The sequence below is a fragment of the Ruditapes philippinarum genome, unplaced genomic scaffold (genome assembly GCF_026571515.1).
Source record: "Ruditapes philippinarum isolate M1 unplaced genomic scaffold, ASM2657151v2 ctg4857_1_1_1_1, whole genome shotgun sequence".
NCBI lineage: Eukaryota > Metazoa > Mollusca > Bivalvia > Venerida > Veneridae > Ruditapes > Ruditapes philippinarum.
Window position 1 is genome coordinate 1 of NW_026856941.1, and position 64,081 is coordinate 64,081.

At 33.9% G+C, this 64,081-nt stretch overlaps 1 protein-coding gene across 1 annotated transcript; it reads right to left on the reverse strand.

Annotated features, from left to right (window-relative positions):
- Positions 1–11,045: 11,045 nt before the first annotated feature.
- LOC132748202 (uncharacterized) lies at positions 11,046–34,494 on the reverse strand. Its single transcript, XM_060737763.1, has 15 exons — positions 34,298–34,494; positions 32,129–32,203; positions 30,781–30,907; positions 29,951–30,059; positions 28,993–29,170; positions 27,564–27,735; positions 26,394–26,520; positions 25,009–25,121; positions 18,694–18,911; positions 18,330–18,516; positions 17,668–17,931; positions 16,757–17,116; positions 16,059–16,293; positions 12,084–12,193; positions 11,046–11,453 (listed from the first exon to the last, which is right to left on the reverse strand). The coding sequence occupies exons 1-15, from the start codon at positions 34,448–34,450 to the stop codon at positions 11,080–11,082; spliced, it is 2,802 nt and encodes a 933-aa protein (XP_060593746.1). The 5' UTR covers positions 34,451–34,494; the 3' UTR covers positions 11,046–11,079.
- Positions 34,495–64,081: the final 29,587 nt, after the last annotated feature.

Here is a 64,081-nt window from a genome sequence, read left to right on the forward strand (position 1 = left end):
TTCGGTAAAACGCTACTTTTGTGAGTTAACCTAAAAAACCGTTCTGCTTCTTTGAACTATGTTAAATATTTTTGTTTTAACATTGTTTTCAAATAGCTTATTATACTAGCAAACAAGGGTGTATTGGAATATTGCCTAAAAGAAAATGCGTAATTCAATCACACGGGCGTAACCAGGTCCACCGTTTATACATGTTTTATTTAAAAACTTGCCTGTGACTTTGTTTACCAACAAAGCGCTTTGAAAAATGGTTAATATCTTCAGCATAGAACAATTATTACTGATTTAATAAAAAAAGACCGAAAATTTCCAGTTTTCAACAAAGTGTCGAACAATGCATTTCATCACGGATACTTTGGGTCAAACAATTCAAGTAAATTCTTATTACAGCAAGTCACTGATTTCATTTAATCAATACCCTCTTTAACTAAACATTATATTAATAAAACACAATTATAGATAGTTTCGGATTTTTTTCTTCTTCTTTTTTTTGTTTTGTTTATCTATTCATAAAGAACAATTTACTATTTTCGTTGCTATTCAAGCATTATTTATGTAAGTTATGATAAAATCAGCCTCTTGAACACTGCTGGAAGCCACGCCGATAAAAAATCGAGATATTCGAGCAATATACACATGTAATAATTATCTTACAGCGAAATGTATGAATATAACTATGAGGGGTAAAGCTTTAGATTATTATGGTATAACAGAAATAAGTTTCGACTATTCTTCTAAGTTTGTTATATTGTTTATATAGCGAATATGTTGAACAATAATTTTCACACTTTTTAGAGAAAAAATATGTATCTGTTTCAAGAAAATAACAATGATATTCTACAACTATGTTGTACCTAATTTTAAAGGACATAGAAATTCGACTGATATGCCCTAATAATAATAATAATAATAATAATAATAATAATAATAATAATAATAATAATAAATAATAATAATAATAATACCGGTTTAAAGTCGAAGCATATTTCTTGATCTTTGAATTTTATATTCTTCTATTTCGTAATGCATGGTAAGCAAGGTGTTTATTTCAACGAATAAACTTATCTTGATGCCTCATTAGCACTTGTTCGTATCTGGAACATGTTTAACCTTTGTTAATTGGATTTATTTAGCAAATTTACGTTCCAATTTTCACTAACTCACAGCTGGCAAGTATTGTACCTAAATTGAAACACACGGTTTAGAATTGACCGACATTAAAAAAAAATTTCCTCCCGTAAATCCAAAGCAAGTGGTTATTGAAAAAATAATAAAGCTAGTGTATGGAAATAAATGAATAAATAAAAACAATAACAACACCAACCCCCCACAAAAAAAACAAACAAACAAACATGAAAATGATTTAACTTTGTTGTTGTTGTTGTCTTTTGTTATTATTATTATTATTTTTATTACTATTTTATTATTTTATTGTTTTTTGTTTGTTTGTTTGTTGTTTTTTATGTGGGTGGGGGATTTCACGTCATTTCAATGGCATACAACTTACATATTATAAGTCTGACATACATCTTAATGATCAACATTATTTTTTGTCCGATCACATTGTAGTATTTTTCAAATTTCTGCTAAGTCTAACTTTGGTTAATGTATACTAACTAAATAAAATTTACTTAAACTGTCGTCTTACCTGAGTCTAACAAATTTCAATAATGCATTATATTAGGGAGGAGTTAGAGGTGTGATTTGCACTCTGAATTGTAAAATATCTAGGTAAGCAAAACAATGCCAACTTAAAAAACAATTAGGCGAGGTCAGGTGTTTCTAAATGTGAGGATACATTACATGGATAATATAATACATGTGGGGCATGCAGAGACAAATGTTTTTTTATATCCTTTTAACTCTAAGAAAAATGCCTGTTATAAATTGCTGACTGTTTTAAACTTCTTTTTTCTAGAAAAAGTAACCAAAACAGCCAAAACATGATTTTCTTTCAGTTGATAGGAATGAACTGCATTAACAATCCTTGATATTAAGAATACAATGATTATAAATACATTTTTAGACTGGAAAACTCATTGTAAATGGATCTAACCACCTGTAAACCTAGTATGACACACAAAAAAAAACTGTGTTTCAAATGAGCAAATCAATAGGGATTTTAAATGTTAGTGAATAACTTAAAGCTTATAATGAATTTGTATAAATTATTAATCTAATGTACTTTCTCACATTTTTCATTTATTTATAAAGGATGTACACATTTCATTAACTCCATTGTTTTTACCTAATTGCATCATTTTCCTGCTGTTTTTTTTTTCAGCATGATAGTCTTACTGTACATAAAGGTATAAATTCTGTGACATTTCAGTAAAAACTGTGCCTGATTATTTGTTGATGGGGCCATTTATTTAGCTTATCTAAATGTGATATGTTAGAAACTTGACAAGGTGTAGACATCTTGTAGAGCGAAAGGGCGGAGCTATCGGTGATTTAGTGAAATGCCTTGTTTTTTGTTGAAAAAATAATGTTGATCATAAAATAGGTTAATGTTTAATAAAATGCATTAACAAAAATAATTGGTCGCCTGCCTGCCGCAGGCTTGACCAATTATTTTTGTTAATACATATTATTAAACACTAACCTATACTGGCTGCATTTGGTTTATGATAATAGCTTTATCCTTGGTCTCAATACTTGAAATTCATGGAGAAATTCATCTTAGAAAGTGTCAACAACTAATTAAAATCACATCTACGTACCTTTGAAATAGCTTTATCATTTTGTGTTTTTTTTTTAATTTTCAGATAAAAAAACGCACAGAAAAGCATGATTCAGATACTATTACATTATTAAAGAACATATGAGCCGTGTCACGACAAAATCAACACACGTTTGCGACCAGCATGGATCCAGACCAGCTTGCGCATCCGCGCAGTCTGATCAGGATCCATGCTGTTCGCTATCGGTTTCTCTACTTGTTATAGAGTTGGTAAGCGAACAGCATGGATCCTGATCAGACTGCGCGGATGCGCAGGCTGGTCTGGATCCATGCTGGTCGCAAACGCACTTTGTTGGTTTTGTCGTGACGCGGCTCATATATCTATAGTTACTGTCAGTGTACGTGTCAGGCATGTTTTATTGCCAATAAATATTGTATATAAGCATCATAAACAATGCTTAAATATGTTCTAAAATTGAATTATAAAATATATATCTCATACAAAATATATTGTTTATAGTTTACCGGAAAATGTTACACCACTGTTAAGAGTTAAAAATGTATATAGAGAATGTTTTCTTAATAACTCATTCATGTAATAAGCATTACAAGTGGCACATACATGTACATGTATACATGTATATGACTATTAAACATATATATGACTATTGAAAATTTATATGATTATTCAGATAGGTTGAATCGCTCAACTATGTTGTGCTATGAGGTTATTATACATTTTTGAGTCCAATACTGAATTATATTGGACGAGTATACTCAACCGCTGTTTGACAAGATGGTGTCTGTTTACGAGTCCAATAGAACCAATATTGTTCTCAACAATGTATATCTTTATTTCATATTTTTCACATTTTTTTATTAAAATTTAAGCTCGATTGCGAAGCAAGTTCTTGCAACTTATATTAATTACTTTCTAGTCCACTTCCTGGAACCAACCAACCAGTACTGGTGTTATATGAAGAAACATGGTCGTGACCCGAGTAGGGCTCGAACCCATGATCCATGAACCACTAGGCCACCGCTCCCCTAAAAGATCTTTGTTACTACAAGTAAGGAAATTTGGACCCTGAAAAAGGAAATGAGGCTCCATGGCGTACAATGGACATTTGACCTTTGAAAATGAAAACGAAAATATATAGAGTGTGATTTGCATTTCATATTCTGGAAATGGAAACGAGGCTGAATTGATTGAAACATCACGTGGTTCAAACGCTGCAGAAAGCTAATTGTTTGTATTTTATACGTTTATTAATCCGCAAGCTTGAAGAGATAGTACGAATATACGTAGCCCCTAAAAACCCACAGTTGAGTCCCTTTGAATTTGACTATTGATTCTAGTATAGTATGATTTCAAATTAATGAAGTAGATTTTGTAATGATTTTATAAATTATATAAATTGCATTTTTATTAATATCTGACCATTGTCGGATCATATACATTACCTTCATTGGCATTTGAAACATTGTTGTAGTCTCTTTGACCATGTTAGAAGTAACTTTATTTGGTGCGTGTAATAAATATAAACAGCGCGAATAAAAATACTAAAATTATGGCTTTGAAATTCATAAAAAGGGTAATCCCTCGGAAGAATTAAAAAACAACGAAATTACATGAAAATTGCACGCTCGGTTTGATGTTGGATCATTGCATTGTTTCAATTTATTTCTTAAAGTGTTTCATGAATTCAAATTGGATAGAAAAGATGCGGGAGTGGGAAAAAGCAGTATGAACAAAGGTTTTGGACAATGTATCGTTGTTTCAGTATCTTATTTTTATTCATGCCTCATTTATTTTTCAGAACCAGATACATTCCTGATGTCATAAAGAATTCCAGTGATAAAGTGTAAAGAATTCCATTCAATAAGCCCAATTAACTGGCATTTGTCAAATGTTTGCAGTTTCTCTAGTTCAAGGAATGCATCAAATAAGCACATTTTGATTGGCTAGCTCCTCGAAGTTTTACCGTTTCATGTGAAATGTTGAATTAGGCTTAAGCCGGTGCTAGGGGGCGTGGACGGTAACTTGCACTTTCCAGTATCTTCCATGAACTGGCTCATTCAAACTTAGCAAGCAGCATTTTTGATTTTGCCTTTGTTGACTATCTTTAGGGATTCTATTTCTCTCTATTTTACAAAATTTTATTATGCAATTGGTATAGAAACGTATTCTGTATAGTAATTAGATATTTTAGCACCATTTTTAATGCATAAGAATATTTGAGATGAGCTCATATAATTTGACTTATTGAATGATTGGTCGATTGATTGATTGCTTGTTTAGTTGAAACTGTCAGCCCGACTATAACTAACGCACGATTAGGTTTGAAATTCCCTGAAGTTTGTGTAAGTTATGGAAACAATAGTATGAATAGGGGCATTGTTTCAGGGAACGTGCAGGAGACTAATTTCCAGGTTAAAGCCTTTAGATAAAAGAACAGGTTTATAAAAAAACGCGTTATTAATATTGTCGGTAATTTAGGTGACATAAAAATTCTGGAAAATGCGAGGTCGCTCGGATATTTTGGAGCTTATATAATCCTGAATAAATGGAGAAAAAACACAGTTTTTTATATGTAAATATGTAAAAATAAAACTGTTCAATTGATATAATGAAAAATATCACATTTCTCAAACCCCCAAGCACCGTTTTGATAATCAAAATCTGAAAACAAATCTGAAAACAAAGTGATCCCTCGAAAGCATGAATCATAACAAAATTACACGAAAATAAAAGTCTATCGATAAAAAAATTTAAATTGATGCCTTTTAAATTGAATAAACAATGCAATTTATTTGGCTTTGTTGTTCATTATTGTTTAAGAACAATAGAGCAGAAAACGTGAGAAAAGTAAATTATCCGCGGGTATTTTCTTTGGAAAAGAAAGACAAAAATAAACCCACCACCACTTGTCTTAAAATATTTTTTCCGGAAAAAATCCAGGTTATTTAACGAATCAAGCTTATCTGATTGCCTCATTAGTGTTTTCGTGTATCTGGAACATGTTTAAACTATATTAATTGGTTTCATTAACAAGTATACCACTCTATTTGTGTAAAGTCATGGCTGCCAAGTATCGTACCTAGAAACAATCCGGTTCAAAGCACCTCGTTAAGTCTGCTGAGATGCCTTTTTTTCTGTTTTCAAAATTTTACATTATTTTTTTTTTATTTGCTTAGTTGATACCTTTTACAAGATTGAACTACTAGAGATATTTTTGGCAGCTTTGTATGCAATATACACATGTAATTATGTAGATCTGGATCAAAAACTTGTGTACAAAATTAAAAATCATTTACTCCGCTGCATGCAATTTTATGGCACAAAAAGAATGATCTCAACGCCCACCCCTCCTAAAAAAGCGTTTTTAAAACGATTATAACTCAAAAGATTGTTGACAGGTTATATGGCCGAATATAAACGGCTGTTTGCAATATAACCCTCGCCTGGCGGCTCGGGTTATATTTACAAATACCCGTTTATATAGGGCTATATAACCTGTCAAAATATTTATAATTGCAAACTTCCTTTTTTAAAGAAAAAAGTAAGATATCTTCATAAATCGACAGCAGCCTTGTATATAAAACTATAAAAACGTCAAGATTTTGAAATGAAAAGCAACGTTACAAACGTGCAGTATTAAAACAAATACAGTTGACTCTCAATAAGTCAAAATCGCTTTACTCAAAATTCCGCGTTAGTCGAAGAATTTCTAAAGTCCCGTCAAATTTCCTTCTTTAACTTTGTATTTTAACTCCGCTTAGGTCAAATTTTGACTTACCGAGACTCCTGTTTAGTCGAAAAGAAAATTTGGTCCCGTCAATTAAAATCAAACATATTTTCATTTCAATAAGTCGAAGTGTGAAAACAGCCGACTGATCAAAGGTCGGCGACATCAAGGCGGGACGTTGTCACTCGTGATTCACACGTTTCATAGTAATTTTAATTGCCGGTCATCATGTATTATTAAAAAAGTGGATTTAATCGGTTTCAGCGCTTAATTGGTTTTAACAGTTAGATAACTAATTTAAGATTTAATTAATTTAAGTGTAATTAAGTTTACCTGCAGACTAGTCTTACACATTTCTATTAGAAAGTTGACTCGTTCCAGTCTGACAGGCTTTAGTCAAATAACAGCCTAGATATCAAGGTAAATGACATTTGTTTAATTAATTTTCCGTCATATTGCATACATTAATAACTACCGGTTTACGATAGTTGATACTTTCGTTTTCGTCCGATGATCAATTCACTTCAAATATTAGATAAATTGTTGTTGAAGTAAATGTGTTATTGTGCTTTTATTGTAATGAATTGTCGTGAGTGCTTATTAAAACATGTGCATTGCCGCTGTCAACAATAACAAACCTACTTCTTTGCACATTCAGTAGGCACATGTATATACATGTACGAATGTCAACGTAATGGCGGCAGATTCACTTTACTCGAATTCCGTTTCTCTCGAAGTAAAATGCCAAGTCCCTTAGATTTCGAGTTACCGAGAGTCAACTGTATTATAATGGCTTTTATATAAAATAGATAAAAAAATAGTTCTTTTAATATGAATATGAAATAAAAACTTTGGTATCACATCTGAGAATTAATATCAGTAAGTAGAAGGGTATCACCAAACACAATTTATTTCATTGTTCAAGAGCTTTGCTTAACAACTGCTTGCAAAACAGACCCGCACTATTTTATAGATTTTGCATAACGATGAGATAAATATAGGAAACAATGGGAGATATTGTGCTGTTTTGATAAAGAACACACCTCATTGTTCTAAAAGAGGATCATGTGACTAGGTGTAAACATTTTAGTTATGCTTACACCAGACATAGGCAAATTAAAATAATTATTCTGTTGTTTTTTCTTTTCTTTTGGTTTTATTTGGTTTTACCGCGCGTCTCCTCTAAAAAAAAGTATCATCTTTAAGATTGTTTTCATTCGTTGATAATACTGTTGTTGTTGTTGTTGTTTTTTTCTTTGTTTTTTTGGTTTTGGGTTTTACCGCACGTTTCCTCTCAAATAAGTATCGTCTTTAAGAATTTTTTCATTCGATGATTATACTGTTGTTGTTGTTGCTGCTGCTGTTATTGACGATGATGATATTTTATGCATTTATAATATTTATGATGACGTTGATGATGATGACGATAATTTAATATTTTGTCAATTAATTCTATAAATTTGTAATATCTATGATGACATTGATAATGACGTTGATGATGATGTTGATGATGATGTTGATGACGTTGATGAGGCTCGCATAATATAATTCTATTCAACTCGTTCAACAAATTCCGTAATGAACTTACAAGAATTTAATATTCTATTTATCACATACCAAAAATAAGGACCGTTCGAAGTGAAAAAAGAACAATTTTTCATTGACGCAAATGACGTCACGTCAAAATGTATTCACGGTCGTGCAATGCCATTTTTATACATGTAATGTAACATGTAATGTAATGTAACATGTAATGTAACGTTACATGTAATGTAATGTAACATGTAATGTAACATGTAACGTAACATGTAATGTAACGTAACATGTAATGTAACGTAACATGTAATGTAACATGTAACGTAATGTAACATGTAATGTAATATGTAATATAACGTTACATGTAATGTAACGTAACATGTAATGTAACATAACATGTAATGTAACAGGTTATGTTAGGTAACATGTAATGTAATATGTAATGTAACGTGTAATGTAACATGTAATGTAATGTAACGTGTAATTTAATGTAACATGTAATGTAATGTAACATGTAATGTAATGAAGATAGCATTGAAATAAATGAAATACCAAAAAATAAAAGGAGAAAGATTTATTTTCGAAATTTTGACCCTGTTTTTAACCGTTTATGCTATAGAATAATCAATTATAAAGCCTCTAAATATAAGTAAATTAAATAAACATTGTCATTTAATTTTTCCAAAAATTAAAACAGCGAATGCAATTGAATTAAATATATATATGAAATGCAAAGGTGTTCCGTACATAAATGTATAAGTTTTTACACCAAAAAATGGTGATTCAAATTCTGACGACCCATATCCCACCTGCACCCCCCCCCGCCCCCGCCCCGCGTCAGTTTGTATCACATATGTAATTTTTATGCATATATATACATGTATATAAATAAACAAACCTTAATTTCTCGATTTAATCCAAAACTTTTTCCTTTAATATATCCATTTCTTTTATTTTCACATGTTTGAATTTCTTGTACCAGTTTTTCTATGTTTTTATGTGTTGTAAAAACATTAAATGTTTCCGGTAAAAATAAGATTTATTCTTCCGTTTCATTGACGAATTACGTGCGTTTATTCTAAAAATAAACTCTTGTAAAAAAATCTTGTTCATTGGAATTAAGATATCAAAAGCGATCATGAGAAATCTATTTTTGCTACAAGAACTACACATGTTACTGGCCAATACCTCGAAAAAAAAACTATAACATTTATAACACCACAGGCGGCCTAAATATTGATAAGATCTGTAAAGGTTGCTTTGGTAGATTTATATAAACAGTAGAGAATAATGAATGAACAGTTGAAGATGCGCACAATTTTATACATGTACTTATTTCGAAACTTGTCTTTTAAAGTAAGAGGTAAATTGCAATAAAGGTTTTGATAAACTCAAGTGGCATTTATATTAAAAGAAAGGGGTGGAGGAGGGCAGGCGGGGCGGGGCGTCGCAAAATGTCAACAAGGGGTAATCTATATTCTGAAGGGCAGTGGGCATTTTACAATTTTCCTGGGGGGGGGGGGAGGGTGAGGGCTCATGGGTAAATGTGGCTTACTGTCTTGATCCAGAGTGAAAACTACCGACATCACCACCACCACCAAATGCTTAACCCCTCAGCCATAACGAGAATTGAAAAAGCAACACAGTGGTGTGTTTATTTTCCATGAAATTAAAAAGTGAAACATACATACCAATATCTAAAATAGTTTGTTGTAATTCAACCTCACATTAAACAACGTAGCATAATTTTGCGGGTATAAATCAGCAAAACAACAGTAACATTAACATGCTTTTTGTATCCTATATAAAGGACAATAAATTCAATTTAAAATCCATAGTTTCATTATATACCCGGTTTTCACGTGCAAAATGAACGGTGGTTACGGTTTAAATTATTAACAATATAAACCGGATTTTAGAGTCGAATTAACAGGTATTTAAGGGCGAAAATTTGTAACCTAGGTACATTAATTTTGATAATTTAATTACCGTTCTGCACTGTCTTTCGTCTGGGTAAACAGGAATATCAGCTAGCCATGTTCCAATGTGTGACTGACCTGTGGAAATATTTCCTGTATGTTTGTGCTTACATTCCCCGTATAGTTGTGCTAACATATTTCGTATGTTTGTGTTTACATTTCCTGTATGTTTATGCTTACATTCCCTGATTCTTTGTGATTACATTCCTTGTATGTTTGTGATTACATTTCCCGTATGTTTGTGCTTACATTCCCTGATTCTTTGTGATTACATTCCTTGTATGTTTGTGATTACATTCCTTGTATGTTTGTGATTACATTTTCCCGTATGTTTGTGCTTACATTTCCCATATGCTTGTGCTTACATTCCCTGTTTGTTTGTGATAACATTCCCCGTATGTTTGTGCGTACATTTCCCATATGTTTGTGATTACATTCCCCGTATGTTTGTGCTTACATTCCCCATATGTTTGTGATTACATTCCCAGTTTGTTTTTTGTAATTACATTCTCCATATGTTTGTGATTACATTCCCCATTTTTGTGCTTACATTTCCCATACGTTTGTCGACGGTTGAACGGTTGTCTGCCCATTTGATTGTACGGTGTGATGTAGTTTTTCTAAGTTACGGTAAAATTTAAGTTACGGGGCAATTTAAGTTACAGTGCAATTTAAGCAACGATACAATTAAAGCTAATGTATGTAACCGTTCAAATTAAGTTAAGTCACAATTCAAGAAACGTTGCAAACACTAAAAAATCAAGTCTGATATACAAAATAATAATGTCAGTACTTTTTTTTCATTTATTTTCTTAAAAAAATCAGTTTTCATGCCTTTGTTTTAACGAATAGAACAAGGAAAAAACACCCGGCAATTACAATTATCATTAATAACTTTAATTGCAAATTCGGAGATAATTGTTGAAATGCTATCTTTGAATAACAAATTTACTTATTTCTCAACTTTAACAGCATGCGCATGGTAAAATAAAAAATTCTTATAAATTCTGTTCGAATACTACACCTCATGATAAAATATTTAGAAAAATATATAGCTTAATAAATATTTGATTATAAATATATACATTTGTAATTTCTTCCTGAGGAAAGCTTTTCATACAGGCATTTTTAATCACCTACGTTTAAAAAGAAGATAAAATACGAAAATGTTATAAATACAGATATACAATATTGTTAAAAATATTTCCGAAGTAATATTAAAAGAACTCTTTGCACCATTTTGCGGGCAGTGGAGACCAGTTCGAACTTGCACAACACATGTACCAGTCAGTTGCGGACTTCCGGTATCCACAGCTTCAATTTGCAAGGTATAAATATTGCTGTCTGAAAAACCAAGCAGGTTTGCGTTCGCAACTTCTATAATTCCTGTTTCCGTATCTATTCGGAAGATTTCGGCTATTTCCGATTCTGCATTTCGAATGTGGTAAGAAATGTTTGAACCGGAAGCGTCACGGTCTGTTGCAGAATGTTTGAAAACCACCATTCCTAAAATAGAATAAAAACTCATTCTATTGTAGAGCTGAAAGTAAGACTTACTCTGGAATTAAGAATATGTTGTTTTTTCCCCCAGATAATCTGAAAGTATAAATAACCGTTTACGTTTACACTTCGAAAATAAGCGCAACAGGTTGACTAATCCATTGTGAACGGTAGTGCACCGGTAGTGCATCGTGAAAACTTTAAAGGTATTTTTTGTATGTACCGATGGGGGGGGGGGGGTAGCTCGGAAAACCCAACATTTGCCGAGTTCCGGATAAAATCAAATGCGAAGCAAGTTATTATATGTGCGAAACAACAACAGCAAAAACAACAACAAACAATTTACTGTATGTGTGATTTAAGGAAGACATATATCAATCATGCTTTTCTCTTTTGTGTACAAGATATCTGTTGCTGCTTTTTTTCAAAATAACAGTATAAAAAAATCATGCATTTACAAAAAAAAAGTTAATGTAATTCTTCAATCAACTGAGATATTTTTTTCAAACACTGTTACTAAATGTAGTTTAAAAAAAGACCCTATCTATGATCGGTCAATGGCCTCACTGTTACAAAGATCACAATTATTAGATAATTTACCATAAAGTACCGGAAGACAAATAATGATATATTTACCCTTTATGTAAGGTTCTTCAAGAAAGATACAATATTCCTGTAACGGAAATGAGGGCTTGAACTCGTTCACGTCCTGCACGATAATCTCGAGCCTCTGTCGAACTTTAAATCTAAAAATAGAAAACATAGTTATTGATAAAACATATGTTCCTAAAAGTTATGAAAAAGAGAAAATAAGAATCCTCAAAGAAAGCCCAAAACGGCAAAACTGAAAATGTTGCAGGCTCGGTTTGATTGAGCCTGTTCATGGACGGTACTGTAAAGTGCAAACTACCGCCCACGCCCCCTAGCACCAGCTTAAGCAGCATTCAACATTTAACATGAACTGGTACAATTTTGAAACATCCGAAGATGTGTTCATATGGCGGTTATCATGGAACCTTCAATATGTCACGTGTCATTCCATGAAAAGCGGCATATGGTCCGGTCCCCAAGTAAAATCAAAGCACTGAATGTACTGATGGGGAGGCTATGAGAGAATGTTTCAGACTTATAGTTTCTTTTCTTTTTGCTTAAAATATGCTACCAAAATAAAAAGATATGCACATTGCGCTATTTATCCCTACTGTTGTGTTCAACCATTCATATATATGGTTAATGTGGTTGACTATTCATTTTGTTAATATTCCAGAACATTTAATTGAGGTCTACATTCGGACTGTTAATCATGCAAATTTTGAAAAACCTAAACTGTCAATAATAAATGACATACCAGCAAGTATGACGACTGTTCATTATCAGATAACAATAACATTTTACAACTGACGGTTCCTTATCAAAATATTCTAGGACTGTTCATCATAAATACTTTATGTCATTTTAATATTATTGAATGATAATAACAACTGCAAGTGATGCAACATTTTTATTGAACATAAAAATTATACACGTTTAGATGTACCATAATTGAGATCAATAAGATACTGTCTTGTGATGAGTATTAATATTCATGCTCTACGGACAGAAGGTTGTCTTCTCCAGAAGCAAATCTCGAATAAAATCACGTTTCAGAAAATTAATCCCATTTCATTACTGACGGCGTCGGATAATATTAAAGCTAAATATTTCTTGAAAAAATACATCTCTGCAAAGCTTATTCAAAACTGAATCAACCTAAGTGAAAATTGATCAGGAAGTTATATCTTCTTTTTTTACCGCCAACACTCAACCAACTTATGGTAGTTAATCGATAGATTCTACGTGTATTTTTAAACCTCACTAGCTTGAAATATATACTGCGGAAAATCTGTTGTTAACAGGGTGTGCGGTTATTACGTAGGGTTTTCCCTGTCGACCATTTCCCGCAAATAGATGAGAACATCGAAGCCGTCAGTGCTATGAATGGTGTTATAAATGGCGTGTTTTGGAAGTTTTTGTTGAAACTTCTCCAAAAATACCTCCAGAGGCGTGCACGTCGCGGAGAAGGCACACGGAAGGTCATAGTCAAGTCATCATAAGTACCAGAGGTGATTGGTTGACCTGTCGTGACTTACTCTGGAGGTTTGGCGCTAATAGATGCCGTTTTTGTTGTCGTCAGTCAGAAAGTTGATGCCTTGACGGTATTGTCGTCTCCTTTACCACCAAAGAACGAAGAATGGGCTTCCAGGAAGAATCTGCTTGAAAAAGACGTCCCAGATGCTATAATCTCGGACATATGGTTATTCCGGCGCCGAGTATAAATAAACTTAAAACACACACACTTTTGTTGAAAACAAAACAACAACACATTTTCTGTAGTAATTTTTCAAGTGTTGTAAAATGAATAAGAAATTCCTCTTATGCCGCCCATTATTTTTAGAACACAACCATAAAAGTTCTTTTTTTTTATTTTTCAAATAAACATTAATCACTTCAGCGCGCGCAAATATCGGTTTTAAATTAAAGTTTCGTAAGATATGTTAATGACTTCCCGATGCTCGACTGTAAGTAATTTGTATATGTATGCGGTTTTTTTTGTTTTTTGTTTTTTTGTTTTTGTTTTTTAATTAAAGCTTCTTATTCTTTAATATTTTTTATGTATCTCATAATCTGTATTGAAAATTTGAATTTTATTACACATGGACTATCAAATTATGATGTATGCCCTAGAATTGAATAAACTTTCTAATTACACAATACGGGGTCATACTGATCTTTGCGTCTTTCTCTGAAATAATTATTTCCTTGTTAAAACATATTTGACCACATATTTCTGTCAATTAACTGTTCACTTTACTTCCGATTTTGTTGTACGGAAACACATGTTTCTATTTGTGTTTTCTAATCAATTCGAATCTATAATCAGTTTAATGGGATCACCACCGGGTAAACGACTACTAGGTACTTTGGTCATGTTTTTTACCACAAATATTTGAATGTTTCTATTGGGATTAAAATGAGCATAGTTAACTAAACAACTGTTTGTATAAATTCCTGACCTGTCTAATTCTAATTATGAGATTAGTGAATATATAAGACTTTCACTACAAAATATTCCTAAACAAAAGAGCACATGTTTAAATTTATTCCTATACAAATAAAAGATCAGAGTAGGGATCTGTCAATTGACAAAGATACTTTTATGTTAAAAGTTTGATTAATGAATTATGTAAGATGAAAATATAAGTATTGCTTTTTTTATTTTGCTAATGTAAAATGTAATATTGTGCTGGAATTTTGTCGGAGGTCCTTAGGGGTTTTGTAGTTAAATAGTTTTTTTTCGGCGATAATGGTTAAAGAATATAATGTTTTCAAACTATATGTTCATCACCATCAGTGAATTTTTAGTTAAATGTATGCAAAATATTTACTAAACAGCTATATGATTTAGCGGTTTATGAGCGTTTTCCGCGTACAGCCTCCTGGGGTGTACAAATAAGTTAGTTTTCCTTAGTTATCACGCAAGCATGATCCATGTCTCTGATGTAAGCGACAGTTTACAATTATTTGTCTTTAAAAAATATTAAGGACTATTAATAGTTTATAACAAAAAAAAGAACATGCATGATATTGAGAATACGGTGTTGCAACGTTCTAGTTAATGACCCGTCATAAACAGTTGGTCGCTGCGTAGTAATTGGAAAATTGTTATCAAAAATAATAAAGAATATTTGCCACTGAATTAAAGCATTTACTTATAAATTTTCATTTATGCTTTTTGTTAAAAAAATATTGATAAAGTTATTATTTTGAAGGGTTTTCATACCAGAACTATTTATTACAGACGTACGTATGTATGCCTAAACCTGATTACCGCGGCAGTATGACGTCACGGAGTAGTGATTTAAACAAAAATCAAGACTTTTTCAGAGAATTATTATCTTTACAAATTGCAGATATGAAATTAAAGAATGAAAATATTTCATATTGTAAATGTCTGTGATGAGTGATGAGTCAGCTTAGAAAAAATCAAGGTACTATTTTTTGACCTGATTACCGCGGCAGTATGACGTCACGGAGTAGTGATTTAAACAAAAATCAAGACTTTTTCAGAGAATTATTATCTTTACAAATTGCAGATATGAAATTAAAGAATGAAAATATTTTCATATTGTAAATGTCTGTGATGAGTGATGAGTCAGCTTAGAAAAAATCAAGGTACTATTTTTTGACCTGATTACCGCGGCAGTAAGATTTGACAGACAGTTATTAACATTGGGTCGGCATAGCCTCCCCAAAAATGTGTGCGCCTAAACGAGAAAACAATGGGCGGAACTAAATAAAATGGAATTTTCAAAGGGGAACAGAGGATGTGAAGCCTGCATATCACAGATAAGACGTCAAAAGAAAATTTAAAAAGCAGGCCACATATCCTAAGGTGATTCAACAGTATTCAAGTAGGAATACATGAACCACCCGACAAGAAAATAGACGACGACGTATGACAATCACGGTGTACCTGTTACTTTAAACCCAAACAAAATAAGAAACGCTCTGTTGAATTTTTTTTGTATGGTTCATTTTGAGCTTACTCTATTTGCAAAATGCATACTATACCTTTTATCAACAGAACTTGTGGCTTCTACTATAAGATAATATTTCTTGACATTTTCATAATCAATCTCGTAGCCATCGTCTACAAGAACAGCGCCATCTTTCGTCACCTTAAAACCGGAAGTAGAGTAAAACAACAAACGGTACGCAGACGACAAATTTCCTGTCCTCAACTGATGTACTATGGCAGCAGACGGTAAATTTTCACGTACAAATATCACTTCCGGTGATGTGAAAGCTGTTGATATAGAAGAAAAAAAAACATTTTGAGCATACTATCCAGTAAAATAATAGATCTTAAAAGCGCGTTAGGAAAACAAAAGTAATAATTAAGTAAATAATGTTTATATCTGAAACATACACACAACTGAAAAACGAACAATCATATTTGTATCAAATATCACTAAATAGTGTCGTTTGTTTTAAATAATTTAATATTATTGTGCAATGACCCATAATTGATATATATGAACTATATTTATATTGTTGTTTTAAATCATAGTTACAGTGTTTTCAATTTGAAATGGACAGACGTCATTTTATATACGACGTAAAGACGAAATACTGTTAAAATCATGCCGTCCGAACCATTATTTCAAGCACATTAGCTAATTAAAGAATGCTAGTTCGCTAATGATTTGAAGAAAAAAGTTTTATTTTATAGCGGTAAATTGTTCTATTTTCGGAATGTGTTAACATACCTAAAATACATTTTGGTATAGCGCTACTCCAAAAAGAATCGTTTTTGCATTTCAGAACGGCGTCACCGTCTATCTCAAACCCGTTCTGACATAATATTTTTACGTGTGAACCAATTTTAAAAACGTCCTCTTTACGACCATTTTCAATGTATGTCTGTGGTGGTAATTCTGACACTAAACATCCCTCTATGCAAGTTGGGGCCGTAGAATCCCAAAAACCTTCCTGTAAACATCTAGCAGTTCTATTTCCGTTCACATGGTAACCAGGCTTGCAAGAAAATTTGGCGACTGTTCCATAGCTGTTTGTATCTGTGTTAAACGACATGAATCCTTGGAGTGGAGCATTTAATGATGGACATTCTGAAAAAAAACAACGATCGAAATATGAGTGAAATAAATAAGAGAAAATAATTTTGCTTTCGTTTCTGACTCAACACAAGCACTTAGCCTTGAATTTCTTGTTACATTAAAACCAGTTTTTTACATAATTAGATGATCGTAAAAAATAAAACTATATAAAGATAGATCTACTAGATTTATGGCTTTATATATTAGATCATATTATGATAATTCCTGTGAAGCTACACACAGAGATTCTGATAAAGTTCAAATCTTTCATTTATATAGCAGTAAAATACGGACTCCCCAAGAAGGCCCACTACTATGTTATTATAATTTATATTATACATCTGATGATCATTTCTCAAATTAAACGCTTTTCCATTCAATTTACTCTGAAATTAAATAATAATATTTCATATCTATTTAATTAAGCCAGAAACGGATTCGACAGTGTTCAAACACAATCGAACTGGAATAAATTCGTATAAACTAAATGCCTACCTGTCTTCATAACGTCAGGTAGATTAAGTATATGATCATAGCGTGAATAGAGCCTAAAATATACTTACTTTTTAGTTTTCCTGAATGTATGGCGCACGTTTCGCAACATAAATCTGTATCGCAGTCATCTAGTGAACATGACTCTTTCTTATCGCCATACATACACGTTTGTTCTACGACACTTTGCTTTCTGCGGTACCAAGAACACGTGTCACAACATTCCTTTGCATAAGTATAGCATCTATAGGCAAATTTAGGTGCCCCCAATAGCTCTTGACACGTCAAACCTGTCTCTGCTATTAAACCAGGGTGATCACCGAATATGCAGTCATCTGGAAGGAACAAAAATATCATTATAAAGTATATACGGAATATCGGTGGTGACATTTTGACTTCATGAATTACGATTGCAACTACACAAATTCATGATTTCAACCTCACGAATTGACGATTTAAATTTCATGAATTTGTCATCTCAATTTCATAAGTTCATGATTTCGCGATTTCAACAAGCTGGAAAGCTAATTTTTTTTTTCTTGACGTTATAATGCCCCTACCGGTCTTTCGTAAGTACATGTAATATAGATGCAGAAGTAGGTTCCCGCCTATTTTAAAAAAAAATACCTCTATATTATAATAACATAATGCATTTAAAAAAAGTTTGAGTAGTCCACATGAAAACAATAATTTGACTTAACAATCTCGATTTACATCAGCAAAATGTAATTACCGTCTTGTTGTTCTTTCTTAATACGCATGCTCTGGTCACCATCAACACATTGGCCATAATGGCAAACTTTGTTGTGTCCACAATTTGTGCCTTCGAGTGGCAGCATCGATATGGGGGAGTCTTTTCCATCTGGGTTGGTACACGGGATTCTATGACAAATGCTGCTCGAGTTTTTACTGATTTCTTTCTAAAATTAGAAAATTATGCAACCATATTGAACTGCTGCAATAAAATATAACGTTAAGAATTTGGATAACTTTTTGTATTTTTTAGTAACTTTTCGGCAATTAAGTGTCAATAATGCAGTTATAGTTGGCTAACACAGAAGAAGATTGCCATCATAAAATGTAAGCTCAATGTTTACCCTGTTTAAGACAGATCCAGCTCCATGTCTCCTTTCACATTGCTCATCCGGGCTATAAGCACGTGACTCAATATCTATAAATAGCACAGAATCTTGTCCGCCGTACCACGAAGAACGCTGTGTCAAACAGTTAGTTTTATTCTCGTTTAGATAATCTAAGAAAAAGTCAAAATATAAGACACTGCAATCCGAAAACCGCCATCTTTTTTGATGAGCTTCTGAAAGAGACAAGTTTAAAATTAAATGATTAAGCTAGACTTACCTGTAAGGTGAAGGTTAATCATGATTTCATCCACATAAAACTCACTAAGGGCTCACACAGAGAAGACGCAGCTATCAGCAGCCAGTGGTCATATTTTAGAGTAAGTAATGCCGAATAATATCGCAAAAATATCAGTTTAAACGGGGAGGTAGCGGGTTGGGTGTGTGAGCCCTTAGTGAGTTTTATGTGGATGAAATCATGATTAACCTTCACCTTACAGGTAAGTCTAGCTTAATCATTTAATTTCATCCTACATATAAACTCACTAATGGGCCCCACAGAGATTTTAGAGTCCTTTTTGCGATATTTTGGAAAGGACATTACTTGCCATCCAACGCCATAGTAAATATTTATCTTTCATGTTATTATGAAGAACAACGATTTAATTTCAAGACATAAAGGTCTTTTTGTATTCTGCAATTCGGTAAAATCATTTTTACAGAATATAAATGCCATGCACAACTATATAGAAAGTAATTAAATATAGCTATAATTATTATTATCACTACAGTTTTCTTTTTTTTCCCATTATTATACACTCTAATTAGCAATATCTATGATAGCCTGCATAGATTTTCCATTGGTATATGATACTGGTTTATCATAATATTTAGCGAATGTCTTAGCATTGCTCCATCCCGCTGATTCAATTATCGTCTGTAACGGGACTCCACGCATGTGTGCGATTGAAGACGCAGCAGCGCGCGTGCTATGTGGTTTGAATGATTTATGCACCCCAGCTTTGTGCATAATTAGCTTAATCCAGCGACAAATTGTTTGTTTTGAAACGGCCCCATGAGGCTTGACCGTTGATATCAGTAATTTATTGGTATTTCTGAGGTCTTTCGTTCTCTGTAAATACCCACTAATGACGCTGACAATACACAAGCGTTTATCTGATTTAAAACTGTCAAACAAAAAGGGTGTCTGATGCCGACCAGGTTTCGATGTTTTTAATAAATGTGGAGTGTTTATTATCAATCTTTCGTCTGAAATATTAATGTCTTCCAAACAAATGAGATGGAGTGTTTGACACCGCTGAGCTGACAACAATAAAAACAACATGCTTAATTTTCCAGCCAAAAATAATAATGTATCATTTTCTGTTTTTGATAAAAAATCTAAAACTGTTCGCACATCCCATATCTCTTTATATCTCGGAAGTGCCGGCCTTGTGTTAAATACACCTTTCATGAACCGTGATATCAGGTTATTATTGCTGAAATCTACGTTTGAAGTTATCTTAACAAACCCACAAATTGCTGATCTGGCAATACCAATCGCACTGTAGGTTATCCCTTTTGAATATAGGTGAGACAAAAATGCTATCACTGTTGCTACAAGGGGTTTAAAGGGATCGTGTTTCCCTTCACAGAAATGAAACCATTGTTTAAGATATGTTTGATACTGTTTCCTGGTTGTTCTCCGCCACGAATTAATGATAATCTGCTGAGCTTCATTTGAAATCCCTCTATCTTCAAGCGCTTTCCTGATAAGGGAAAAAGCGCCAGCCTCATCTTTTTAATGGGTGTTTCTTTCCCGGTCGATGGCACAACGTAAGGATGTCCTGAGGGTGCTGAAGTAGAAGGCATGGTGCAACAATAAGTTGTATTAATGTCGGCCACCATGTCTGTGCAGGCCATATTGGTGCTACTAAACACAGTAGATCTGTTTGATCTATTTCTACTTTTTGCAGGACCCTGCCTATTACACTGAAAGGTGGAAAACAATAATAACAATTATCATGCCATGAGAATGAAAAAGCGTCTATAGCAAAAGCATTTGGGTCAGGTTGTCTTGAAACATACGTCGGAAACTTGTTATTTAAGCGAGATGCAAATAAATCTATATTTAAGGACGGGAAAGACCGACAAATTGCTGTGAACATCTCAGGTGATATACTCCATTCTAAATCTTCATTTCCAGTACGACTCAGTTTGTCTGCCGTGCGGTTCAATGACCCCGATACATGATGTGCTGACAACAAAATGTTTCTTTGAATACACCAATGCCAGATATCGCGTGCAATTTTATTCAATGAATCTATTCTTCCCCCGTAATTATTTATGTATGATACACTCGTAGTGTTATCCATATAAAGTTTTATATAGATATTTCTGTTGTGTTTAAAAAGCGACAATAGCCCAACTTGACACGCTTTTAATTCAAACACATTGATATGTTGATTTTGTTCTTCCGCCGACCAAAAACCATTTGTTCGTCTATTTTCTGTTTTATCATACGCGCCCCACATATGTCCCGAAGAATCAGTAAACATAATGTTATTCGGGTCAGGCAATGTAATACTTTTGAAACATGAATGTATATGAGTAATCCACCATCGCAAATTTTCCAAAATATCTGGCGTGATTGTAAAAAAACTATTAAAATTACCCTTATGGTTTTTCAGTTCCCTTTCCTTATGTCGTTCTAAAGGTTTTATGTACAACGGAGCATGCATAACCCCCGGTGATGCTGCAACCAGTTTTCCAATAATCTTTGAAAATTTTTGAATTGTTATTCGCCGGCATGTTATTTTGTTATTGCAAAGCTCTGTGATATCATCACATTTTTCCTTTGTTAATCTTATTGTCATTGTTTTAGAGCACAGCACAAATCCCAAAAATACAATCTTTTTCGACGGAACCAGGACAGATTTACCCATTGAAATTGTAAATCCTAACTTGTCTAATAAATCAATTGTTTCGCTGATATTTCGAGCACAGGCGGAGTATGACTGACCTTGCAAACATGCGTCGTCGATGTAAATTGAACTTAAATGACCCCGCGCTCTTAAATGAGAAAAAACTGGCTTCATCAGTTTTAGTGAATATCATAGGGCTTTTTGCAAATCCCATCACAAGCGCTGTAAATTGATATTTTACACCTTCGAAAAAGAAACGAAAATACCGTCTGTCCCGTTCGTATATAGGTATAGTGTAAAAAGCATCAGAAATGTCGACCTTGCCGAAATAACAATTTTTCCTCATTGCTGTGGTCACTGACCCCAAAGTTTCCATTTTAAAATGTATTTTGCTGACGTAGTTGCTATTGAAAGATTTTAAATTCAAAATAATTCTAATCCGTCCGTCTGATTTTGGTCTTGTGAATATATTCGAAATGTATTCTCCGTCCAAGTTTTCGTCTGCAAGTTCTAGTATTCCTTGATTTAAAAAACGTGTAATTTCAAACTGTATTGCTTGTTTTTCGTTTTCTTTAAAATTAAATGGTTTTGGAATTTTATACTGAAAAGGAGTTGCTGACAGCTGTACCCGATAACCGTCTACAGTTTCTAGTATTCATTTATCTTTGGTTATTTTTCTCCACTCATTCAACGCCATTCTGGTCTTCCCCGCCCGAAAATTGAGTGAAGTATTTATAATGGTAGAGGAATATTTCATATTATGATTACTTACTTCGGATATTAATTTTTCTGTGCTCTTGATTGGAAAGTATTCTTTTTCTGCTGTTTTGTTCTGTAATTGTGATTTTGACGTCGTCGCTGTAGATTGAAATTCATGTTGCCCTGTGAATTGAGTGCATGTTTTCCGTTTGTGCTGAGGTACCAGGGTCGCCATGCCCTGGCGTTTCCCTAAAAAAGAACGCCTGGAAGTACATGTAAGTTGCTGCTTATTGTCCCTTAACTTTTTAAGTTCTTCATCTACTTTATCGCCAAACAGATGAGTGGCAGATTGGTTTGCTGAACAAATTGGCCTATAAAGCGGGAGAAGTTCTTTCTTTATCCTGTCACGTCTCATCTGAGAAGTAGTGACAAAAGCATTGGTTAACAGTTTGAAAGTATTTCCAATCAACTCTTTCATTTTTGGTCGTCCATCTGTCTTTAACTCATCCATGGTCTTCAATACCGGAACCAAAGCAGACGAAAAAAATTTCTGTGTCCTCTGCAACAGAAAATCCTGTGCTTTGACTTGAGATGGCAACTGTCGCCACAACTGCTCATTCACCAAAGGTACTTGTAGAAATTCTACATTGTTAGGCCTCTTGTGTGTGTCCAAAAGTTCCTTTATTTTTTCTTCTTTCGGTTGTACCTGCAAAGCTTTATTGCTCAAAGTGGCTAGTTTGTCACTTATCGCCGCTCCTGTTTCTGAGGCATCCTCGAAGAAATCCACCATGCAGAATTCATCATCATCATCATCCTCATTTCCGTCGGTGACCCCAGATTCGGTGAAAAAATCTCCCACGCTTTCGTCATCTGAGCCTGAATCATCCTCGTGCAAAAACGTTTCGAAGTTGATGTTTCTTCGCAGGTAACTGCAGTTCTTTTCAAAGAATTAACGTCAGACCTCATTTCAGTCAGAGAATCCGTTAAACCTTTTATTGCATTTTGGATGTCTTCTAACTGACTAGAAGATCCTGCAAGTGTCCCGAATTTTTCAAATATATTGGGAATATTGGACTGGTTGTTTCCGACCTCTTGATCGTCGGCCATGATCCTAAAAAAAGGTTTTTTAAACATTTCTAGCAGCAGTCCATTTAAGCAATAAAATGAAGTAGAAACATATATAAACGATTAGAATTTAATCGCAGTCAGGCGTAAATAACGCCGTCAAATAGATATCTACATAAATCATTAATTCGTCCCTCTGTGATATGCAAGACGCCTGATTTTTTTTTTTTTTTTTTTTTTTATTTTATTTTTTTTTTTATTTATTTATTATCTATTATTTTATTATTATTATTATGTCATGTTGTATGAACACGCCCTATTGCAAACAAATATATAATTTGTCTGTTATGTTCAGACCATTTTAGCTTTTCCATGGTGTTTGGATAAGCATAATTACGAACAAATGAGTCTTTTGTCTGTGGTGTTCAGACCATTTTAGCTTTTCCATGGTGTTTGAATAAGCATAATTACGAACAAATGTATCTTTTGTCTGTGGTGTTCAGACAATTTAAGCTTTTCCATGGTGTTTGGATAAGCATGATTTCATTACGAACAAATGAGTCTTTTGTCTGTGGTGTTCAGACAGCTTTAGCTTTTCCATGGTGTTTGGATAAGCATGATTTCATTACGAACAAATGAGTCTTTTGTCTGTGGTGTTCAGACAATTTTTGCTTTTCCATGGTGTTTGGATAAGCATGATTACGAACACTGTATCTTGTTTTGCCTGTGGTGTTCAGACATTTTTTTTTTTCGGATTTGGCAGCAGTGTTCAGACAAAATTGGCTAATAAATATTGTTGTTATAAAATGTATATCTACAAATGTATATATTGTCTGTGGTGTTCAGACATCAAACATATCAAACAAATTTTTTTTTTTTTTTTTTTTTTTTTTTTTTTTTTTTTGTTTTTTTTTTACAAAAAGGTAAACGATTTTAAGTATAAACTTAAAATAAATATATACAAATAAATTAAACATACCTCTTATCACACTTTTCTTAACTGCTTAATTAATATCCACAAATGAAACACTTGTTAGTCCTAAATAATTACACTATAATAATTTAAACTTGTGAAAAATACGACAGGCTTTACTTTAATTAAGAACAATTATACGTCTTGACCGTAGCTGCTAATGCCTCGTTATGACCACTGGCTGCTGATAGCTGCGTCTTCTCTGTGGGGCCCATTAGTGAGTTTATATGTAGGATGAAATGAGTTTTAAGGCCTACAAACACTAATCTTATATTTCACTTTCATAGTAAGGAAAACATATACAAATGGTGTGATATTGACATAGATCTTTGTTTACTAGCCTATATAGACATGCAAACCTTGATATGGATGAGGCAAAATCTTTGACAGAATATTTAAATGAAGTGGTGTAGTATTAATAAAACTTTGAAGAAAATTCAATTCTAATACAGCAGGAGGGTTGTACCCAAGTGCCCGATCCTGCCCCTCTGGAATAATGGATAATGAACGAAGGGAGAGAAGGGGGAGGAGGGGCCCTTGTATCTTTCAAAAAACTTGAAAGACGCCATGTGACATTAATAGAGTCGTTAGACTACATATAAACAACGGTGATACTGTATAAAAAAAAAGAAAGAAAGAAGGAAAGACAGAAATATTTTGCATACGATCTACCTGGATCTTTAGACGCTTTCGGACACATGATATAGCCTTCGCCTGCTTCACAAGTCTTCTCAACATCACCGTACATTACTGTGGCAGGGTAACCGTCGTGTTTAGCACCTAAACTAATGACGTCAACACATCTTTTTTATCGCAATAACATTTCAGTAGAATTATTACTAAATTATTTCAGTTAGCCAATAGGGAATACTAGAATTTTTTTTAATCAAAATTTGTAGACTTATCGATACTTCTGCTAATCACATATAAGAGGAAACATGTTTTAGCGTTATAATATTTCCTGTCATTTCACATATAATCTACTAACGTAACTTCCCTAACTTCGCTACAAATCACGTGATGATGGACTTATCACATGATTGTGTCAAAATGGCGGATACGCCAAAGAAATCGTTGAACAATTGTTTTATCTGTAATAAACAGCGACATTATAACTTGAGCTGTGGTGTCGAATCTGTTGATATGATTGAAAAAACATGTAGAGTCTAACGAAATTATAAATTATTTGAATTACCGGCCATTGTTTTGGAAATAAAAGGTGCGATAATAAAATATTTTCATAATACATTTGTTTGTATTTATGTTTCCGAAACTATTTTTTTATTTAGCTTACGGTCTTGAAACATTAGCAAAGCCGTGTTTACTTTTTAAAATAAATATCAAAATCGAAAAAAATCATATCGTCAAAAGTCTTGACGAAAATGTTGATGGGACAGGACACTCATAAGCTTTCATAGCTTTCTGCCCAATCCCAAATGTTTTGTGTAAATATTGTTCATCATAATGTAAATATATAGAATAAAATATGTTTAAACCAAAATGTTGATGGTAGAGATCTAATCCTGTAAAGGGAGATCACTGCGTGGGAGATTTGTAATAGAGAATTACATGTAGTCGTATTGCTGTCATTACCAGTTTAAAATTCATTAAAATGCTAAACAAAATTACATTCAATAAAGACTCATACATTACAGTATTAAACATGGACACATGTTCCTGCCCATCAATGCGTTTTGTAAAAAAAGACTAATGAAAAAAGGAGATACCGACTCTCCTCTGGTTCCATATTATTTTATAGACAAAACAAAACTGACATGAAATATTCAGATACATTATTACAAAGAGAAAACAATCGCGTAATATCTTTATTCGTGTTTCAAACAGAAATACCACGTTATCTGCAAAATGTGTACGAACATACATGTATTTCAAGAGATGAAGTTTTCTTGGTCGTTTGTTAAAAGACCAAGGAACTGTTTTTTTCATGAAATTTTAAGTTTTAAACCCAAAACGAGATGGTTATTTTTATACTATTAATGAAAAAGTAGGTCAACGGTGAACCGGAAGCTGAAAGAAGCGGAAACGGAAGTGCATACCTGTGTGCAAGTTCGTGCGTAGCGATGTAGCTCACATAGGCAATGTCTCCGTGATGTTCTACAATAGAAAACCGTCTGTCTGTACACATACTCTGTGTATATCCTAACCCTAAAGTCTTGTGATTACCTGAAATAGAGAATTGCTTAATTGTGGCATCAATGGTAGGATACTACGTCATCGCGCATCAGCAAATATCCCGTCGACTCAAAGGTAAAGTATGTTTTTATTCTATGAAATCGTTCGAATATCAAACAATTGCAGTGCACCAAATATTGACTTTAGTACTTTTATAGTTTTAAATAAACGTTAAATGTTTTACTGCCTAGCTTAGTCCAGAAAACGGGATAAAGTTGTTTTTCCTAAATGCTCCCATTCGGAATCCCAAACAAAATGTATCCCTTTTTCAGGCTTAAACCAGACAGTAAAACTTTAAACGTTTTTTAAATTACATCAAGTACTAAAGCCAATCTTTGATGCCCAACGTCCGAATGGGAGCATTTTGCAGGTGCGCGGTGACGTAGTATCCTACCATTGGACAAGAATTTGATTTAAAAAAAAAACAACATTTTCGTCACTTGACATCACCTTTATCATGTAATGAATATTTTAATGCAATAAGTGTTCCTCAGAATACTATGTAAAAAGGCATACACTACTTTTCAAAACCTGTAGACATTTTACCATTAGTCGATTTGATCAAAAATTAATTTTGGAAACATTTCTCGCGGTTTGACAACAGTTGAATGATATTTACAGTGTACCACTTCATCTACATATTGTAGGACGCCACGATACGACGTCAATGAGTGTAATGACGTAAAGTTAAGTTCATTTTCAGTATTTAAATACAGACGAAAAATTTCATAATCTTTTTAAAGTTCTCTTACTATGTGAGGATTTAAAAATTCAAATAGAAATTTGACATTATTTCAAACTGTTTGAATCACGTGCATCCATGTCTGTATTACTACACATACAAGCTCCAAGCCATGTAATTTATCCTATGAACATCAAAATATATTTCACCTAATTGTACATTACTTTAAATGTATTTTCTTCTATTTTATATTTATTTTTTTATATTTCTTTTATTTTGCTAAAATATGCTAAAACGAAGTAAAGAAGAATTATTGGCAATACATTTTTCTCATCGATTCTCTTATAATTACCTTCCTTTCGCAGGTTATACGCCGTGAACGCCATAGCATGGTCAAATTCTGGCAAATTATGTTGATGAACTTTTACCCAGTTAGAAAATAGTTTAACTGATTTTTCACTCACGACCGCACGTGGATCAGATGATTCCGTGACCGATTCGGACCAGGGTGAAGAACTCTGATTCTATGAACAAGACAATAATTTCATATTTTTAACAAATGTACTTTAACATATAGATCCGAGGCATACTTTCTTTTTGGTTGAGTTATACATCGCATCAACTCAGTAGAAGTCATTTGACGACTTTCCAGCTTTTTTTTGTTTTGGAAGTTCAAAGAAAATAGGTGTCCCTACGTGCATTATTTCAGGCACGAGCGGGTACTTGAATAGAACCAACGAAGATCCGTCAGCTGGCTGGATAGCTTCCTCACATGACAGAATCCAAAGTTCGAGTTTTTAAGCCAACGACCTTTACCACTCGGTCTGGCTGCTACTTCTTATGTCGGAATTGGCCGGAAAAGACCGAAAAGCAGCGATCGCAACCATCTCACAGGAGGTTGATACCATAGGTGTTCGGCGCGTTGATTGGTCACTACCCCCGCACCCCCCATCACCCCCACACCCACTCTACAGCCCTCATACCTCTCAAAACCATGTAAAATACAAATCACATAGGTTTGTTATAGTTTTATATGCTGTTTTGATTGAACAGTTATTACAAATAGTAATATAATTTGATCATATTTATATGCGCAATACAATGAAATATTCATTCATTTCGAATAAACTGCCGTTTAGTCGGGTAATTTTGAAGAAAACCCAGCGGTCAGGTCTCTGTCGAGTTACACTTGCGGTGACTTTGAGATTACACATCTTCTGATAACTTGAAATGATCGTAATGACAGCTTATTTTCCTTTAAGAGTAATCAATTCCCTACCATTCCCTACCATTTGGTACCAAGATATTGAAAATTGGTGAAAAAAAAGTTATGGAGTTCATATTAAGATGAGTGCTGAAAATTGAGCGGCGAGTTGCATACCTTTACTAAATATATATGTATCAATTTTTTATTTTTTGTGGGGAATGAAGGTAATTGAATAAAAAGCATAAACCAAATATTAAAACATGTTTCAAATGAAAAATACTGTATTTTACATGGTTTTGAGAGGTATGAGGGCTGTAGAGTGGGTGTGGGGGTGAGGGGGTAGTGGCCAATCAACGCGCCGAACACCTGTGGTTGCAACGCTGTTAATTTTTGGGTGACTTTGCAAATAAAACTAATTTATCCGAAAAAAGAAACAACAACAAAAAAAACGGGTAAAGATCTTTATGATCTTAAAATTTACAAACATTTATATAATACAGGTTGTGTCTCTCCCTGCATTACAATATACATTTGTACATGTATATCAAATTTCATTGTAATAATTAAAACTTACGAGCGCTATATATATGCCAGCAATTAGAACATTTATTACATAGTTGGCTCCTCGGATCTCTCGAAACCGTGCGTCTATGCTGTTAACAATGATTGCAAATTGATGTATAATGTCCTCGACCACCTCTGACGTCCTAGCAATGACGTCAGTCTCTGTAATTCCAATAGTGGCAGCTGCCCTATACAAAAAAAAAACATTACTTATTATTCTCACGGTTGTTTTATGAATAATATTGTTTAGCTATGAAGAATTGCGACAGGTTACTGATATATATGGCCCTGTAACAAACAGTTGCAAGCATACGACCACGTCGTCTATGACTGGAACCGCTAGGTGTTGATAATTATATTAGAAAAAAAACATCAATTTATCAATAGGGCAAATAACCTGTCAAAAGTCTTCATATAAAACATATTTCAATGGTGGCTGATTTGTGCAATTCGTGTTTTCGCCCACGACCCCGACAACCTAAATGTCGAGAATCAACAAGTTAAAATGGCGGGGTGCGGAGCAAAAACACGCTAATAAGCGGGGGAACGAGGCGAAAGGTCGAGATTCAATTGTAATACGGCGGGGGCGCATCGTTTTCTACATTCATTAAACCTCATTTTGCACCCCCGATAATTACTCTTTAACCTTACGTCAAAAAGTCAGCGAAGTTCCTTTTAATAAAATTATCGTGCCAAGAAACTGTAAGATTAAAAGACATCGGCCGTGGTAAACCTAGGTAAACCATTACTAGCTTACGTCCGATTGCTCTGGTAATATAGAAATATGACCATTGCTTAGTAATGACAAACCACATGAATTATCTATCCGGTAAATAACGGTAAACAGATGGCGAATAACCCGTATACTAACCGGAAGTTAAGGTGAAAACAAAGAGCCTTCGACCGAAAAAATTGAAAAAAAGAAGTAAAAAGCACTAAGTGTAAAAACACATGTTTAGGCTACTTACTGTGTAAAAAGGGCGTAGTCCACAACTATTAACAATTCTATTTCATACAGCTGCGCTTGACGCTTCTTTCGAGATGTTATTTTCGCCATATGTTGTAAAATTTCAAATTCTGCAAAAAGTACATTGACAAACAACGAAAGTGATTAAACTACTATGTACAATTATGTTGTTTTATGTTTTGTGAATCAATGACAAAATACAATACAAATCGTTTAAATAAGTTATTACAAAAGTCACAAAATGTCAGTTCCGAATGTCTTTTAGCAATATAAAGGTAAAGTTTAAGAAAGTTTAAAGACACATTATGCCTCAGAAATGCTTTGTTTTTATTTTTCAAAAGCTTTCTAATTTTGTTATACTTTTATAGTATCAAAAAAATTACTCATTGGCCAATTACCAGAACTGACTTCTCCATATGTTGCCTTTTTGGTGATAAGTACAGTTACAGTGAATAAGTATTTTGTATGGACGTCAAAATACTATTTTGTTTACATTTTGCCACTTTTATGACAAATTATTTCACATTGATCGCCACTTTCTTCAGGTAACTTGTTGAGCATCTTAAAAATCATCATAAAACCTTATAAAATTCATGTTACCCTTTCTAAAGAGGTAAAACTTTATTTGTTTCTGAGGCATAATGGGAAAAAATGAGAAATCAGATATTTTAATAATGTCACAACAGTCATTCATATTCCTCGCCCCTCCTCCAAAGTTAAAACCAACACAAAAATTATAAGTAAATAAACAAAACAAAAATAACGACAACAAAAGGTAATACGAAGAAAGACTTAACTCAAGTACGGCTTAATAATCATGTATTAACATACCTGCATGGGTTTCAGGTATTATTAAGTTGTCGTCGTCATAGAGAGCTCTGTAAATTCTATGTGACGTCACGTTAACATTATGGGGATAAATCCTGTACACGTATTTATTTTTGTGAAATATTCCTTTCTGTAACGGAAAAAACAACAAATAAAATGAGGGTTAGTGGCAAAACTACAGACATTTTTGATGTTTTTGTTAAAGTTTGTTGTTGTTGCAATTGCATCAAAGTTAAATTGATTAAATTGGATAACCATGTCGTTTATATACTAGTACGTTTTCCGTCACATATAGTGCTGTATTATAGATATAATAACGGTTGTGCTTATAACCGTTTTTATTTGTTTAGGTCGTCAGACCACGGATTTATGTAATATAAATCCGTGGTCAGACCAAACAAATAATTGTAGCGAAATTTCAGACTCTAATGCTGTTAATTGCAACTGCCGAAAGTAGTCCGCATTTTTGAAGCGGTTACTTCCCTTTATATGTACACTAACGCCGAAAAATTCAAGGGAGATCACTGCGTAAAGATGGTCAAATGACATGCGCATTAATTTTCAAGCAAAATAATTCCCGAATGGTCGAAGATTTCTAGTATTGTTTTATTCTTTATAGATATACATGCTTATAGTAAGCTCCATGATTATATACATCTGTGTTAAACAACAGTTAGCGTCGTTACAAACCCTAATTTAGAATAATATGGTTTTCTTCAGACTGATAACATATAAATTCACTGTGGCCGAGGGGTTTGCGCGCTGGCTTAGGAAGCGAGAGGTCTGGAGTTAAGGCAACTCCTTTTTTTTCAAATTTGTTTAAGTCAAAAAAACATTGGATTGAATATCAGTGTTGCAATAAGTCTTATAGCGAATTTACTACAACTAAAATGCTGGAAAAAATTGGTGGCACCATACAAAAACAAATTGGTTAATAATCTCACAACCTTCACCTTTCTGACATTCTGAGACCCAAAGTGCTTTGATTAATATACTGAGCCAATTAAGCCAATAAAGACTCAAATGAAATGACAGCTTAGAGCTCATTAGAACCATCCTCGAAGCGGTTACTTCCCTTGATCAGTACAGTAACAAATGCAGAAAAATAAAGGGAGGTTACTGTGTTGAGATTGGGAAGTAACCAGTACTGGTGCTTCAGTTGAACTCTTACCGAGTAAAGAATCAATTTGCCTTATCTCCCTATTCGTTCTTATATATTTAAGAAAGGGTTCTTACCCATGTTTACTATTGGCTAAGAGAGAGACACCTTTGCCACTAGGTCAGCTGTCAATATTCGTATACATGTATTTAAGAGTTACGTCAATGAATAAGTGAAAAGTTTTTGACTTACGCATGTGAAAACTTTGCCCTTATTGAACTTTAGTGCAAATGATGATCCGTCAGCGCTATAAATTCCAACACCAGACTGCAATAAAGGAATGTCTAAATATCAATAACTAACAAAAAAGGTGTTCTACAAGGAGTCATTTCTATTTCATTTATATTGTACTAGTAAAATTATCGTTTTCAGTTCCATTAAATAGATCATTTCATAAGCTGTAATTGTCAAATGTATTTGAAAGTAAAACATTGTGAAGTTTACAAAAAAGTAATTTACACATAGCAAACCACACATATACAATCCACGTAAATTACCAAAAAAGAAAGGTCAAAATATGCAAAAATAGCCCTTACTGCGTTAGTCACGCAGTAAAAATGGTGATAAAAAGTGCAAAATCAGACGTACATCTCATGTAACATATAAATTATTATTTGAATCTTGGATCTGTTTTACTTTTCTTAAAATCATAGAACATTTTTCTCACGCTTGATTTTCTTGAAATATTTTGGATCAAATGGAGGCGTGCAGCTCTTATATTATACCAGAATATATAGCACATGATTATGCTCGCATGCCTACTCTTTCTGCTTAAAAAATACAAGCTATTATAAAACAATATTATCCAGAACCCACTGTGAGCTTACAATTGGTCCGACTGGGTTTCAAATTGACCCATTCGATAGATTGTAGCATGCTATCTACACCTACTCACTGCAAAAAGGGTTGCAAGATGCCCGCATCGTATATGCATTTAAGCACCGGCGGCGATTTCGTCTGGGACATAACGTGTTTTAACAAAAAGAACAGCAATTGTTTGGAATCCATCATAAGCTAGTGGGCTCTAGAAAATGATATTTTTTTACGAAAATTAGAAGCTAATATACAGAAAGAACAAAGGCGTAGGCTGATTGGCCTATATATGATATGTTTCTTAGACGACCTTCATGTACAAGATATTGCCATAACGGGGACATTCGAAGCATTGCACTGCCTAATAAGCAAAGAAAAGTGAACACTGCAAGGCCAGGGTGGCTCCGGAAAATAGTTTCTTTTAAAAATGCTTCATTTGCCGAAATAAATCTATCTATCTATCTATCTATCTAACTCGCCAATCTTAAAATAGCGCAAATTACCTTATAATGTCGTAAAAGAGACCCTTTAAAATATTTCATTGGCTAGTTTGCTAAGAAATCGGACCATGAGGAAGGTCAAGCCAGGTGATTTTTCTAAAAATTTCAGTTTGAAAGAAGACTAGAATGCCGCATATGTGAAATGTGAATAAAACGCGGGAATCTGTCTGTCATTTTTCAAGTCCGAGATCCACTTGTCATGGAAAGCTCAGTGAACGTGTTCTTTTTTTGTTTACAAAAAACGTAATTTTATACAAAAAGATCAAATCGCTGAGAATGTTTAAGGCTTATTCTACGAGAGCATCTGGTCAAGTTTCTTCGTCGCGCTCGTTTGCCATATATTTCCATTAAGCTTTAGCTGCGTTGAATCAGACCATTAAATAGCTCACTGTATGCAGGACTAACGGTAGAATACAGGTCGCCATGCGGTAAATGTTTATTTCGATGAAATCGGACCAATGGGTATGTCAAGGGAACGCTTCGGAAACGGGTACTAGTTATGTAATGAAAATTTGTATATAGAACAAATCACACCACAGGTGAAAAGGCATGTAATACGCAAGCATCTGATGATCTTGTTTCTAGGCGAACAATGTGCTCTAAAATTTCCCTAAAAGAAGCAAAGGAAGCTTTCGTACAGTCGGTGGTTCTTCTCAGGTGCCCTTTCGTGCCTGAAATAATGAAAAGAGTGGTGGGGCGTGACCGAGTGGTTAACGCGTCTGACTAATATTCTAAGGATAGTTGGCCGCGTGGGTTCAAACCACGTCTGGGGCAAGCCGTTGTTTTCTTGAGCAAGAAGTTTTACATTCATTACTTAGCACTGTTTGGATCTAGGATTGGAAAGGATCCAGGAACGGATTCTAGAGTGTTTCAACAAGCTCATAGCTTCCAACACAATCGAACTAAAATAAATTAGTATAAACATTCTAATGCACGGAGGGGCACCTGGGGTCTTCTTCTTCAACCAGTATTAAAGCTGGAAAGTCGCCATATGCATATGACCTTTACAGTGTTGACCTTTACATGCATCTTCGCGACATATACTTACTTTCTGGATATCAAAAATGTACGAGTGCCACGTGTTTCCTTCACCAGTAAAGACCGGAATATTCCGGGTATGCCATCGGTTACGTCTAAGATTAAATTTGAAGGTTTCTACATCAGTGGTAACATCAACGGTAACAACTTCCGGAATCGTCATTTCGTGTACAAAGTCTGTTGGGCTGGATTTTGAGACTTTTATGCGAGCTATATAGAGAAGAAAGACATTAAAGTCGGTTGATGTATTTAACCCTAGTCCAGCAGTTTGTCTGTATACAATTTATTTTGGTGGAAGTCCTTGAGGTACATTGTAAGTCTTTGAATGAAAATATTATATTTATAGAAATTTTAATGATATCAATGAATATAGTTCATGTTATTCAAATTATATTTTCATTCAAATAAGTTGATAAAAAATAACTTCCGGTTCGAGAAAGCCATACCGCACTTTTTGCCGCCAATATACTTCTTTTAGGTAAATGTGGTACATAGAATATAATTCTAAAACTTTCAATGTTTGCCAGCACCTAGTGACCTCACAATATAAATTATTATTGGATCTAATCTTATCATATTAGCTTTAGTCCAAAATATCAATATCAAACAACTTTGTACTCCATGCAGCTATACGATTTCACTTTCAAGACAAAAAATAAATATTAAATCCTTATTGCATTCGAAGTATTAAACACTTGTTAAAATGGATTTGCAATAAAGAGGCCATTATCGAGTACAATACTGACTCTATTGGACTCTTACACAGCTGCAAACATGTATATTACTCTTATATAACGTTTTGACAGTTGTGCACTCATTCAAAAGAATTCAGTATTGTAATTATCATTTCGATCCTATTTTACCAGCTTTTGATGTGCATATAATTTTATTCATTGAATACATTCAATATTTGTTCACTCATTCAGCGTCTTTTTTTTATTGTCCCTACTGGATTATTACACAAAGCTGCATAAACATACCTTCAAAATTATACTCCATTTTAATAAAACATGGAAATTTCAAAATGAAAATGACTATAACATTAAACATTGTATTCATAACTGTAACGCAAAATAAAGTAAAAAAAGATCTACGTTTTCGTGACATATTTTATTAACCATTTAGGACTCGCTGTGATTGTTTTGTTCGGTAAATAAGATGTCATTTAGGGCATAGTAACTCCTTTGTTTCTTGTCCTGTGTTCCGGTTTTAATGCAGTTATCTTGAGAAATATAAACATTATTGCTGAAAGTCCACAAAAAGTTACTAATTATGCAAGTTTATTACATACTTATAAATAAAATTGAGAAATATTGATGAAATAAAAAGCGTAATTTTATTTGCCGTATTTTCAATGTAAAGATTTATTTTTCACTGCAGCGAAACATATTTTCCGTATTTTGACTGGTGTCTTGCCGGACTACTTTCTTCTTAATTCAGGCAATACACAAAATTAAAGGAGAAGTCTTATGACTTGAAAGGTAAAAAAGTATAATTATAACAAACCAAAAATTCTAGTTTTTTCCCTATTAATTCAGGATTTATTTTCATCTTGTGATATGCAAATTATCATAATTCACTCGTGACAACTGTCACTCGTGAACTATTTATTTTCATACCACTCGCTGAAAATATATCCTGTATTTATAGAAAAAAACTTGAATATCCTCTCTATATATATAAATGAAAAAAGAAGGCACATTGTACTACATATATATACATAAATGGTGAGAAATTATTCAGAATGTACGAGAGAAAGATAGAGGAAGACAGAAAGGAGAAAGAAAGAAATACTCGCAATAAAAGAAAGAAAGAAAACTGTAAGATGTACAGAAAAAAATCCTCCTCCTATATTTCGCGGCGATGCTCCGCGGCTCGTTTGTAATATAGGTATACTTTGGAATCAGTATAAAAGCATGTCGATAATAAGTGCATGTAGCTGAAACCGGGCATGGGCAGCGAACGTGCATTTTCCTTACAAAACAAATTAATTAAAAGCTGAAGAGGACAGGAACCCAATATTGTTTCGGTATAATGCATGTTTTATTAATCCGATTGACTTGTATCGCCATAATTGTACAAGAAAGTGGCCTTAATAAATAATTCAAGGAATCTAAACACTTCTATAATTAGATAACGCTACCTATTAATAAATAATGTTATACATCATAATAAAAACAAGGCCATAGCGTATTCGCGTAGAAGAAAATATGAACAGCAATAATTTCGACTAATTGAATTGATAACGGTTCGAATCCCATTGGGCGGAATCAAAGGTTAGATTGTAGGTTCGGCTATAATTCAATTACAAGTTAAAACGACCTAAAGTAGACTGAAAGTTAGAAATATAAACATTACGGTGCCCAAGTTATGAATTAATGTTAAATAACTTGCATAATCTTTCACAAAAATATGTAATGATATACTAAAAATGGAGAGAAACCTTGACAAGTGCAGCTACCACAAAAGACAACCGGAAACGCATCCGTGGGGCACAGAACAGGAAAAAGGCAATAAATTATATAAAGTCTTACCCTTTAAAGGGACTCCACCGAGGGTTTTGAAATGTCATGACCAATAACTTATATGTCTCTCACATCGTTTTCATTCTAGGTTAATATTTTTCATTGTGCAAAATGACGAAAAAAAATGAAAAAGCGTTTCAACGCCTTTAAAATTCTACTCAAATCAGGCTAAGTTTGAATAAAACTCTTTTGCATGTACATATTTGCGCCTTTGGAAAAATAAGCATTTAAAGCTATGATTTTATGCATTTGACCTCCATTGAGCTGAGCATTATCAATCCTTCAATGCCTATTATGCCCCAGAAATGCTTTTATTGTCATTTCTCTATAGCTTTTAATTTTTTGTGTACTGTTATTTTTCCTGGCTAATTACCTGAACCATATTTTGCCTTTGTTACGCTTTGGCAATTAGTAAAAAATATGATTTTATATTTAGAATGGAAGTCAAAATACTACTTTGTTTACATTTTGCTACTTTTATGACAAATAATTTTATATTCACATCTACTTTCTTAATGTGATAAGCATATACATGTATAATATGCTCTCACACTATTAATTGAAGATTATAAAACTCATGTTTGCCTTTTCTAAAGAATGAAAATTTATTTTTATCTGAGGCATAATGTACCCTGCAAAAAGTAGCATCATATAATTCTATTAAATGGTATACCGCAATGTTCATCTCATCATGGTATTAATAATAATTCTTCTTCATTTATAGGGACTTTCAGATGAACGGAAATCCTGTAGATTTCATTTCAATCCATTTTGGTAGATTGGATAAAGAATAAAATATAATTAACAAGAACAAGGGCCCTTTAATAAACAATATTTTCTGTTTTCATCGCATTTTATTGGTATTATTCAATTCTGTGTATCAAAATAGGAAATTTAAGTGGATCGCTGACTATATAGGTGTCTTTCTAATAATAATAGCATCGTCTCGGCACTTTCCGTCAAACTTCAGATAAGTTTGGTTCCGTGTCCACTATTCTGCGATTATTAAATCAAAGTGCTGCAGCACTGAATGCGACGGACATGCAACCGGAGAGACATTAAGGCTTCTTTTAAACAAAAACAAAACACAAAATATATAACAGAGAAAATTTCTTTCATACAAGTTCGAGATTTGTACAGCAATATATTTTGTGTCCCAAACTGATATAATTCAGATTTTCTACTTTCAAGCACTTAAATACAGAATGAAATTCATGCCTAAAAACTCTGGTCAAACTTGTAAATCAGTGTCCTTATCGATTTTTTCTAAGAAATGATATGTAAATTGGAAAAAAAACTGTCAACGAAATATTTCTAAAATAAATCCAGGAAAATAAACTTCAAACATAATACATTATACATTTGAGAATGCTATTTAGAATTGCTTCGTGTTATATCATAGTGGGCATATAGACAATTGAATATAAGTCATTTGTATTTTTATTTCTCTTGGATAATCATATGTCTCATTAAAAAAATTTTGGTTAAAATCATTCAGCAATTAATAGTGTATTTTTTAGATTTTTTTTATTTACAAGGTAAAATGTAGAGGCCAGAGCACATCGTTTTTTATTTTAATTTAAATGTCACTTAAGCACTACAGATTGTTTATTTTGTCCTTTTCAATTTCACACTAAATTCCATTTTCAACTTGTTTGCTTCTTACAATTGTATAGAATTTCTAAAAGTATTGCATGTAATCCGCTGGTTTATTAATTACATGTATAATGTGTACTCCGCTCCCTAATCGCCTGTCCAAAAATCAGAACAGGTGAAGCAGAATCTATTTTTAGAATAGCAAAGGTTAATTCATATCATGACCTAGAAAAGTATGTAAACAAACCACAAGAATCGGAAGTAGAACTGAATTTATAACTTCTTATACCATGAAAGACTACATGGCGGTAAAGTGTTGAAAACTCTCTTCTTACATGCATTTTCAAAAATAGATATTTATACTAACTATTGTACTGAATCTAATATATTAATAACTGCTGAATATTCAGCTAAACCCGCGGTATGAGTCACGAAAATAGTTCTTCTTTTATTAATGCGGCGAGTTATCCTAGAGTCACGAAAAACTTTTGATTTGTTAATAATAATGTTTTGTATGATGTAGAATATTTATTTCCTACTAATAATGTCTTGGAACTCAAGAGGTTACACCTTTATTGTAGTATAATTTGCTGTCCTACTTTTTCGACAGCGCGTAAATCGTTTCAGCAGTAATTTGACATATTGCGCAATAATATACTTACGGGACTACAACGTTTTTATCAATAATATACGTTCATATTTTAACTTGGATAACTTAATTTGAAATTGAAAAGGCTAAATATGGAAGACATTAAGATATCCAGACAAAGTATGGGAGTTTTGAAGGATCAAATTCATGTACTATTTCTTGGGCTGTTAATCGGTTTAGGACACATTGCGCGAGTGTAGCCAACGAAATCCCATGTGTAGATGACTTAGCTCTGAACGCGCCTGAGGGCGCGTCCGTCGCAAAAACGTAGTAACAGGGATAGGTAAGCCAGACTAACTTTTGGTAAGAACTTCGGTTATTATTGACAATAGTCGAGATGTTCCGATTGTTCTTATAAATGAATTTTTAATAAAGTCCTAAGAAATCTTCCACGTAACCGAGTATTCGATCGGAATACTGACCGAGTATTCGAGTATTGAGACCTGTATTCGTTATCATCACTAATTGAGAAATTCAAAATTTTACAGCGTCCACTTGCACCCATAGTATTTTTAGATTTTGATAAGTAATTCGAAAGGAAAACATTCCTTAAACTGTGTGGGTAATTTATTTATTGTTTCCTTTTCTTTGTTACGCTCTCGGAGACAAAGTGCGAACTTACATGTATTGAAAGATTTTGATAAGCTAAAACAAAAGTTTGTATGTGATTGCTTTGCTGCCGGTAATTTAACATAGACCCTTAAAGACACAGTAGAAGACAAAAGCAGACCTACATTATAGCCCTTTTTGCAGAAATGTTGATTTCCCAAAAGGGCGATCTACCTTAGCTTTGTTTTTTTTTAAACAAGGGAGACAACCTATCTGATATGATTAAGGGAATCGTATTTAGTTCCCCTTGTGCTAATATATTACGGATGTGCTGGCTGTTAAATAATGTACTCAGGGACTTGAGTAATTTTTCAAAAGGGCACAATAACTTCTGAAAATGTCGAGCTTTCATTGTGGCGTCACATTTATCAGTTGAACGTTGGTATCTTGAAGTTGTAAACGTAATAGAAATTTACTTCTTTTCATTTTTACCATTTAAATTATTATCGCAAGTTTAACTCTTATGCATGTACTACGGACACCTATGCAGCCAAGATAAGGCTACTGATGATCTTTGTTTTATTCGCATTGTTTTTTAAATTGTCCCCAAGACATGATAGAATATTTTGTAGATTGAAATTAGGACAAGTCAATCTAGCGTGATAAGGGTTACTCGTCTTTTGCCAAGTGTGCATACATGTATTTGGTTTATTTGCTACGCCAACGAAAAATACCATATACCATATACCCGTACGCGATTATACCAAAGCGTCTCTATGTTCAATCAATGATATAGGAAAATTGATGGGATGCCTCCTATTTTTTAATATTTATTATATGCTTTTCAGTGGATTACTGATTTATCCGTGAAAATTATATTTGATAATTTCACAGTGAAATTTATCAAAATATAATTTCACTTTTTTCAATGACGAAACTACTTTTTTAAAATTTTCCCCATGTGATACCTCAATTTTATTTTTACTGACAATTCTGACATGTCAGGCTGTTAAAGAAATAGCAAAGCTGAAATAGATAAATAACTTGAATGTCAAAAGTAATAAAGAGAGAAAACTTACTTCTATTCCTTCAAATTCCAATCAAAAATTTCGTCTCTAAATTTTTTTGTTTCATTTTTTACAGTCCTGAAAAAATCATTCCTTCCCATGCAAACTGCTCTTGATGACATTTGGGCATATTAAAGTATCCTACGAGCAATAACTGCCGTATGCTTTATGAAAATTGAAAAAAGCATTGACAGCCATCACTCGTAAAATAACCCAGCGTTCCTTAGCAATGCCTTAGCAAGCTTTCCAAGTTTTCCATTTTCCTAGCTCTTTTCTGAATGTTTTCACTTCTGTCACACTTATTTTTTGTCTGTTACAATCCTCAAATAAGTTTTCTTTCTTTTAAAAAAGGTGTATGACTAACAAATCCAAATTATATCCTTCTGAATCTTACACATTATTTTCCTCCATGAAATACACAACTTTAAAAAAATGGCTGCCGCTTACATTTTACAAAGCCAGGTCTAATATAAATTCGCAGTAAGTAACAGAAATATGGATGGATGGTTGGACTTTTTCTCCTACAAGAATTTGTTTGTTTTTATTATTAAAACAAGCGATCATTCATATTTTTTTTAATAAAATGAATAAATATCACCGTCATTTAACCTTGATTGGCGGACTTATTTCTCAGCTCAAGACTTCTTGTTTTTAATGAAATTCCCTCTGAATGGGGCTCTCAATGGGGGAACAGATTTTAATATTAACGTTAAAATTATGGAAATTTCTTTTTAACTTGTTTTAAAGCATAAAATAAAAAGAAAATTTGTCTGTTTGTTGTGTAAGATGTAATTTTATTTCATCTCGTGAACTTTAAAAACAGTATTCTCACACGTGAGAATACTGTTTTTAAAGCCCACTCGATGAAATAAAATTTCATCTTACACACAAACAAACAAATATCCCCTATATCATTTTTAAAATGCTAACATTTACAATGGGTAAGACGTTTAAAGATAGATCTACCGTCTTATACGACTTCAGCTATTTGGGGTTTTTTAAAGAAGATATTTTAAGTTTTTTTCTTTCAGTTGCCATAGCAACCAGACTTCTGCATTAAAATCTTTATACAGTTTTTAAAGGTGACCACCAAAGCAACATTCCTGTGAAGTTTGGATGAAATTGGCTCAGCGGTTTACGAGATGTTAAAAGTAGTTTGTCCACGACAAGCGATCACAAAACTCACCATGTCACTTTAAGACAGGTGAACTAAAAATGGACCAACAATGAATAGCAACATGTCATGTTCTAATCCACAGTAAAATTCTTGTTAATTCCATATAGAACTGTACGCCATATGAGACGGATGTCCCCCTATATAAAACAAGAGGGCCATGATTGCCCCGAGTCGCTCACCAGAAACAACGTACTGCTTTTCAGTGTCTAATAGTAAATTTGAGCATAGAATATCTTTTAACAATAATTTGAAGAAATGCCAGGACCTGGGCCATTTAAGCTTTAGCTTAAATGGAGCAAATCAAATTAATGAGCAAACTTGATAAAAGACTACCCAAGATTAGTAAGAATTCTACAGACAAAGTTTGGTGATCATCAATCAATTTCAGGAGATGATGTTCAAAGGTTTTTTTTTTATTTTCAGCTTTAGTGGCCCCTAAAAGGTGCCAATCAAATTAATATGAGCGAATTTGATAAAAATGCCGACTACCTAAGAATGCTAGAGACAAAGTTTGATGACCATCTATAGGAAATGATGTTCAAAGGTATTTCTATTTTAACTATAGTGGCATCTAAAAGGGGCCAATCAAATCAATACATGTATGAGCAAACTTGATAAAAGACTACCTAAGAATGCTACAGACAAAGTTTGGTGATCAACCATTAATTAGTTCTGTAGAAGATATTTAAAGGTTTTTCTATTTTTAGCTCTGTTGACCCCTAAAAAGGGCCAATTGAAATGGCATGAGCAAAGTGTGACTGTCACAAGGATGCTACAGACCAAATTTTAATTAAATATACCCAGCAGTTTCAGTGAAGACGACGATTGTTGACGCATGACGACGGAGTATCTCCCTTTGATACCAATAGCTCAACCTGAACCTTCAGTTCTGGTGAGCTCATAAAACTATGAAAGCAGAGGACAAATCTCTTAGTATTCATGTTGTTGCTACTAAAATTTACCTCAGAATGCCTAATAGCTACAGTTGACTTTCTTAAAACATTTTTTGTACTATTCAACAACTTGATTTCTAAACAAAAGGTTTTGGCAAGTGTTTTCCAAATACCTTTGCCAATGTCAAACAGACCTAGGCTTCACATCCTCCAAATCATTTCCAGTCGAGCTTCATCCCACGAAAATTTCATCAAATTTGACCATGTGGTTTCTAAATAAGTTGTTTGAAACAAGAGGGCCATTAAGTCGCTCACCTGTATATAGGCCCCCGGGGTGGGGCCAATTTTAACCCAGGAACTTTTATTTGAACAAACTTTGCAGACACCCATTTGAAGATGTTTTATGACAAATATCTAAGCTCCAAGATTTTTTAAGTTTTTACTATACAGATCTAGGGAAAAACAATTGCCCCCCCCCCCCCAGGCTCTGGGCGGGGCCAATTTTGACCCCAGGGCTATTATTTGAACAAACTAAGTAGACATTCACTAGAAGATATTTCATGCTTAGTACTCTAGCTCTTTGGGTTTTTTAAAAGAAGATTTTTGTAATTTTTTTTACTATATACAAATAAGCAAAATCAATGACCCCAGGACTTTAATTTGTACAAACTTGGTAGACACTGACTAGCCCATGTTTCATGCCAAATATTTAAGCTCTAGCTCTTTAGGTTCATTTTAAAGATTTTTCTTTCGGTTGCCATGGCAACCAGAGGTCTGCATGAAATTAAATTCTTTGAATAATTTTTAAAGTCGACTACCAATGAAACTTTCCTGTGAAGTTTGGATGAAATTGGCATAGCGGTTTAGGTGTCGTTTAAAGTAAGTTTACGGACGGACCAAAAGCTCACCATGTCACTTTGTGACAGGTGAGCTAAAAAGTTGACTACCATGTGGACAAATTGTGCACACTTTTTTTCCGCACCAAAACCTGTGGGTCAAATTTCAGCCAGTTTACTCCGATTTGTCAATGGCAATTTGTCTAATTCCACAAAGCAAAGTTTGATCCCTTATCACAATGTAATGCTTCAATGCAAACCTAAACCAGCAAGTTTCAATCATAAATAGCATATATATTTACGGGTTTAGGAAAGTGCACAGCCTTTGATCTAAACTTCTATGTGCATTTTTACAACTTTTAGGAATATACAGCAACAACCTTAGATATAGGCGATGTAACTGCATCATAATAATGGGTTATTTTTCATACATAGGTAGTTTCGCAAAAACTTGCGAAAGGGTAATAATGAAAAGGTGAGTAGAACAGCAATAGGGACATTTTCCTTCAAATAGTTTCATAGCCAATAATTGTTGACCGGTATAAATGATGGACATTAGGTGGTCACAAAAGCTCACCATGGCTACGAAGTTGGCCAGGTGAGCTATGAAACAGCACAAATATTACCAAGATACACTTTTATTTCAATAAATTGAAAGCAAACATGGATAAATTTAATCAAGCAAGAACAAAGTTCGTAAAAAGATCAAATAATGTCTTTCCAAGAATGCACATCACACATAATATGTTCAATACACAACACTGCTGGTGGATAAAGTTTGTCCAATGCCAGTCATCCATTCATTATGATAAAAGCATGAGGACTGCCATGTAGACAAGTTTGAACCCCGTTCTCCCTAAACAGATAATGAATAAGAACGAACGAGGGATTCTTGCGACCTTAACCTTGAAGGAAAAGATACACAAGTTGTGTTGTTGTTGTTGCTGCTGCATATTACTGCTGCTGTTGTTGATGTGTATATATATTCACAATGTTGGTACCAAACTTAAACCATTGAAAAGTCATGCAAGTACCCTGCATGGTACCTGTACAGCTTCACTGCACACGCAACCAGTGCTGATCATCATCATCATTTATTCATCATCTGTCATCATCAACTTGAAAATGTTTTTCCTTTCGAGAGAAGTCGTTGGATCAACTCATGAAGGAAAAGTTACGGGTACTATACGTTGGCCTGTCAACAGTCATAATGTGAGATGTAAAGTGTATCTTGGCTTATTCTGAGAGCTGTCTACTTAGACCTGAAAGTAAAAAAGTTGAAAAAATGATAAAAACAAAGCATCAAAAAGGCAGGGCAATAAAACATTTGAAAGCGTATCTGTTTTAATAATGAACAATATTTTTAGAGAAGACCCATTCAGTAAATTTGTCAAGAGCACGTTTTAGATAAACTATTGTTTGTTTCATTTTACGCCTTTTCCCAGCAGTTTTTCAGTCATATACGCGGGTAGTTTCCTAACCATCGCTCCTGGAGAGTTACACCAGTACTAGACTACCTTCCTCTGCGCTAAATTACCAAAGCATCTCCGGGGATCAAACCCACACCAGAGAGGTAACTGAATTAGAAGTCATAGACTCTAACCCATCGACCACGGAGGCGGTCTATAATCATAATATATCAACTGAAATCCTTCTACAGTTATGCTGTGAAAACCTATTTTCTATGGACAAAACCATACCATAACAAGCCTAAATATTCATCTATTTCATATGAATTTTCGTCATTCAACAGTCGTGTTCTTCCCACCATTAGATTAAATGATTTTTAATCCATCAGTACTTTTAATACATTTAAAAATCTGCTTCAAATGATGATGCAAATCAATTCTTCAGGTAGAATCATTACATATCAAATTCAAAATGTGAGCAATATTTTGCAAATGCATGATTTTCATGGGACAAGAAATGTCGAACAACATTCATGCCCCACTTTCTAGCCCTTGACTCCTACTGTTGGTAATTTTGTCATAGAAACATGCCAAAAGTGGGTACATGGAAGTGTTCAGTTATGAAAAAAGTAAAATAATGACGTACTAGTTTTAATCAATCAATATGTGATATAGAAAGACCTCGACCTTTGAACCCCTTTATTACTAATCAGTATGTGAAATTTGAAGACTTTGTGATAAAAAGTTTTCAAGGTTAAGAACGGAAACCATTTTGACAGTTTAGGCACTTGTGACTGACCTAGTTATCCCAAAATCAATAGGGTCATCTACTACTAGTCAACTGTTATGACCAATCAAGATTTGAAATATGCTAATTTAAGATAATAAGCAAAAACCATTCCGACATAAATACCTGTGACTATGACCTTTGACCCAATATCAATAGGTGTCATCTTCCACATTTGACCAAATAATATTTAAATATGAAGACAGAGTTTTCAAAATTAATGAGCAGACACCATTCTGATATTGAAGGCCCCTGTGATCTTGACAAACATAGTTACCCCAAAATCAGTATGGGTCATCTACTAGTTATGACCAATCAATATGTGAATTATGACACTTTTGTGATAGTTTTAAAGATAATAAGCAGAAACCATTTCAACAAGAATTAAGGCCCTCTGTGAACTTTGACCAAGTGACCCCAAATCAATAGGGGTCATCTACTACATATAACCAAGCAATATGTGAAATATGAAAACTTAGTGATAAATAGCTTTTAAGATAATGAGCAGAAATCATTCTAACATTCAAGGCCTCTGCAACATTGACCACAAAATCGAAAGGCGTCATCTACTGGTTATGACCCACGGCTTTTTTCCACAGGTTGGGGAAGCAGCCCAGTCCCTTATTTTGGGGAAAAATTACATGGTATATATGCAAAAGGGGAAGAAAAAACTGATGTTAATTCAATTTCTGGGAAACTGCATGTTACTGAAATTTTCTTTGGGGAAGCAGCCCTATACCGGCCCCCATTATAGAAGGTAAAAAGGCCCTATGACCAATCAATGTGTGCTATATGACTTTGTGAGAAACAGCTTTCAAGATAATGAATGGAAAGTTCGAAACCATTCTGAAGCCATAATGAATTTTGGCCTACTTTCACTTTGGATCCACTTAGTGAAAACAAACATGGCTGACAAAGCGGAATCACCTGAAGACTTAATATTTTTTAAGATGATCAGCGGAAACCATGTGGTCTACAGATAGACCCGCTAAAACATTAACAAAACAATATACCCCTTCTTCCAAAGGGGCGCATAATAAGAATTATGTTCAAGATAATACAAGTTTTAAGTTTATAACTGGTATGTCAAATTCAGTGATTTTTTTTCGTGTATTCTACAGCCGAATAAAGGCTGTTTCCCCTAGCCACAAATAGATATATTTTCCCCTAAAAATGCTAATATTTTCCCCTAAAATGCCCCGTGCACATTCTTCACCATGACTTAAAAGCATCTGACTAATATCAGCTAGAAGATAAAGCTGTTCCTATAGATATCCTCTGCTATGTACCATGCATTAGTCCAATATATCAGACATTACGGGCTTGTTATGGTTTGTCGGTCAAGCCCAACGTCTTATAGTTATTGCTCATAAAAGCATAGCATCATAAAAATTTTAAAAAATGTCTATTGTCTTGCCTTTCAAGCTTTATTCAAAAGCTTATCTTCTTTTCTTTCAATTTCATGCTCAATCATAAACAAAAACTCTCAAACAATGTACTTATCAATTTAAAATAAAATATAAACATCAATCTATTTTTGACTATCGGTCATACTAACTAAGTAAGGCGCTTTACAGATTGATTCCAAATTTTTGAACGGTAAAATATATTCAAACGCCGACGGTGCATGGGCAATTATTTTGTTAAAAAATATTCCCTTACAATTTTCTGACTCAGTTAAACGCTTGCATTTGAATTAGGCCAATCAGATTTCGCGCACTTTATGGCCGCCATTTGTTTATCGGCTGTAAAAAGAATTGAAATACATGAGAGGATTTAATCATGATTTTTCGGATGTGACAGTTTAATTATTTTGACAAAAGGTATTTATTTTTTAGTTTTGTTCATAAATAGGTCAAAACTTATGTAAATACACGCTGTCTTCATGGTTTTTCGTTCCGCCCGATTTTCTGGCGGAACATGCTATGGGTTTTTGAGCAATTTTGATATGACGTTGCTTTGCCCAGAAGCAAAAATATCTCAAAGCGACGTCATATTTATAGGACTATACCATGCATGTGAAAGTGAAATGAAATTTAAAATTTTATAAAATGTTGGGTAAATTACATTATCAGTTGTTGGTATTTGATTCCCCCCTTTTCTGATTTATCGCGCTATATTTTCCCCTTCAGAAAGCCACAGGTTGTTTTGAAAATTGCAAAAAAAAATCACTGGTCAAATTCATAGTTTTTTATAATTTAAAACACCTAGACCCCTGTATAATCTAAACAAGGTAAACAAGATTGCATTTGAGAAAAATGCTATGTCTACCAGACAATGCCTTATGCAAAATATCTAATGGGTCTTTACAAGAAGGTGTTTTAAGTTTTTACTATATGCACATATAGGGAAAATCAATGACCCCGGGGCGGGGCCGATTTTGACCAAAGGGCTATAATTTGAACAATCTTGGTAAGGGTCTACCAGATGATGCCTTATGCAAAATATCTAAGCTCTAGGCCTTTTGAGTCTTTACAAGAAGATTTTTTAAATTTATTCTTATAATTCCTTTGGTTGCCATGGCAACCAGATTTCTGCATGGAATGAAATTCTTTGAACAACTTTGGAAGCCTTTCACCCAAGGAACAATCCTGCCAAGTATGGTTGAAATTGGACCTGTGGGTCAAATTTCAGCCAGTTTACTCCGATTTGTCAATGGCAATTTGTCTAATTCCACAAAGCAAAGTTTGATCCCTTATCACAATGTAATGCTTCAATGCAAAACTAAACCAGCAAGTTTCAATCATAAATAGCATATATATTTATGGGTTTAGGAAAGTGCACAGCCTTTGATCTAAACTTCTATGTGCATTTTTACAACTTTTAGGAATATACAGCAACAACCTTAGATATAGGCGATGTAACTGCATCATAATAATGGGTTATTTTTCATACATAGGTAGTTTCGCAAAAACTTGCGAAAGGGTAATAATGAAAAGGTGAGTAGAACAGCAATAGGGACATTTTCCTTCAAATAGTTTCATAGCCAATAATTGTTGACCGGTATAAATGATGGACATTAGGTGGTCACAAAAGCTCACCATGGCTACGAAGTTGGCCAGGTGAGCTATGAAACAGCACAAATATTACCAAGATACACTTTTATTTCAATAAATTGAAAGCAAACATGGATAAATTTAATCAAGCAAGAACAAAGTTCGTAAAAGATCAAATAATGTCTTTCCAAGAATGCACATCACACATAATATGTTCAATACACAACACTGCTGGTGGATAAAGTTTGTCCAATGCCAGTCATCCATTCATTATGATAAAAGCATGAGGACTGCCATGTAGACAAGTTTGAACCCCGTTCTCCCTAAACAGATAATGAATAAGAACGAACGAGGGATTCTTGCGACCTTAACCTTGAAGGAAAAGATACACAAGTTGTGTTGTTGTTGTTGCTGCTGCATATTACTGCTGCTGTTGTTGATGTGTATATATATTCACAATGTTGGTACCAAACTTAAACCATTGAAAAGTCATGCAAGTACCCTGCATGGTACCTGTACAGCTTCACTGCACACGCAACCAGTGCTGATCATCATCATCATTTATTCATCATCTGTCATCATCAACTTGAAAATGTTTATCCTTTCGAGAGAAGTCGTTGGATCAACTCATGAAGGAAAAGTTACGGGTACTATACGTTGGCCTGTCAACAGTCATTATGTGAGATGTAAAGTGTATCTTGGCTTATTCTGAGAGCTGTCTACTTAGACCTGAAAGTAAAAAAGTTGAAAAAATGATAAAAACAAAGCATCAAAAAGGCAGGGCAATAAAACATTTGAAAGCGTATCTGTTTTAATAATGAACAATATTTTTAGAGAAGACCCATTCAGTAAATTTGTCAAGAGCACGTTTTAGATAAACTATTGTTTGTTTCATTTTACGCCTTTTCCCAGCAGTTTTTCAGTCATATACGCGGGTAGTTTCCTAACCATCGCTCCTGGAGAGTTACACCAGTACTAGACTACCTTCCTCTGCGCTAAATTACCAAAGCATCTCCCGGGGATCAAACCCACACCAGAGAGGTAACTGAATTAGAAGTCATAGACTCTAACCCATCGACCACAGAGGCGGTCTATAATCATAATATATCAACTGAAATCCTTCTACAGTTATGCTGTGAAAACCTATTTTCTATGGACAAAACCATACCATAACAAGCCTAAATATTCATCTATTTCATATGAATTTTCGTCATTCAACAGTCGTGTTCTTCCCACCATTAGATTAAATGATTTTTAATCCATCAGTACTTTTAATACATTTAAAAATCTGCTTCAAATGATGATGCAAATCAATTCTTCAGGTAGAATCATTACATATCAAATTCAAAATGTGAGCAATATTTTGCAAATGCATGATTTTCATGGGACAAGAAATGTCGAACAACATTCATGCCCCACTTTCTAGCCCTTGACTCCTACTGTTGGTAATTTTGTCATAGAAACATGCCAAAAGTGGGTACATGGAAGTGTTCAGTTATGAAAAAAAGTAAAATAATGACGTACTAGTTTTAATCAATCAATATGTGATATAGAAAGACCTCGACCTTTGAACCCCTTTATTACTAATCAGTATGTGAAATTTGAAGACTTTGTGATAAAAAGTTTTCAAGGTTAAGAACGGAAACCATTTTGACAGTTTAGGCACTTGTGACTGACCTAGTTATCCCAAAATCAATAGGGTCATCTACTACTAGTCAACTGTTATGACCAATCAAGATTTGAAATATGCTAATTTAAGATAATAAGCAAAAACCATTCCGACATAAATACCTGTGACTATGACCTTTGACCCAATATCAATAGGTGTCATCTTCCACATTTGACCAAATAATATTTAAATATGAAGACAGAGTTTTCAAAATTAATGAGCAGACACCATTCTGATATTGAAGGCCCCTGTGATCTTGACAAACATAGTTACCCCAAAATCAGTATGGGTCATCTACTAGTTATGACCAATCAATATGTGAATTATGACACTTTTGTGATAGTTTTAAAGATAATAAGCAGAAACCATTTCAACAAGAATTTAAGGCCCTCTGTGAACTTTGACCAAGTGACCCCAAATCAATAGGGGTCATCTACTACATATAACCAAGCAATATGTGAAATATGAAAACTTAGTGATAAATAGCTTTTAAGATAATGAGCAGAAATCATTCTAACATTCAAGGCCTCTGCAACATTGACCACAAAATCGAAAGGCGTCATCTACTGGTTATGACCCACGGCTTTTTTCCACAGGTTGGGGAAGCAGCCCAGTCCCTTATTTTGGGGAAAAATTACATGGTATATATGCAAAAGGGGAAGAAAAAACTGATGTTAATTCAATTTCTGGGAAACTGCATGTTACTGAAATTTTCTTTGGGGAAGCAGCCCTATACCGGCCCCCATTATAGAAGGTAAAAAGGCCCTATGACCAATCAATGTGTGCTATATGACTTTGTGAGAAACAGCTTTCAAGATAATGAATGGAAAGTTCGAAACCATTCTGAAGCCATAATGAATTTTGGCCTACTTTCACTTTGGATCCACTTAGTGAAAACAAACATGGCTGACAAAGCGGAATCACCTGAAGACTTAATATTTTTTAAGATGATCAGCGGAAACCATGTGGTCTACAGATAGACCCGCTAAAACATTAACAAAACAATATACCCCTTCTTCCAAAGGGGCGCATAATAAGAATTATGTTCAAGATAATACAAGTTTTAAGTTTATAACTGGTATGTCAAATTCAGTGATTTTTTTCCGTGTATTCTACAGCCGAATAAAGGCTGTTTCCCCTAGCCACAAATAGATATATTTTCCCCTAAAAATGCTAATATTTTCCCCTAAAATGCCCCGTGCACATTCTTCACCAGTACCATGACTTAAAAGCATCTGACTAATATCAGCTAGAAGATAAAGCTGTTCCTATAGATATCCTCTGCTATGTACCATGCATTAGTCCAATATATTAGACGTTACAGGCTTGTTATAGTTTATGTCGGTCAAGCCTTACGTCTAATAGTTATTGCTCAAAAACGCATAGCATCATAAAAAATTCAAAAAATGTCTTTTGTCTTGCCTTTCAAGCTTTATTCAAAAGCTTATCTTCTTTTCTTTCAATTTCATGCTCAATCATACACAAAAACTCTCAAACAATGTACTTATCAATTTAAAATAAAATATAAACATTAATCTATTTTTGTCTATCAGCCATACTGGTTAAGCAAGGTGCTTTACAGATTGATTCCAAATTTTTGAACGGAAAAATATATTCGAACACACTGACGGTGCATGGGCAATTATTTCGTTAAAAAAAATTCCGTTAGATTGTTCTGACTCAGTTAAACGCTTGCATTTGAATTAGCCAATCAGATTTCGCGCACTTTATGGCCGCCATTTGTTTATCGGCTGTAAAAAGAATTGAAATACATGAGAGGATTTAATCATGATTTTTCGGATGTGACAGTTTAATTATTTTGACAAAAGGTATTTATTTTTTAGTTTTGTTCATAAATAGGTCAAAACTTATGTAAATACACGCTGTCTTCATGGTTTTTCGTTCCGCCCGATTTTCTGGCGGAACATGCTATGGGTTTTTGAGCAATTTTGATATGACGTTGCTTTGCCCAGAAGCAAAAATATCTCAAAGCGACGTCATATTTATAGGACTATACCATGCATGTGAAAGTGAAATGAAATTTAAAATTTTATAAAATGTTGGGTAAATTACATTATCAGTTGTTGGTATTTGATTCCCCCCTTTTCTGATTTATCGCGCTATATTTTCCCCTTCAGAAAGCCACAGGTTGTTTTGAAAATTGCAAAAAAAATCACTGGTCAAATTCATAGTTTTTATAATTTAAAACACCTAGACCCCTGTATAATCTAAACAAGGTAAACAAGATTGCATTTGAGAAAAATGCTATGTCTACCAGACAATGCCTTATGCAAAATATCTAATGGGTCTTTACAAGAAGGTGTTTTAAGTTTTTACTATATGCACATATAGGGAAAATCAATGACCCCGGGGCGGGGCCGATTTTGACCAAAGGGCTATAATTTGAACAATCTTGGTAAGGGTCTACCAGATGATGCCTTATGCAAAATATCTAAGCTCTAGGCCTTTTGAGTCTTTACAAGAAGATTTTTTAAATTTATTCTTATAATTCCTTTGGTTGCCATGGCAACCAGATTTCTGCATGGAATGAAATTCTTTGAACAACTTTGGAAGCCTTTCACCCAAGGAACAATCCTGCCAAGTATGGTTGAAATTGGACCTGTGGGTCAAATTTCAGCCAGTTTACTCCGATTTGTCAATGGCAATTTGTCTAATTCCACAAAGCAAAGTTTGATCCCTTATCACAATGTAATGCTTCAATGCAAAACTAAACCAGCAAGTTTCAATCATAAATAGCATATATATTTATGGGTTTAGGAAAGTGCACAGCCTTTGATCTAAACTTCTATGTGCATTTTTACAACTTTTAGGAATATACAGCAACAACCTTAGATATAGGCGATGTAACTGCATCATAATAATGGGTTATTTTTCATACATAGGTAGTTTCGCAAAAACTTGCGAAAGGGTAATAATGAAAAGGTGAGTAGAACAGCAATAGGGACATTTTCCTTCAAATAGTTTCATAGCCAATAATTGTTGACCGGTATAAATGATGGACATTAGGTGGTCACAAAAGCTCACCATGGCTACGAAGTTGGCCAGGTGAGCTATGAAACAGCACAAATATTACCAAGATACACTTTTATTTCAATAAATTGAAAGCAAACATGGATAAATTTAATCAAGCAAGAACAAAGTTCGTAAAAGATCAAATAATGTCTTTCCAAGAATGCACATCACACATAATATGTTCAATACACAACACTGCTGGTGGATAAAGTTTGTCCAATGCCAGTCATCCATTCATTATGATAAAAGCATGAGGACTGCCATGTAGACAAGTTTGAACCCCGTTCTCCCTAAACAGATAATGAATAAGAACGAACGAGGGATTCTTGCGACCTTAACCTTGAAGGAAAAGATACACAAGTTGTGTTGTTGTTGTTGCTGCTGCATATTACTGCTGCTGTTGTTGATGTGTATATATATTCACAATGTTGGTACCAAACTTAAACCATTGAAAAGTCATGCAAGTACCCTGCATGGTACCTGTACAGCTTCACTGCACACGCAACCAGTGCTGATCATCATCATCATTTATTCATCATCTGTCATCATCAACTTGAAAATGTTTATCCTTTCGAGAGAAGTCGTTGGATCAACTCATGAAGGAAAAGTTACGGGTACTATACGTTGGCCTGTCAACAGTCATTATGTGAGATGTAAAGTGTATCTTGGCTTATTCTGAGAGCTGTCTACTTAGACCTGAAAGTAAAAAAGTTGAAAAAATGATAAAAACAAAGCATCAAAAAGGCAGGGCAATAAAACATTTGAAAGCGTATCTGTTTTAATAATGAACAATATTTTTAGAGAAGACCCATTCAGTAAATTTGTCAAGAGCACGTTTTAGATAAACTATTGTTTGTTTCATTTTACGCCTTTTCCCAGCAGTTTTTCAGTCATATACGCGGGTAGTTTCCTAACCATCGCTCCTGGAGAGTTACACCAGTACTAGACTACCTTCCTCTGCGCTAAATTACCAAAGCATCTCCCGGGGATCAAACCCACACCAGAGAGGTAACTGAATTAGAAGTCATAGACTCTAACCCATCGACCACAGAGGCGGTCTATAATCATAATATATCAACTGAAATCCTTCTACAGTTATGCTGTGAAAACCTATTTTCTATGGACAAAACCATACCATAACAAGCCTAAATATTCATCTATTTCATATGAATTTTCGTCATTCAACAGTCGTGTTCTTCCCACCATTAGATTAAATGATTTTTAATCCATCAGTACTTTTAATACATTTAAAAATCTGCTTCAAATGATGATGCAAATCAATTCTTCAGGTAGAATCATTACATATCAAATTCAAAATGTGAGCAATATTTTGCAAATGCATGATTTTCATGGGACAAGAAAATGTCGAACAACATTCATGCCCCACTTTCTAGCCCTTGACTCCTACTGTTGGTAATTTTGTCATAGAAACATGCCAAAAGTGGGTACATGGAAGTGTTCAGTTATGAAAAAAAGTAAAATAATGACGTACTAGTTTTAATCAATCAATATGTGATATAGAAAGACCTCGACCTTTGAACCCCTTTATTACTAATCAGTATGTGAAATTTGAAGACTTTGTGATAAAAAGTTTTCAAGGTTAAGAACGGAAACCATTTTGACAGTTTAGGCACTTGTGACTGACCTAGTTATCCCAAAATCAATAGGGTCATCTACTACTAGTCAACTGTTATGACCAATCAAGATTTGAAATATGCTAATTTAAGATAATAAGCAAAAACCATTCCGACATAAATACCTGTGACTATGACCTTTGACCCAATATCAATAGGTGTCATCTTCCACATTTGACCAAATAATATTTAAATATGAAGACAGAGTTTTCAAAATTAATGAGCAGACACCATTCTGATATTGAAGGCCCCTGTGATCTTGACAAACATAGTTACCCCAAAATCAGTATGGGTCATCTACTAGTTATGACCAATCAATATGTGAATTATGACACTTTTGTGATAGTTTTAAAGATAATAAGCAGAAACCATTTCAACAAGAATTTAAGGCCCTCTGTGAACTTTGACCAAGTGACCCCAAATCAATAGGGGTCATCTACTACATATAACCAAGCAATATGTGAAATATGAAAACTTAGTGATAAATAGCTTTTAAGATAATGAGCAGAAATCATTCTAACATTCAAGGCCTCTGCAACATTGACCACAAAATCGAAAGGCGTCATCTACTGGTTATGACCCACGGCTTTTTTCCACAGGTTGGGGAAGCAGCCCAGTCCCTTATTTTGGGGAAAAATTACATGGTATATATGCAAAAGGGGAAGAAAAAACTGATGTTAATTCAATTTCTGGGAAACTGCATGTTACTGAAATTTTCTTTGGGGAAGCAGCCCTATACCGGCCCCCATTATAGAAGGTAAAAAGGCCCTATGACCAATCAATGTGTGCTATATGACTTTGTGAGAAACAGCTTTCAAGATAATGAATGGAAAGTTCGAAACCATTCTGAAGCCATAATGAATTTTGGCCTACTTTCACTTTGGATCCACTTAGTGAAAACAAACATGGCTGACAAAGCGGAATCACCTGAAGACTTAATATTTTTTAAGATGATCAGCGGAAACCATGTGGTCTACAGATAGACCCGCTAAAAACATTACAAAACAATATACCCTGTCTTCCAAAGGGGCGCATTAATAAGAATTATGTTCAAGATAATACAAGTTTTAAGTTTATAACTGGTATGTCAAATTCAGTGATTTTTTTCCGTGTATTCTACAGCCGAATAAAGGCTGTTTCCCCTAGCCACAAATAGATATATTTTCCCTAAAAAATGCTAATATTTTCCCCTAAAAATGCCCCGTGCACATTCTTCACCAGTACCATGACTTAAAAGCATCTGACTAATATCAGCTAGAAGATAAAGCTGTTCCTATAGATATCCTCTTGCTATGTACATGCATTAGTCAATATATTAGACGTTACAGGCTTGTTATAGTTTTGTCGGTCAAGCCTTACGTCTAATAGTTTATTGCTCAAAAACGCATAGCATCATAAAAAAATTCAAAAAATGTCTTTTGTCTTGCCTTTCAAGCTTTATTCAAAAGCTTATCTTCTTTTCTTTCAATTTCATGCTCAATCATACACAAAAACTCTCAAACAATGTACTTATCAATTTAAAATAAAATATAAACATTAATCTATTTTGTCTATCAGCCATACTGTGTTAAAGCAAGGTGCTTTACAGATTGATTCCAAATTTTTGAACGGAAAAATATATTCGAACACACTGACGGTGCATGGGCAATTATTTCGTTAAAAAAAATTCCGTTTAGATTGTTCTGACTCAGTTAAACGCTTGCATTTGAATTAGCCAATCAGATTTCGCGCACTTTATGGCCGCCATTTGTTTATCGGCTGTAAAAAGAATGAAATACATGAGAGGATTTAATCATGATTTTTTCGGATGTGACAGTTTAATTATTTGACAAAAGGTATTTATTTTTTAGTTTTGTTTCATAAATAGGTCAAAACTTATGTAATACACGCTGTCTTCATGGTTTTTTCGTTCCGCCCGATTTTCTGGCGGACATGCTATGGGTTTTTTGAGCAATTTTGATATGACGTTGCTTTGCCCAAGAAGCAAAAATATCTCAAAGCGACGTCATATTTATAGGACATACCATGCATGTGAAAGTGAAATGAAATTTAAAATTTTTTATAAAATGTTGGGTAAATTACATTATCAGTTGTTGGTATTTGATTCCCCCCTTTTCTGATTTATCGCGCTATATTTTCCCCTCAGAAAGCCACAGGTTGTTTTGAAAATTGCACAAAAAAAATCACTGGTCAAATTCATAGTTTTTATAATTTAAAACACCTAGACCCCTGTATAATCTAAACAAGGTAAACAAGTTGCATTTGAGAAAAATGCTATGTCTACCAGAACAATGCCTATGCAAATATCTAATGGGTCTTTACAAGAAGGTGTTTTAAGTTTTTACTATATGCACATATAGGGAAATCAATGACCCGGGGCGGGGCCGATTTTGACCAAAGGGCTATAATTTGAAACAATCTTGGTAAGGGTCTACCAAGATGATGCTTATGCAAAATATCTAAGCTCTAGGCCTTTTGAGTCTTTACAAGAAGATTTTTTAAATTTATTCTTATAATTCCTTTGGTTGCCATGGCAACCAGATTTCTGCATGGAATGAAATTCTTTGAACAACTTTGGAAGCCTTTCACACCCAAGAACAATCCTGCCAAGTATGGTTGAAATTGGACCTGTGGGTCAAATTTCAGCCAGTTTACTCCGATTTGTCAATGGCAATTTGTCTAATTCCACAAAGCAAAGTTTGATCCCTTATCACAATGTAATGCTTCAATGCAAAACTAAACCAGCAAGTTTCAATCATAAAATAGCATATATATTTATGGGTTTAGGAAAGTGCACAGCCCTTTGATCTAAACTTCTATGTGCATTTTACAACTTTTAGGAATATAAACAGCAACAACCTTAGGATATAGGCGATGTAACTGCATCATAATAATGGTTATTTTTCATACATAGGTAGTTTCGCAAAAACTTGCGAAAGGGTAATAATGAAAAGGTGAGTAGAACAGCAATAGGGACATTTTCCTTCAAATAGTTTTTCATAGCCAATAATTGTTGACCGGTATAAATGATGGACATTAGGTGGTCACAAAAAGCTCACCATGGCTACGAAGTTGGCCAGGTGAGCTATGAAACAGCACAAATATACCAAGATACACTTTTATTTCAATAAATTGAAAGCAAACATGGATAAATTTAATCAAGCAAGAACAAAGTTCGTAAAAGATCAAATAATGTCTTTCCAAGAATGCACATCACACATAATAATGTTCAATACACAACACTTGCTGGTGGATAAAGTTTGTCCAATGCCAGTTCATCCATGTCATTATAGATAAAAGCATGAGGACTGCCATGTAGACAAGTTTGAACCCCGTTCTCCCTAAACAGATAATGAATAAGAACGAACGAGGGATTCTTGCGACCTTAACCTTGAAGGAAAAGATACACAAGTTGTGTTGTTGTTGTTGCTGCTGCATATTACTGCTGCTGTTGTTGATGTGTATATCAATATTCACAATGTTGGTACCAAACTTAAACCATTGAAAAGTCATGCAAGTACCCTGCATGGTACCTGTACAGCTTCACTGCACACGCAACCAGTGCTGATCATCATCATCATTTATTCATCATCTGTCATCATCAACTTGAAAATGTTTATCCTTCGAGAGAAGTCGTTGGATCAACTCATGAAGGAAAAGTTACGGGTACTATACGTTGGCCTGTCAACAGTCATTATGTGAGATGTAAAGTGTATCTTGGGCTTATTCTGAGAGCTGTCTACTTAGACCTGAAAGTAAAAAAGTTGAAAAAATGATAAAAAACAAAGCATCAAAAAGGCAGGGCATAAAACATTTGAAGCGTATCATGTTTTAATAATGAACAATATTTTTAGAGAAGACCCATTCAGTAAATTTGTCAAGAGCACGTTTTAGATAAACTATTGTTTGTTTCATTTTACGCCTTTTCCCAGCAGTTTTTCAGTCATATACGCGGGTAGTTTCCTAACCATCGCTCCTGGAGAGTTACACCAGTTACTAGACTACCTTCCTCTGCGCTAAAATTACCAAAGCATCTCCCGGGGATCAAACCCACACCAGAGAGGTAACTGAAATTAGAAGTCATAGACTCTAACCCATCGACCACAGAGGCGGTCTATAATCATAATATATCAACTGAAATCCTTCTACAGTTATGCTGTGAAAACCTATTTTCTATGGGGACAAAACCATACCATAACAAGCCTAAATATTCATCTATTTCATATGAATTTTCGTCATTCAACAGTCGTGTTCTTCCCACCATTAGATTAAATGATTTTTAATCCATCAGTACTTTAATACATTTAAAAAATCTGCTTCAAATGATGATGCAAATCAATTCTTCAGGTAGAATCATTACATATCAAATTCAAAATGTGAGCAATATTTTGCAAATGCATGATTTTCATGGGACAAGAAAATGTCGAACAACATTCATGCCCACTTTCTAGCCCTTGACTCCTACTGTTGGTAATTTTGTCATAGAAACCATGCCAAAATGGTTACATGGAAGTGTTCAGTTATGAAAAAAAGTAATAATGACGTACTAGTTTTAATCAATCAATATGTGATATAGAAAGACCTCGACCTTTGAACCCCTTTATTACTAATCAGTATGTGAAATTTGAAGACTTTGTGATAAAAAGTTTTCAAGGTTAAGAACGGAAACCATTTTGACAGTTTAGGCACTTGTGACTGACCTAGTTATCCCCCAAAAATCAATAGGGTCATCTACTACTAGTCAACTGTTATGACCAATCAAGATTTGAAATATGCTAATTTAAATAATAAGCAAAAAACCATTCCGAACATAAAATACCTGTGACTATGACCTTTGACCCAATATCAATAGGTGTCATCTTCCACATTTGACCAAATATATTTAAATATGAAGACAGAGTTTTCAAAATTAATGAGCAACACCATTCTGATATTGAAGGCCCCTGTGATCTTGACAAACATAGTTACCGCCAAAATCAGTATTGGGTCATCTACTAGTTATGACCAAATCAAATATGTGAATTATGACACTTTTGTGATAGTTTTTAAAGATAATAAGCAGAAACCATTTCAAACAAGAATTAAGGCCCTCTGTGAACTTTGACCAAGTGAGACCCCAATCAATAGGGGTCATCTACTGACATATAACCAAGCAATATGTGAAATATGAAAACTTAGTGGATAAATAGCTTTTAAGATATGAGCAGAAATCATTCTAACATTCAAGGCCTCTGCAACATTGACCACAAAATCGAAAGGCGTCATCTACTGGTTATGACCCACGGCTTTTTTCCAAACAGGTTGGGAAGCAGCCCAGTCCCTTATTTTTTGGGGAAATTACATGGTATATATGCAAAAGGGAAGAAAAAAACTGATGTTAATTCAATTTCTCTGGGAAACTGCATGTTACTGAAATTTTCTTTGGGAAGCAGCCCTATACCGGCCCCATTATAGAAGGTAAAAAGGCCCTATGACCAATCAAATGTGTGCTATATGACTTTGTGAGAAAACAGCTTTCAAGATAATGAATGAAAGTTTCGAAACCATTCTGAAAGCCATAATGAATTTTGGCCTGACTTTCACTTTGGATCCACTTAGTGAAAACAAACATGGCTGACAAAGCGGAATCACCTGAGACTTAATATTTTTAAGAAATGATCAGCGGAAACCATGTGGTCTACAGATAGACCCGCTAAAAACAGGTTAACAAAACAATATACCCCCTTCTACCAAAGGGGCCGCATAATAAGAAATTATGTTCAACGATAATACAAGTTTTAGTTTTATAACTGGTATGTCAAATTCAGTGATTTTTTTCCTGTATTCTACAGCCGAATAAAGGGGCCTGTTTCCCTAGCCACAAATAGATATATTTTCCCCTAAAATGCTAATATTTTCCCCTAAAATGCCCCGTTGCACATTCATCACCAGTACCCCATGACTTAAAAGCATCTGAACTAATATCAGCTAGAAGATAAAGCTGTTCCTATAGATATCCCTCTGGCTGATGTAACCATGCTTAGTCCAAATATATTTAGAGACGTTACAAGGCTTGTTATGTTTAATGTCGGTCAAGCCTTAACGCGTCTAAATTAGTTATTGCTCAAAAAACGCATAGCATCAAATAAAAATTCAAAAAAATGTCTTTTGTTTCCCTTTCAAGTTTTATTCAAAAGCTTATTTTTTTTTTTAAATTTTCATGCTCAATCATACACAAAAATCTCAAACAATGTATTTATCAATTTAAAATAAAATATAAACTTTAAATCTTTTTTCTATCAGCCTACTTTTTAAGAAAAGGTGCTTTACAGATTTTTCCCCAAATTTTTTGAACGGAAAAATATATTCGAACACACTGACGGTGCATGGGAAAATTATTTCTTAAAAAAAATTTCCCGTTAGATTGTTTACTCATTTAAACGCTTTGCATTTAATTAGCCAATCAGATTTCGCGCACTTATGGCCGCCTTTTGTTTATGGGCCTTAAAAAAATTGAAATACAAGAGGATTTTCATGATTTTTGGGGATGTACTTTAATTATTTGACAAAGGTATTTATTTTTTAGTTTTTTTCAAAAATGGTAAAAATTTGAAAATACCGCTTTTTTCAGGTTTTTCTTTCCGCCCGTTTTTCTGGGGGAACATGCTATGGGTTTTTTGGCATTTTATATGATTTGTTTTCCCCAGAAAAAATCTCAAAGCGACGTCAAAAATTTTTGGCTTCCATGCCCTGTGGTGAAAAGAAAAATTTTAAAATTTTATAAATTTGGGAAATTACATTACATTGTTGTATTTTTTCCCCCCTTTTCTATTTATCCGGGCCCATATTTTCCCCTTCAGAAAACCAATTTTTTTGAAAATTGCAAAAAAAAAACACTGGCAAAATTTTAGTTTTATAAATTTAAAAAACCCCAGACCCCCGTATAATCTAAAAAAGGGTTGCATTTTAGAAAAATGCTATTCTACCAACAAGCCCTTTTTGCAAAATATTAAGGGTCTTTCAAGAAGGTGTTTTTAAATTTTTACCCAAAAATGCCTATAGGGAAAAAAATGACCCCCCGGGGGGGGGCCGATTTTGACCCCAAAGGGGTATAATTTAACAAACTTGTAAGGGGTTTCCAGTGATGCCTTATCAAAATTCTAAGCTCTAGGCTTTTTTGCTTTTAAAAAAAAAAAAAAAAAAAAAAATTTTTTTAAAATTTTTTCTTTTAATTTCCTTTTGGGTTTCCATGGGAACCGTTTCTGCATGGAATGAAATTCTTTTAACAACTTTTTACCTTTCACCCAAGGGAAAATTTGCCAAATATGGTTGAAAATTGGGTTGGGGCAAATTTCAGCCATTTTCTCGATTTTTCAATGGGGAATTTGTTAAATTTCCCCAAAAACAAAGTTTGATCCCTTTACAATTAATGCTTCAATGCAAAACTAAAACCCGCAAGTTTCATTAAAAAGCAAATATATTTATGGTTTAGGGAAAGTGCACAGGCCCTTTTATCTAAACTTCTATGTGCATTTTACAACTTTTTGGAATAACAAACAACCTTAGATATAGGCGATGAACTGCATCATAATAAGGGGGATTTTTTATACATAGGTAGTTTCGCAAAAATTTCGAAAAGGGGAATAAAAAAAGGTGAGTAGAACAGCAATAGGGGCATTTTCCTTCAAAAAGTTTTATAGCCAAAAATTGTTGACCGGTATAAAAATGATGGACATTTAGGTGGTCACAAAAGCTCACCATGGCTACGAAGTTGGCCAGGTGAGCTATGAAACAGCACAAATATTACCAAGATACCTTTTATTTCAATAAATTGAAAGCAAACATGGATAAATTTAATCAAGCAAGAACAAAGTTCGTAAAAGATCAAATAATGTCTTTCCAAGAATGCACATCACACATAATATGTTCAATACACAACACTGCTGGTGGATAAAGTTTTTCCAATGCCAGTCATCCATTCATTATGATAAAAGCATGAGGACTGCCATGTAGAAATTTGAACCCCGTCTCCCCAAACAGATAAGGAATAAGAACGAACGAGGGGTTCTTGCGACCTTAAACCTTGAAGGAAAAGATACACAAGTTGTGTTGTTGTTGTTGCTGCTGCATATTACTGCTGCTGTTGTTGATGTGTATATATATTCACAATGTGGTACCACTTTAAAACCCTTGAAAGTCATGCAAGTACCTGCATGGTACCTGTAAGCTTCACTGCCACGCAACCAGTGCTGATCATCATCATATTTATTCATCATCTGTCATCATCAAAATTGAAATGTTTATCCTTTCGAAAAGAAGTCGTTGGATCAACTCATGAAGGAAAAAATTAGGGTTTCTATAAAGTTGGCCTGTCAACAGTCATTATGTGAATGTAAAGTGTATCTTGGCTTATTCTGAGAGCTGTCTACTTAGACCCGAAAGTAAAAAAGTTGAAAAAATGATAAAAACAAAGCATCAAAAGGCAGGGCAATAAAACATTTGAAAGCGTATCTGTTTTAATAATGAACAATATTTTTAGAGAAGACCCATTCAGTAAATTTGTCAAAGAAACACGTTTTAGATAAACTATTGTTTGTTTCATTTTAAAGCCTTTTTTTTTCCCGCAGTTTTTCAAGTCATATACGCGGTATTTCCTAACCATCGCTCCTGGAGAGTTACACCAGTACTAGACTACCTTCCTCTGCGCTAAATTACCAAAACATTCCCGGGGTCAAACCCAAAACCAGAGAGGTAACTGAATTAGAAGTCATAGACTCTAACCCATCGACCACAGAGGCGGTCTATAATCATAAATATTCAAATGAAATCCTTTCTACAGTTATGCTGTGAAAAACCCATTTTCTATGGACAAAAACCCTACCATAACAAGCCTAAATATTCATCTATTTCATATGAATTTGTCTTCAACATGTGTTTCCACCTTAGATTAAAATGATTTTTTTAATCCATCAGTACTTTTAATACATTTAAAAAT

What these genes read in the sequence shown, in the direction of transcription:
- LOC132748202 (XM_060737763.1), bottom strand. Translation starts at nt 34,450, where the DNA reads ATGACGATTCCGGAAGTTGTTACCGTTGATGTTACCACTGATGTAGAA. An exon ending in GACTACGCCCTTTTTACACA is followed by an intron (nt 29,171 to 29,950) that starts GTAAGTAGCCTA and finishes TTTTTTGTATAG; the next exon opens with GGCAGCTGCCACTATTGGAA. An exon ending in TATACCAAAATGTATTTTAG is followed by an intron (nt 16,294 to 16,756) that starts GTATGTTAACAC and finishes CTATATCAACAG; the next exon opens with CTTTCACATCACCGGAAGTG.